The sequence below is a fragment of the Phragmites australis genome, chromosome 9, assembly GCF_958298935.1.
Source record: "Phragmites australis chromosome 9, lpPhrAust1.1, whole genome shotgun sequence".
Classification (NCBI taxonomy): Eukaryota; Viridiplantae; Streptophyta; class Magnoliopsida; order Poales; family Poaceae; genus Phragmites; species Phragmites australis.
This window is the reverse complement of record NC_084929.1, coordinates 35691150-35760223: the sequence shown is the minus strand read 5'-3', so window position 1 is coordinate 35760223 and position 69074 is coordinate 35691150. Positions and strand designations below refer to the sequence as shown.

The 69074-nt window shown below is 43.7% G+C and overlaps 8 protein-coding genes and 1 pseudogene across 13 annotated transcripts; 2 read left to right on the top strand and 7 right to left on the bottom strand.

Annotated features, from left to right (window-relative positions):
* Nucleotides 1–842: 842 nt before the first annotated feature.
* LOC133929498 (late embryogenesis abundant protein Lea14-A-like) lies at nucleotides 843–1880 on the top strand. Its single transcript, XM_062376269.1, has 2 exons — nucleotides 843–1344; nucleotides 1445–1880. Exons 1-2 carry the CDS (start codon nucleotides 1124–1126, stop codon nucleotides 1692–1694), a joined length of 471 nt encoding a protein of 156 aa, XP_062232253.1. The 5' UTR covers nucleotides 843–1123; the 3' UTR covers nucleotides 1695–1880.
* A 3811-nt stretch (nucleotides 1881–5691) lies between these two features.
* LOC133929497 (WRKY transcription factor 22-like) lies at nucleotides 5692–7258 on the bottom strand. Its single transcript, XM_062376268.1, has 3 exons — nucleotides 6679–7258; nucleotides 6474–6596; nucleotides 5692–6344 (listed from the first exon to the last, which is right to left on the bottom strand). Exons 1-3 carry the CDS (start codon nucleotides 7071–7073, stop codon nucleotides 5933–5935), a joined length of 930 nt encoding a protein of 309 aa, XP_062232252.1. The 5' UTR covers nucleotides 7074–7258; the 3' UTR covers nucleotides 5692–5932.
* Nucleotides 7259–19721: 12463 nt separating this feature from the next.
* On the bottom strand, nucleotides 19722–27695 carry LOC133929495 (uncharacterized). Of its 2 annotated transcripts, XM_062376267.1 has the most exons (16): nucleotides 27450–27695; nucleotides 26337–26742; nucleotides 26064–26241; nucleotides 25249–25388; nucleotides 24959–25185; nucleotides 23949–24850; nucleotides 23769–23869; nucleotides 23513–23657; nucleotides 22912–22980; nucleotides 22785–22830; nucleotides 22328–22695; nucleotides 22104–22183; nucleotides 21886–22021; nucleotides 21550–21709; nucleotides 21014–21096; nucleotides 19722–20274 (listed from the first exon to the last, which is right to left on the bottom strand). In XM_062376267.1, exons 1-16 carry the CDS (start codon nucleotides 27556–27558, stop codon nucleotides 20146–20148), a joined length of 3279 nt encoding a protein of 1092 aa, XP_062232251.1. In that variant the 5' UTR covers nucleotides 27559–27695; the 3' UTR covers nucleotides 19722–20145. The 2 variants fall into 2 exon arrangements, with proteins under 2 accessions (XP_062232251.1, XP_062232250.1); XM_062376266.1 differs by having other exon boundaries at nucleotides 23949–25185.
* Nucleotides 27696–32091: 4396 nt separating this feature from the next.
* Nucleotides 32092–33633, bottom strand: LOC133929494 (probable tRNA-splicing endonuclease subunit Sen2). Its single transcript, XM_062376265.1, has one exon. It carries the CDS (start codon nucleotides 33453–33455, stop codon nucleotides 32673–32675), a length of 783 nt encoding a protein of 260 aa, XP_062232249.1. The 5' UTR covers nucleotides 33456–33633; the 3' UTR covers nucleotides 32092–32672.
* Nucleotides 33634–33895: 262 nt separating this feature from the next.
* Nucleotides 33896–36104, bottom strand: LOC133929493 (uncharacterized). Of its 2 annotated transcripts, none has more exons than XM_062376263.1 (2): nucleotides 35907–36104; nucleotides 33896–34860 (listed from the first exon to the last, which is right to left on the bottom strand). In XM_062376263.1, the coding sequence occupies exons 1-2, from the start codon at nucleotides 35930–35932 to the stop codon at nucleotides 33978–33980; spliced, it is 909 nt and encodes a 302-aa protein (XP_062232247.1). In that variant the 5' UTR covers nucleotides 35933–36104; the 3' UTR covers nucleotides 33896–33977. The 2 variants fall into 2 exon arrangements, with proteins under 2 accessions (XP_062232247.1, XP_062232248.1); XM_062376264.1 differs by having other exon boundaries at nucleotides 33896–34771.
* A 1409-nt stretch (nucleotides 36105–37513) lies between these two features.
* Nucleotides 37514–39379, bottom strand: LOC133929923 (serine carboxypeptidase-like 50). Its single transcript, XM_062376678.1, has one exon. It carries the CDS (start codon nucleotides 39141–39143, stop codon nucleotides 37782–37784), a length of 1362 nt encoding a protein of 453 aa, XP_062232662.1. The 5' UTR covers nucleotides 39144–39379; the 3' UTR covers nucleotides 37514–37781.
* A 1016-nt stretch (nucleotides 39380–40395) lies between these two features.
* On the bottom strand, nucleotides 40396–46137 carry LOC133929491 (mitogen-activated protein kinase 10-like). 4 transcript variants are annotated; one of them, XR_009911604.1, is made up of 11 exons: nucleotides 45780–46137; nucleotides 44695–45103; nucleotides 43642–43769; nucleotides 43508–43567; nucleotides 42606–42755; nucleotides 42346–42501; nucleotides 41983–42194; nucleotides 41769–41867; nucleotides 41359–41561; nucleotides 41065–41159; nucleotides 40933–40977 (listed from the first exon to the last, which is right to left on the bottom strand). XR_009911604.1 is itself a non-coding variant. In XM_062376259.1 (10 exons), exons 1-10 carry the CDS (start codon nucleotides 45792–45794, stop codon nucleotides 40607–40609), a joined length of 1695 nt encoding a protein of 564 aa, XP_062232243.1. In that variant the 5' UTR covers nucleotides 45795–46137; the 3' UTR covers nucleotides 40396–40606. The 4 variants fall into 4 exon arrangements, 3 of the variants coding, with proteins under 3 accessions (XP_062232243.1, XP_062232246.1, XP_062232244.1); XM_062376259.1 differs by lacking the exon at nucleotides 41359–41561 and having other exon boundaries at nucleotides 40396–40977; XM_062376262.1 differs by lacking the exons at nucleotides 40933–40977; nucleotides 41065–41159 and adding an exon at nucleotides 41615–41675 and having other exon boundaries at nucleotides 41539–41573.
* A 1898-nt stretch (nucleotides 46138–48035) lies between these two features.
* Nucleotides 48036–52690, bottom strand: LOC133929492 (solanesyl-diphosphate synthase 2, chloroplastic-like; annotated as a pseudogene).
* Nucleotides 52691–55763: 3073 nt separating this feature from the next.
* LOC133929490 (protein REDUCED WALL ACETYLATION 3-like) lies at nucleotides 55764–61239 on the top strand. Its single transcript, XM_062376258.1, has 16 exons — nucleotides 55764–56161; nucleotides 57038–57129; nucleotides 57372–57500; nucleotides 57588–57644; nucleotides 57732–57804; nucleotides 57995–58153; nucleotides 58635–58784; nucleotides 58898–59153; nucleotides 59246–59367; nucleotides 59528–59614; nucleotides 59734–59822; nucleotides 59920–59982; nucleotides 60070–60126; nucleotides 60381–60477; nucleotides 60555–60713; nucleotides 60813–61239. Exons 1-15 carry the CDS (start codon nucleotides 56129–56131, stop codon nucleotides 60711–60713), a joined length of 1623 nt encoding a protein of 540 aa, XP_062232242.1. The 5' UTR covers nucleotides 55764–56128; the 3' UTR covers nucleotides 60813–61239.
* The last annotated feature ends 7835 nt before the right edge of the window (nucleotides 61240–69074 follow it).

Genomic DNA, 69074 nt, shown 5'->3' with positions numbered 1-69074 from the left:
AGCGACCAAGGACGAAATGTTGGCCGGTGTCGTAGGGTGTGGCAAGGAGGAGGTTGACGAATCACACGCGCTGGCGTCGGTGGGGGTGGAGACAGAACCAACCTTCGGCATCAGGTGCGGCGACGCCGTGATGCCGAGAAAGAATATAATGGGAAGAACGATGCTAGAGCCGCGGCGGCAACGTAGGCGTGCTTTCCCATGGGAATAACGGCTCATGCAACACCCTCCTTCTTTGGCAATGGCAGACGTGGGCCACCGAGGATGTGAAAGAAGGGAGGAACAAGAGGAGCTGCATGAGAAACAACTACACTAGCATTGCCTGGCGCTGGGGACAGCAATCTCGATAGAGTGGACATTTTCCGTGAGATTCTACATCGGCGAAGATAAAAAAAAAAATACTAGGTGATGGTGAAAAAGAGCTAAGCGACAAACAAGATTGTTTTTATGGGATCCGGGTGGTATTTTACCACATCAGCTTGGATGAGTATCATTTTAGAAGTTGTCATCCTATGTAATGGTAAAAAAATAAGTAACCGTTGAGATTAAATTGGGTCCGAGAGATTGGTTGGTCCTCTACTAGAAGGATGAGACGGAGACAAGTTGGTTCGATGTTTGGAGTAATTTTCTAATCAGCAACTTGGTTCGATGTTTTGACTTTAAAATCGACCCTCTAATCTAAAGGAGAACGATAGTGTGCCAAGAAAAGCTTTGTTTTCATGCAGAGATGCGATCGGCACCTGCAGGCAGCAGATAAGAACCGCGCGAGATGCCGATTCAGCACCGTCCATTCCGAATTTCCGCCGCATGGGGGCTCCCGCCCGCTTTATGGAATTCCCCTCGCGGCACATCAAATTTACAGGCACCGACGCGCGATTTGCCAAATTTTCACGTACCAAACCAAGGCGGCAACAACCCACTGGGATGATCGGATTCCACGCGGCTCTGCACGTGCTGCCCACTCCGCGCACCGTGTCCTCCTCCTCCGGTATAAACGCGCGCGGCGATGTTTCCTTCCTTCAGCCATTCCGCGCCTTGCTGCACCACCACCACCATCTAAGATCCCACCAAACTGCACAGGGAGATCGAGCAAGGAGGAGGAAGAGAACGCCGCAGCTGCAGAGCCATGGAGGGCCACCAGAAGCAGAGCCTGATGGACAAGGCCAAGGGGTTCTTGGCGGAGAAGATCGCGCACATCCCCAAGCCGGAGGCGTCGCTGGACGGCGTGTCCTTCAAGGGCATGGACCGCGAGTGCATCACCCTGCACAGCAACGTCAACGTCTCCAACCCCTACGACCACCGCATCCCCATCTGCGAGGTCACCTACACCCTCAAGTGCGCCGGCAAGTACGTATCTTCCCTTTCTTTCGGGGTCAGCTCATTTCTTATTAGTTGCGTGGGTGATAAACTGCTCATCGTGTGGCGATGGATCGATGCATGCTTGCAGGGTTGTTGCGTCTGGCACGATGCCCGACCCGGGGTGGATCGCGGCGAGCGACACGACCAAGCTGGAGATCCCGGCCACGGTGCCGTACGACTTCCTCATCTCGCTGATGAAGGACGTGGGCAGGGACTGGGACATCGACTACGAGCTCCAGGTGGGGCTCACCGTCGACCTCCCCATCGTCGGCAATTTCACCATCCCACTCTCCAGCAGCGGCGAGTTCAAGCTCCCAACTTTTAAGGACTTGTTCTAATCAAGCTCCCAACCGAGACTATATCTTGCAAATAATGTCAGCTCTTCTGTTCCAGTTCTACTACGACCACATATCGGCAGAACTGAACAGGTCCTGTGTGGGATTAATTGTGCCTTATTTTATGAAGGAATTGTTTGCCTTGATGCGATCGATTGCATCGTTCTATAAACTTCTTTTTACGAAGGATTTGTTTGTGTTGATGTTTTAAAAGAATGAATTACTTCAGGGCTCGTTTGCTGTGGCAAGAAGAGCCTGGTGTGAGAAAATATCATCTCGTCAATCAGGATACAATGTGTCTTCCAAAAGGACCAGGGTGATCTGGGTAGCCCTAGATCTGGATACTATGAATATTTGTCTGTTTGGGAAAATGGATTTGGAAATTAGAAATTGAAAAGGTTGTTAGCAAAATCTGCTAAGGAAAAATACATAAAAAAACCAAACTATGTCTCCGGTTGAGCACAAGAAGGGTTTATCTCAGTCCTGGAGAAATTTAATTGAAGTTAAAGATGCTTTCTATCAATTCCGCTCTAGGAAAATAAGTAATGTAGCGTAGCAGGTTTTGGGTACCAGGTTTTGGGAGGATGTATGGCTTGATGGAGCCATCTTAGCTTCACTTTTTTCAAGATTGCATAATCTTACCTTCTCCAAAAACATCTAAGTAGTCTAGGTGTTTATAGAAGGTTGGGGTTGTATACGGTTCAGACGTCTTCTCCGGGGGACACTCTTATGTTGTGGGAACAATTGAAACAAAAATGCAGTGATGTTCATTTATCTGAAGATACCGATCCATTGGTGTGGAACTTGACTGCCACTCTGTCAGTGGCACTTTACAGTAAAATATTTCTATCTAGCAATGAAAAATTCCCAGGTGGCCTTTCCCTACAAATTCTTAAGGAAAATAAAATAACCCTTTAAATCAATATTTTCCTTTGGTTGATACTAAAGAATAGTATTTTGACCAAAGATAATCTCATTAGAAGGGGCTGGAAAGGTAATAAAATTGTTATTCCCGTGGTAGAGACGAGACGATCAATTTTAATGTCCAATGGCTAAATTTACTTGGTTTGTTATCCAATGTGCTTTCAGTTTACCAAGCACACCACAATCAATGCATCAACATGGATAATTTTTTGCAGACTTTTTCAAAAAACCAAAAAATGTTTGGGCTATTTGGAAAACCCGAAATACAACATGTTTAAAAAAAAACTACAAAGAGACCCAACTGATATAATCTATTCAATTTGTCACTGTATTTATTATTGGGTATTGTTAAAAAACTGAAGAAGCGGCAAGTGATACGTGAGGTGCAACCAAGATCCCAAGCGTGGTGGGCGAAATAGTGAAGGTACAAGCTAGATGGAATGATGGGCGGAAGGCATTGACAACCTAATTGAAGCACCCCGGGTTATCCCACTGCTAAAAATTTTATTATATCAGTCTCTGAATCAGTCGCTGCTAAATATAGGTCTCACAACAGGTGATGTCACAGTCATACAACAAATGGAGTGGTAAAATAACTCCACCAAGATAGTAATACATAAAGGACTATGCTATGTCCTTTGAGAAACATAGTACATGACACCTGATGGCACAACAAGGCTAGTACAGGGGACATGCCACTCCATATGTAACTCGGGTGTAAACGCGACCAAGACTTGTTCGTCAGCCTCATCGTCAGCACCCGTGAAGTCCGGATCTTTCTCTAAAATCATAAGCAAGGGTGAGTACAATTGTACTTAGCAAGTCTCAACCCTTACCCTATATCAAGGGGTATAAATACATGCATAGAATATTGACAATGGTAAGATTGTAAATTTAACTTTTGCGGAAATGTTGAGTTTAAACATGTAAGGGTTCATTTTCATGTGGGTTTTGTGAAACATTATATCATCAGTATTAAATGAGGAGGGGGGGGTCGGTCATGGTGAAAAGTCACCAGGGTCTAAGTTTTAATGTTGCCGGACACCCCATCCACAGTAACCCATGACAAATTACCGGACCTATATAAAAAAATAGGCACACCTTGCCCACTCACTCTCCAAGAAAAACACACACAATTCAAGCTAGTTGATGTGACTGAACCATTGTTCGTCCGTGATTATGGACACGACTATTCGAATAGTTTTACCTTTGTAGAGTGGTACACTTTACCCACAAATTGAGCTTGACAACAAACCACCGTCATAATAGTGCAACTCTACAAAGTTGTTACCCACCATATCATCATCCCACTAGCCGTCTACGGGAGCTAACGAGGGGTTCCTGACCTATACTAGGCCTCCAACCAGGTCGACAAGCCTGTACCTGCTTCCACCTGCTCCATGGTCTCCCGTTGCACTCCTACCTTCGATCGTCTAGTGGACTAGCTGTTGGGGTTTAGACTAAGCCCTGTCACATACAGGCTCGAGTGACTGTACGGTGAAGACTAGGTAAAATATCATACCAACTACATCCTTAATCGAGTCAAGTCAAACATCTCCACACAAGGCCACCACACAGGCGGCAGTTAAACTCTCAATGCATTCCCGAAAGGAATCCTGATTTGTCTCAGCTCTAATAGACTCTGTGTTGTTATTACCTATCCAGTAACCCTTCCCATCCCGATAATTCACACGACACCAAAGCACAAAGTTTCACATATTTCGTAAAACCAAGCAAGATTATGTATGAAATAATCGTAAAGTACATAGCTCTAAGCATACTAGTATCAAGGTGTGCGTCTTAGCGTAGTTATAGTTGCCGAGACGATTGTCCTAGAGTTAACAAGGTTATAAGTCAAAAGTAATATGGTTGGCTACTCTAAAATAGGACACAACTGGCTCAACAATTTAAATTACGCCAATAAGTAATACTTCATGCAATTATTTGATAGAAATGGCTACTACGGTTTGTGGTGATAAAATCTGGGTTCAATATAATCAACGAGGGAAACAAATTGAGACTTGCCTCCGCTGAAGTCCTTGAGGGGGTCCTGCTCGAAGTCTTGCATTCCCGGCTCTCCTCCTCCTCTTCGAATTATCTGGTCTCTAAAACACGAGCACACAAACAACACAAATACACAAATAAATACAAAAAATACACATTAATTTGAAATAATATGAAATTGATGCAAATGGATAGGACTTGAATTTAGAATATCAGTGAAATAATCATCAAAATCGGAGTTGAAACGGAGGAGATATGGACTTCAAAAGTTAGCCGGCAAAATAAAGTTGGGAAAAAGAAAAAGGGGAAATATTCTCTGGAAAAAGGATTTTGGGGAAAAAAAAGTTATTGTGCTATAGACTAGGTTCACGGATCTTGTGGACCGGAGGAGCTCTAGTCTATGGTTCACAGTGGACCGAGGCCATGGACTACGCTGATGTAGCAACTGACTGGGTTAAAGGAGTAGGGCCGGTGCCGAGTGGCTTCGTCGTGGTTGGACACGTGTCGGCAACGGGGCGAGTGGTCATCGTGTGGCACTGAGATGGCAGCATCGGAGAGTCCATGGCGGGGCTCGCCGAAGAGCTCACCGACGGTGGCTCCCAGCCTCTGATTGGACCAAGAGCTGGTCCAGGAGGACCAGCGTGGTACGACGGAGTCGGAGGCGGACAGCTGCCGGAACAGTGCAAGTAGCATCTCTTGTGATGGAGTATTTGGTCTATTAGGAATGATAGAACTTCAACAATTCAGATCCTTCAACTCAAGCAGTTTGGATTCTCTTCAGAAAGGAGTTTGCCATGGCTATCTATAGGGCAAATGGTTCTAGAGCTGACTTAATGGTTCTATGGTTTGCATCTTTAGAATAATATGTATAGGTTTTTTTTTTTGGTTTTTGTCTTTGGTTTATCATCTCCCTTTGTACTTTTATGTTGATCCTACTGTTTCATATAAAAATAAACTCTTTTGATAGCCCAGCAAGCACTCAATCCAGCTATATGTCATTTCAGACATAGATCCAAATGGCATCGTCTTAGGAACAGGACGTGACACACGATGCATTTAACTGTAAGCATCGTCGTATTCATTGAGCCTCGATAAACAATTGAAACATCACGGCCGTCATGCGTGTATAAATTATTCTTCCATTACGAGAGATGTTGCCAAACACACCAGATAAAGCACGGTCAATTACAGTACACCTCGTCTAATTGCATTGCATCACCAAGACACACCAACCTCTCTTAACTGAAGAAGAACGAATAAAAGAGACAATTTGCAGTCAATAATATTCAATAGCTCTAATCAGTTGTCCCCAACTATAGCGACAGCGGGCACCGGCGTCGTAGAACGCCGTCGTCCTCGAAAAAATGCTCGAAGTCGTCATGAAACGTCCCCAAGAAATCATCAAGCGCCATGTCCACTGGCCATAGCGCGTTCTCGCCGTCTGCCGTCTCCACGCTACCGCCGTCCACGGCCATGGGCGACGCGTCGGCGCTATCCTCACGCTTGCCTGACGCCTCGTCCGACGCGCCGTGGGACTGGGACGTCTGGTGGTCAGGGGACGCCGGCATGTGCCGCGTCGTGCCGGCCAGCGCGTTGAGCATCGTCGGCACCGCGTGGCAGTGCTCCGCGATGTACGTGACGATGAGCACCCCGGGCTTCGCCGGGCTGCGCTCCACCAGCTTCCGCGCTATGCACGCCTTCAAGCTGCTGCACTTGTAGTATCCCCTGCCCAAGTGGAAAATTGATCATCGCTAATCACCTGTGCAAACTGCATGCATGTACGAGCCACTGTGCAGCTGTGTACCATATATCGGTGTGCTTAATGGAGAAGGCTGGTACGTGGTGGCTAATTACCGTGGATACGGTGAGCCCTTGATAGGCTTCTGTCCGTACTTGCGCCATGCCCACAGGTCCGTGGAGACGCCGCCGTCGGCCACCGGCACCTCGCACACCACTTTCTTCAACTGGCACTTCTTACTGCATCAAATATTTTCGCAGACCAGTTAGCACCAGTTCTTCACCCGTACAAATCATTGCGCTAAACTGCAGAAGTCTCTACCTCCTTTTAGGCCTGGGAGTGCGAACGCCCGGCTTGCGGCCAGCTGGCTGCTTCCTCAGCTGCATAAGCTGCTGCCCGGACGTCGAGGCAGCCGGGAATGAGATGAACACCTCGTGATCGAGCCCCCGCTCACGGGACGGCGTGATCGAGAACGGCGGCCACGGCAGCTCGTGATCCAAGTCCAAGTAGTCCGGGTCGCACAACGAGGGCACCGCCGGCCGCACCGGTTGCCCGAGGAGCTCCGGGGCCGCCGCACGGCCTACGATGGTGGCTTCGCAGCGAGCCTCCTCGTGCCGAGGCTGCGCCACCTGAGGCTCTGCTCCCGGGCTGCTGCACGCAGCCGTGCCGCAGCTCCTCACGACCGCCTGCAGATCCCAGTCGTTGGAGTACTCCATGAGCAATTCGATCGTAACGATGCTTTCTTTTTTGGCAGAGAAGATGGTGTGTGAGATTTAATTGAGGGGTGGTGAAGTTCATATGGAGGCGTGGTTGACTTTGGTATGGGGGTATGTCAGTGTGTGTGTTTATATAGCGCTTAGTGTAATGGACCTAGCTGTAAAGTCAAACAGAACGGCTCAGGCTATGCTTGCAGCGATCGCGCGCTAGTGGTGGGCACGAAAAGCGGCCGCGATTGATCAGTGCACTCGCCGGAGCCGGATCAGTGGATAAAAAAGCGCGATCACGTCAGGATTTGCACGCAATCAGTCAGCCGACCCGGCCTAATCTATCCCGTTTTCACATGTTGTATTTATGTAGTACGCGCCTACAAGCTACCGGCCGCAACAGGTGATCGATGCCATGCGTCTGTGTAGTGTGGCACTTGTCACTTGACCCAGCACCTCCGGTCCGTGTTGTTTTCACTTGACTTTGCTCCAAATGTCAAAAGGGCATCCCGGCCTGGATCCGCGAAGAAATCTCCCAGGTCAGGAACAGAGAAACATGTGCTACACCTGGCAGGTAGGAATAAACCTAGAATCATGCTTTGTATTTGAACTTGTTTAAGTGCAAATAGCATCACTGACATGCTGACAGCGAGTTAATTATATATGCCACTTCCTTCGTTGGGATTTGGCATCTATCCATCCATTTGTTACTCATTTGACTTCCCCAAATGTCAACCCAGAGAGTAGCTAGGGAGAGAAGGATAGAGAACCATAAGCTAAAGCAACAGCTTGGCCATGACGAGTCATGCTGCAACTTTGGGGCTTGTGGAGCGCAGCAAAGTGGCTATCCATCCGTGGTAGATTGCGCGTGCGCTTTGGGGCTTTTGGGCAGTGCGCGCCGGGCAGGCGTGAGAGCACACGCCGCTAATCCTCGTCAACTCCGACGCGTCAGTGCGTGTGGTGGGCACCGGCCGGCGGGCGGATCGGATTGGGCTCGGCGAGCTGTCCATTCCGACGCACAAAACTGCCGCCAACTGATGCGCCGTGGCCATGCATGCATGTGGGCGCCTGAAGAAACGGCGGCCACAGAGTCGATCAGCGACTGTTGATGACAGACATGCCCATTGAATATTTGTATTGCCGACTTGGTGCGCACCGACGTTGTTGTGTTGCGTATGGCACACGCGTGACGTGAACGTATGAATCTTTGCTATGATTTTTAGACGGGTGCCCGTGCAGCCCTTTCTTGGACCAGTATAAGATGCGTGCCGTGCGCTTGTTTTGGACGACTCATCTTCATCGGTGCAACTTGGTTGGATTCTTGGACCGGTATCCAGTATCCTCTCAATCGGTGCAACTTGTTTTGGAGGAGTCATCTTCATCGGTGCAACTACGAGGAGGACGTGTCGATGGCCAGCAGTTCAAGACAGCCAAGCTGTAGCGGAATGCTCGATCCAGAATACTACTCAAGTGTTTTAGCGGCAGTTTCGTGCCACGTCTCGATTTCTGATCCGGAACGCCACGAAAGTGCACATTGCTTACGCACGACGTATTGCGCTGCATGTGTGCTGCAACTGGGACGTGCACGTCCTTGTCTCTATAGTACTAGTAGCACTGTGTTTCTGATCAACTGGCATGGTTAAAAAATGACACGCAAACTGAGTTGTTTTGACTGCCCTTAACGCGTGATAGTTGATGACAGAAGGTTGACTTCTCTTTCTCTTTTGGGGGCACAAGTCGCAAAAAAAAAAAACGATATATATGATTCTGTTCGCATCACATGTGCTGCAGTTGTTTAGCTTCAGGCCGTCAGCATCCAAGGCTCCAAGTTCATCGATCTATCCGACTGTCTATTACATTAACGAAGCAAATTAACGGCAAAGCTTGTAGTAGTACTAGCAAGTACCTGACCTCTACAACAGTCAGTCAAGTTCTATATCAGCTAGCTGATGGTAACCGCGAAGCTCGCTCGCTCGCACATGATCGATCGAGCAGGTAATCCATAGTATGAGAGAAACGGGAGGCAGAAGCATCTTTCGCAGCGTTCAAAGGAGGAGAAAACCTGAAATGTGCTCTCCGGATACCGACAAGCCCGACGGCGCCTTCAATATGAAATTCTTGTCGCCCCGGGCCCGGGGCAACTACCTCCCCGTTCTATAATCGATCGCGCGCATCAATATAATTCAGAGGTCGTTAGCAGAAACTTCCACTAGAATTTGGACCGCGGCAATGGTAGTTTGTTTGTTCCTCAGTCTCAAGTGTTTATTACTCCAAAGTGTAGGTGAGTTTTCTCTGTCTCGGCAGTCTAGCTGCGTGCAATGAGCCTGAGATTTCAAGAGCAACAATGATGGTGTCTGATAGGAGCGGAGGCATGCAGGGATTATTCACCAACAGCCATGGTGCTCCTACTCATTGATCGAGGGCCAGGTCGGGCGCCAGGGCCTACGTACCAATAATCACCAGGTGCTCTGACTTGACGCTGAATCATATCAGCAAAGTAGCACGCCATACTCTCGTACCAATAATCACCAGGTGCGTGCTCGTACTCTCTATTTGCTGTAGCGATCAAATGAGCTTACGTGTTTGGTCAAGTGACATTCTCGCACCAACCTCACCCAATCGAAAACATACTCATGGCAACGGAGAACTGACATCATGGCAAGAACATACTCATGAAGCTTGGATTGCATTGACGAAACGGAGAGCTGACAGAATCCACACGACTGAACCCCTCATTACACAACACGTTCACGGAACGAAAGAAACAAGCTATACATATCTTACATGGAAAGACGCGAGACGTGCACTACGGTCATGGATCATTGCCTAAATGACCTCCCAGACGTCCTCGAAGGCGGCAAGGATGGCCGGGTGGTGGCGCCGCGAGTTCAGGGACAGGTAACACACAAGGAGCTCGCTCAGCTCGTCGGCGCCGCGGATACGCCGCCCGGCGACCATCTCCACCATCGACTTCCGGAAGTCGGCGTACGGGTCGTGCGATTGCTTCACCACCGCCATGCTCCCCGCGGCGGCAACGGCCCCGTCTTTGCCATTCTTCGTCTTGCTCGTTCCCTTCTCGTGCTTATCCGCTGCGGGCCGCCGGAACGAGTCAGAGGACTTGGGTGCGCGGCGAGATGGTTTCTTGTGGTGCCTTGATCTGCCGCTAGCGCTAGTGGTGTTGTAGAAGTCCGAGGTGGAGTCGGAGGAGAAGCTGCGGGAGGAGAAGAGCGTCGATCTCGTGTTGGCCTCCTCGCGTTTCTCCCCGTCGCTGCTGAACGGCGCGAGCTCGCCATCGATGTCGGTGGAGGAGGACCAGCTGTGCGACGGCGGGCGCAGCTTATTGCCCTTGCCCTTGCTCCTCCTGCTCCTCACGGCCGTGCCGTCCTTCGCCGGCATCGACGCAGGCAGGAGGGCCGTGGCGCCGACTGAGCGCGCGGAGCAGTCGATGGAGATATGAACAAGTGCCCCCGCACGGCAGCGGCGGTGGTGATGCTGGCATCTGCCATTGTGCTTGGACTGCGGCTCGTGGTCGTGGGAGCAGGAGGCTCGCCCGGCGGGAGGTGGTTCTTGGCGCGAGGCGGTGTTGGTAATGGTGGCCGCCACGGCATTGGTGTTGGCGAGGCCGACGAAGGCGGTGGCAGAGGTGGTGGCGCAGGACGAGTGGAGAAGGATCTGCGCGAGCCGCTGCCTCAGCCGGCCTCCCATGCCCACGCCGTCGCGGCCGGCCTTGTCGTGCCGGCTCTTGTCCATGAGGGACTTTAGCACTTGACTGTGCAGGCGAGTGCGTGTCTTGTGGTCTTGGTTTCCTCACGTTGGCGTGGCGATGGGCTTAAATAGTTGGGCGATGAGATGGCGATAGTCTGGCCAGATAGGTAGGTAGGACAAGCTGCATGTGTTGCGGGGAATTTTGCACAAGCTGCATAATAAATAAACATGCTTTCTAATCTTTAAGAGTTTGAAATGTGCCCATGTGAACGCAGGCGAGTTTATTGGAGATGTTAAGGTTCGAGATTTATCGGTGATTCCGAGGGTTAGAGGGAGGCTGAGTTGTGGTGGGTTGTGGTGGGTTGTGGCGAGGTGGAGCCGCGAGCGGTAGGAGCGCAGTGAGCCACGTTTCTGGTGGGAGAGTTTGAAAATAAATTGGTTAGCGTGGTAGCGATGAATCTGATGGCGAGGCTGCCAACGGAGACATGTGAGGGTGTAGGCCCGCGGCGTGGGGTTGAACAATAGGAGACATAAACATACGATAGAAGAAACAAATAGAGGTTGAAGACCAAGTTTTGTATGTTGGATGTAGATCGGAATGGTCCAAGACATCATATAAAGGAAGCTCTGTTTTCAGACATCTAAAAATTAGCATAGGCCATAAATAGATAGTTCTTTTCCCGCACGAATATGATTTTTTTTTTCGTGCGTTTCGAATAACGCTTAATTTTGCAGGCTCGCTAAAGCATCCAAAACAAAAGCATGTACCTCGTTTAAAAAAATAGAGAGAACTAGACATTTATGTAAATTTGCTCGGTAGTCCATGTCGTGATCGCTGGATACGCTGTTCGTACTCTCGGGTCGGCAGTGCAGTGCCTGCCTTGGCCTTGCTGATTCTCCGTGTTGCGCGCGTGCGTGCAATGCGCTGCCGCGCCACCGCTCTTCGCTGCACCGTCCTGCTTCCGGAGCTGCTGCTCATGGCATCCAACCTCACTGCCCCCTCGCCTGAGGAAAATCACGTCGCTGCACAGCTCAGTGTTTCGTAGGCCCCGTGCCAAGCAGCATGCAGAGTATGCTGATCGAGGTGTGGAATTTGGGTGGGTTTGACTGCTTTGGCAACGCGAGAATGCGGTTCGGTGCTCGTGATCTCGTCCATTGCTACCGCGATGATGTGCACGGCAGGCAGCGGGTTGTGGCCTTGTGGGCGCAGGGCAGGCACGAGCTACCAATTACCATACGCGTCGGCGTCGCGCACCCAGATGCCCTCCTGATTCCTGAACCATGTCATTATCAGATCCGCATGGCCATGATTCGGATTTTTACCACCGAGAACATGAGAAGAGAACGGCACAAGAGTCAAGAGCAATACAATTGTGTGAAAACACAACGCAAGACAAGAGAATCTTCAACGAGATACGGTATAAAAGAGAGCTCCATACATAGGAGAGAGAGCAGAGGTCTGATGCAACTATTTTGCTGTTACACCTTACACGAACATGTTTGTGAGTTTTTTGTAAGCAGCGCATGCATAAACTTGGGAAGCATACACCAAAAATAGCGGTTGGTGAACGTTGGCGTATGTGCAAAATGTAACATAGCCTCCAGCTTCGCTGGTTTCACTTGAAAGTTAGCTATTCTATCACGAGAGCACGACAGCACAAGCTTCTACTTACCCGTATATTGTAAACCGAAGGATTTGGTGTAACGTGATGGATGTATTGCTTGAGCCTAAATGACAGATTATATAGAGTGCAAGGTTTAGAAGACAAGGAATCTCTCCTAGAGATAAGACAAGTATTACGGGATTACAAATTCTGAACTACCAAATACAGAGATATGCCAATATACTCTAGCATTCCCTGCAATCATAGCGAGAGCGACGCAGATGGTCAGACTGGAGAGTAAGCCGAAGTGAGGAACCGACGTGCTGACATCCCCCGTAGTTGTAACGAGAGCATAGTTGTGTCATAGACGCTGTGACTGTAGAGTAAGCCCACGAGTTGCTTAACATGATGATAGCTTTTTTAACCGATGTCGAAGTAGATCGAGGGCCGTGCTGCAGTCATGGTCGGGGTAGCCATGCGTGAGCTAACAATGGTCGATGTAGCCGAAGTCGGGGTTACCGTAGTCGAGGTAGCAGGAGAAGCCGTGGGCGCAAAGGTGCGAGATGAAGTGATGATGATGCATCGAGGCAACCATTGAGGGAGACGTCGATGTTGAGGTCAATACAGTCGAGGACAAGGCGCCGCACTGGTTTTGCCAAAATGAGCGCATCATGAACGAAGGCACACGCCGGCTTTGTCAGAACCGGGTGCACAAAGAAAGGGACCATCACAAATAGTGTCTAGTTTCTAGAGCATTGCTGTAGCAGCAACAGAGGGGGAGGGGACTCATGACGGTGGTTGATGAGGATATATATTTAATATTATATATTTTTTAAATATAATATATCTATAAGGGGTATACAATCTGCATGAGTATCTTACTCCATCCAGTATGATCTGTAATTAACATGGAGAAAGATATGGATATAAAAGTATAAGAGAGTTAATTGTATGTTGTGACCAACCAAATTGTGAATGACGATATCATATCTAAGAATCATGCAGTTACACCATCTAAGATAACAACTGATGACATATCATAAATAACAATTCCAGCACTATCTCAAAATAGTTCTATCCAGCGTCATGTTCTCCAATATTAATGCCGATATTATTGATTCAGTATCTCTATACCTATGATCCATAAAACGTGATCATCAATCAATACATATGCTGGTCTTATGAATCATCCCAATGATATGTGATCAAGGATCAAATCAGAATAATATCATGATATAAACAAAGAGTTACACGAATAAATCACATAATTGTTAACCAGTGTAAATGATAGTCATCAAAAGAATAACACATTATTTAGAAATACATGAACATAGACGTGTGATACAATCATCTATATAATTGCCTCTAGGGCATTTCACTTTCAGCATGATCAATTATGCATTATGAATCTTATTCACTTATGTATGACAATATGAGTAGTTATGCAATATGATTTTTTCCCTAGCTATCTCATGTTCTAAAATGTGTTGGATATGTGCAAAATTAGATGAATAAAGTATCGTAAGCTAACTGGGATGCCAATGCGACGGGAGTGTTCTGTGAGATATTTAAGGAAGAAACTCTAGCTAAGAATAGACCGGGACATACCTTGAGTTCCATTGGCTACAAGAACTTTGAGGAAAAATTCAAAGGAAGGACTAAACAATATTATCCACATGACAAGCTAAAGAACAAATGGGATGCATTGAAGCCATAGTACAACTTGTGGTTAGATTTAAAGAGGGCTGCAACCAGTTGTGGTTATGACGTTCAAAATGGAATAATTACAGCTAGCGACGAATGGTGGGAGGCCAAAGTAGTGGTATCTAAATTTGAAGTTTTTTTTTGACCCCTTTTAAATCCATGCATGATTGTTGTAATTAATAAGAATATATGACTTTATATTTTAGGAAAACATCAAATATCGCAAGTTTCGTGATGGCTCTACGGAGAACCTAGATGAGCTTGAAGTAATGTTTCAACGTATTAATGTCACGAGTGCATCATCGGTCATTCCAGGTGGTCCTACAAATGCAGCTCCCATTCAGCTTGGTGATGATTCTACAGAGGGTGAAGATGATGCTACTATTGTGGAAGATGAAAAAAAAAAGGGAGGAAAGCCTCAAAACCTGAAGAACAAGGGTAGGAATCACATGGTTAGGCAAGCGACACGTCTTATTGATGTGATTTCTACCAGGAAGAAGATAAATGACCAAAATGTTGAGGATGATATCACAGAGCTCATTGAACAAGCCATGAGTGTGGGAGCCTATGAAGGAAACGATGAACACTTTATGGCCACCAAGCTCTTTATCAAACAAGAATACCATGCAGCGTTTAAAGCCTTTAAAACTAATGAAGGAAAGGTGGATTGGCTTAAGAGGATGTATGAAGAGAGGAAAAGGACTAGAGTTTCTTATTAATCATGTGATGTATCCTAATGTTATGCTACCATATTAATTTCAGCTGAACCTTGTATGTAATGTTTGAAATTTGGTACTTTATGAACCTTATATGTAATGATATCATTCGTGCAACAATTTTAATTTGAGCTGAACCTTATGTCATGCTTTTGTAGATGAGCTCATCAAGTGAAAATCATGACGATTCATCTAGTGAGAGTGAGAGTGAGAGTGAGAGTGATGAATTAATACTCCAAGCAGCATCAACAATTGCTCTCATTGCTATGCACCACAATGATAAATATCTTACTAAAAAGGTGAGGCCCCCTCCACGACAAGCTAGGCATCAATGGGTCATTGATCAACTACAGGTGAATATAGATTGTTACAACATGTTTCGTATGAATTATCCTATTTTTGATATGTTGCATGAAACATTAGTTGAAAATTATGGACTAAAATCCTCAAGAATGATGAGTTATGTTGAAGCTCTAGGGATGTTCTTGTGGATGTGTGGTGGTCCTCAGTCATTTCTCCAAGTTGAGAACATATTTAATCGATCAACTAAAACAATTGGTCGAAAATTTAATGAAGTCTTGGAATGTCTCAATCTATTAGCTGGGGACAATATAAAATCAAAAGATGTACAATTTACAATAGTTCACCCCAGGATTTAAGATTCTTGTTTTTCACCCCACTTTAACAATTGTATTGGTGCAATAGATAACACAAATATACGTGTTGGTGTGCCAGCAACTGAGATGATTCCCCACATTGGTCGTTATGGATATCCAATGCAGAACGTGATGGCTATCTGTGACTTTGATATAAGATTCACATTTGTTTTAGCTGAATGACATGATTTTGCACACGACTCTCAAGTATTCAATGATTCTTTGAACCGATACTTAGATTATTCTCCCCATCCTCCTGAAGGTAAGGTCCATAGGTCCTACAAATAGACATATTACTTTTGCTATTGTCATATTGATATGTTGTATCACATTATTTTTACATGTAGGAAAATTTTATCTTATTGATTATAGATATCCTAATAAAAAAGGTTTCATAGCTCCCTACAAAGGCCAGAAGTATCACATACCTGAATTTCAAGGGGAGCATAGGCCAAGTGGACTCAAAGAGGTGTTCAATCATGCTTACTCCTCTCTTTGTCACGTAATTGAACGTTATTTTGGTGTGTTGAAAATGAAATGGTGAGTTCTATTGCATATGCCAAGTTTTTCAGTTGAGAAGCAGAAGAAGATCATCATGGCATGCATGTCACTTTATAACTTCATTCGTGATAGTGCTCTAAGTGATGAACTGTTTCAGATGTGCGATGAAGATGAAGAATACATCCCGCCAGCTGACTCATTGGGAGGAGGTGACTACAATGGTGCATCATCAGATGATGGTGATATGTGTGCATTTTGTGATTTTATTGCAAATTCATTGATGGCAGGTAGAGTAAATGGGAATAGGATAATGCACTAATTATTTTATATGTGATTCATGAACACTCGTGTTAGGTTCAAGTTGATCTTTTGTATGTGCTAGATAAACACATGTCAGGTCAAGGTTATCCAAGTGTATGCTTGATGAACACATGGTAGTATTAACCAAACTCTATGCATAATTAGACCTTCATTATCCCCAAAGGGTATTCCAGATATTCCACCTAAATAGGTTCAGCTCATCCCTCTCACCAGGTATCCAAAAGCTAGGTTACCAAACAGGCCAGCTTCTCGGACCAGCCAGCTAGCTTCTTTGACCAGCAGCTTTTGCAAAAGCTCTAGCTTCCCTAAATAAGGCCTAAGCCTCTTGTTAGGAGTTCAAGATATTATATCATTGATAGAGATTTATACCTCACTTAGATCTCTAATTTCTTTTAGGGACCCATAGATGTAGGCTGCAGTGGTGATATCAGTACGTAGAGAGCGTAACTAAATTTTTGCAGATGAGAAATACTTGGTTGATTTTCACGTACTAACTGCAATGGGAAAGTTGCATGATATGCGGTTGGTCGGATTTGGATTAAATCAGTAGCGTGTAATAATGCATGATTCCAACAAGAAGTTGGTACGTGTAATAGCGCATTATTTTAATAAGAGGTTGGTAAATTTCAATTCTGTTAGGAGTGGTCGTGCAATTAATTTAACTCTCTTGACAAGATATTCAACGAGACCAACCATACAAGAGGTATTGAATGCATGTGAAGAAAATTTCACGGCATTATCCATTCGAATAGAGTTTATCCTGCGCCCAAAATATTTTACTCTTAATTTGATAATTGGAGCAATTAATTTGGCAAAAGCATGGTTCATCGTAGAGGATAGATATACATGCAACCATTTTATTGATGCTTCATAGAGCACCATAAAGTACCATAAATGGTTCAGATAATAACTGAATATTACCACATATATCTTCTTGAATATGGTCGAGGAAATTAAGTTGCTCGTGTTTAATTTTAATATAAGAGGGGCTCAAAATTGATTTCCATATGGCACAAGAGGTGCGCACAAAATCTGATGATTTTGGAAATTTTGCAATATTTATGTTGTGACCAACCAAATTGTCAATAATTTTTTGTCATCATCCCTGAATCAAGATGGTCAAGGCAAGCATGTCAAATCTTGAATTTATTAATATTATAAAAAAATATTGTATACGCAACATGTGTTACGGAATTAATGTATGTATGATACAATCAAAATGATAGGGAATAAATTTTCTCAAGCATTTGCTTGGCACATCTGTTGGATTTGGTGAGAAAAATCATTGTTCTTAGTTTGAGTTTCCACATAAAAACCTTTTAGACTGATGTCTTTATAACCGAGTAAGGTACGAGTTAAATCAGGATACAAGAGTGCATCTATGATCACTAAGTATGTATCCATAGGGAAAATATATGGTTGGATTCAAATCCACAATTATATATCTCGTTCAATTATGGTCATAGTTTTTCCATGTTTTGGAGTATGAAAATATATCTGCTCCTAGAAAATTGCATTAGTAGTACAACTCCCCACTAAACAAAATTTTCTTCTATCTGATTAGTTCCCGTAAAATTTCTATATATATAAGAAGAAAATTTCATAAAAATTTAACTCATATATAGAATACATACAATCTTGATTTTCTTGAGTATCATGTTTGGAGACACACTATTGTATATAGTGATACACAATATACAATATCATGTAGGATAATTGTAGGCTTATGACATTTATGAGAATATTAGAAGACTAATTAAGATCTTCCAACATATCTTGGAAAATAAATTCCACAAGCATGGCATATACACTGAGAATATCATCCTCCTTCTGCCGGATCAAATCATTGTTCTCCGTAAGAGGAATAGTTTAAAAACAATCCACTAGCATAGAGCTTTCTGATTATGCATTGAAGTGAGCTTCAAAATTATCCCCTTTAACTTGCTTACCTTTCCCATAAATTTAAGATACAAATCCACCAAATATTTGAGAATTCAGCATTTGTACATGATTCGTACACTCACATCTGATTCGTACACTCACATCGTTGACAAAAAGTAAGAGTTATCTATATTATCATTTCTGTTAAAACGATCTTTATCTTGTGCAATTCTACTCTCTTTGTGCCTGTTGAAAAACCATCACTTTTCCTTAGATTTTCTATTGTTTCGTTAATGGCCATAAAATTTATATGATATGAAGAGATCAACCGCAACAGTTGTGACCCAAACTAACTAGCCTTAGGCTGTCCTCCTCTTGGGTCCCGGCTACAGAAGTGCTGGACAGTACCAGTACGCAGTGTCAATAAAGGCAGCTAGCGTAGGGAGAAAGGATGTGAGAGTATCTTTAATCGTTACAGCTAGTTGCTAACTCTAATTATTAGAATATATTTTTAAAAATTTATATATGTTATGACTTTCATAATTTTCTAAATCTTACAAAGAAGATAGGTGTTAAGGTAAGATCTGCTTCGTACTTAGTGTTATATCTTCATTAAAAAATAGCTCTCTAATATTTTCTTCTACATCTATAAAATAAAAATCAATAGCTAGCTCTTATCTTTAACTCAGACTACTTTTCTCCCTTTCATATCTATAAATAAAAGCTAACATCTGTCACTACCATTGGAGCTGCCCCCGAAAAGGCATGCAGCTGCTGAGCCTGATGAAGTCTACATGTGCTTACACGTACCGTAAGCCCAGCAATGATGCATGTGCATGCGCATGCAGTACGCTGTCGTACTACACACTGTCCACGCTGAGCCGAGAGAGAGAAAGAATACTGTGCGGTCGGTGCCTCTGTCGAACGAGACGGTGGCTACTGCCGACGGTTCAGACGGGCAGGGAGGCCGTGGGATCGATGACGCACGACTGCATGACCTGATCCAGCCAAAAGCATCAGGCAGGGACGGGGCCGGGAGAGGTTCAGAGAATGATGCCGGAAACATGGCAAGGACTGTCCTAGCTTCGGGCATGTCGTAGGCCATGCGAGCGTACGACACACAGTACGAGCGCTCGCCGGGACCATGGCGCTCGCGCTGTGTTTCGTGCCGATGCTTGATCGGTAGCAGACGGACGAGGGGTGATCCGCGGACTGGCGCGGTGCACTTGCGGATACTGCCGTCTCGTCCGTGGTTTTCACGACCAACAGGTGCGGATTCCGCTGGGGTTGTCAGGCAGTTCCCGTGACCTGCTCCTTCTGTGGTTGTGATACCTCAAGCGGCGCCGTGGGTCTAGCAAAATTCGAACGAAGTAACATTCACGAGCTGCTTTTTAGAGACATCAAAATTCCAACATTGCCGGCATTGGTATATCACTCTCAGCGCAGCACATATGGCATGGGTCTAGCAACAATGCAACGACAATTTCCTTTCCAAAAAAAAAAAGGCAACAACAAAAAACAACATTCATGACTTCTGATAGAGTTGATGCCGTTAGCAACCACAAACAGATATTTCTTTCATCATCTTTGTATCTTCATTGATCATCAGCCAGTTACAAAAGTTCGGTTTCACCCAAAAAAAATATATATACGGACGCTAAGAAAAGAGTACAGCTCCTACGCTACGGCAAAAATACTGCACCATTCTCTTTCCTTTCAGGCTGCATTACGTATACCAAACACTTGAGAGGGGAATGACACCAGTCGTCTCTTGGGAACAAAACCAGCCTACTACGGTCCAAGGGTTAAAATGGACCATTCTCTACCCGTTGCTCTACTAATCGTATTCACACTGCTCAAAGTCACCTCCTTTAAACTGAGACGTCAAACAGCAGAACTTTTCATAATCACCTTATTTACAGAGAGATTGGTCAGCGCTCTGGGAAAACGAGACGTGTTTGGAACACTGCTCCCTGAATGATTCAGCATTCGAGGATCATTCAAGACTGCACAACTGCTGCTTATCTTCATGCCACTTGCTCACCGTGCCATCCAACTCTGGAAATGCAGCTAGAACAAGCAGCTCCAGGAGTTCAAATGCTAGCTGCTTCAAACAAACCGGGGACTGTATGGAAAACCAAATATAAATACAAGTCAAGGATCAGATAGCTGGTGCTGATGTTTCTTTTATCTTACTGTTGTTTCCTATGGATTCGCAAATGTATGATGTTTATTACTTTCTACAGTACCTGAGAACTAATTACCACTAATTATATCATTTGTACTTCTCAGAAAAATGCTACATTTGTATGCTAGGAAAACATTATAAAACATCACTGTAGGATTTTTACAAATAGATCTTCATATCATTTTCATGTGGTCAGTCTGAATAATTCTGTAATTATTAGTGGTCAAAGTTAAGAAAGTGACAATTTATGTACCACGGAACAGGTATTTGCAAACAAAGTATCACAGTTTTGACTAATTTCTTGGGGCTGTTTGATTGCTTGAAGGAACCTCGAATGGGTACATGGAGGCTGAATCAACTACCCTTAAAATAGGTGATAGCTGGTTGAGTTGGTCATTGAGGGGCTGTATGACTTAGTGCTGAACATACTAATACGCAACTTCCCCATTAACACAAGGGTAAACTTACAGGACTGAGAATTTCAGGCAACCAAATGGGTGGGTGGCTTAGTGTGTGTTTTTGTCCTTTTTTGAGGAAAAGCTTATCTTCGCTGCTTAAGCAATGATTTTGGAAAACGGAGAGGTTTGCAGTGTCAGATAGCCTTAGGCACCACCAATATAAATAATCTTAGTGGAACCCACACTCAGTACAAATTCAATCCTCCAAGAATACTTACCTGAAGAAAGAAGTAAATATCCTGAGCACACCTTTCGTATTCCTTCCGACCAACCAGACTCACCAGTGCAGATGGTGCTTTATCTGCACAGATAAAAACAGTAAGATGGTAAAGAAGCTAACATAACTAAGAAGACTGCACTAACGAGTAATTAAATATCATTCAAGCAAAACGACTACTGAAGGAAGCATCAGATCAACAACCAATGGAAGCTAAAGAAGGAAGGTACTCCCTCCGTTCTCAAACAGATGACATTTAGGGAGGCGTGTAGTCAAACTTTAGAAACTTTGACCACTAATATACAAACAAATATTAAGATTTATCATATCAAAATGATATTAATAGATTTGTATTGGAAAATACTTTCAAATGATTATGTTTTCAATAACTTTGGATAACAGATACTTAGAAAAAGCAACCCTCAAAGGCATGCATTGGAGACCGAACAGATGTCCTAAACGATAGGTAAAAAAGAACAGAGATAGTAGTATGATTAACCCAATAACCCAATAGAACATCTCAAGCATCAAGTTTACCTATTATTAATTCACGGACAAAATTTGCACGATGGGCAGCCTCTATCCGTTGTTCATCACTCAGATAGTTGGTCATGCCATTGCTCTGAGCATTCGGAGGAACTGCTGCTGCTTTTCTCTTTGGATGTTTTGTCATAAAAATTCCATCAGGCCAGAGAATCTGTACACAGTGAAAACAGAAAAAAAACAGACTAAATTAAATGGCAATCCTGCACAAAAAATTGTTGATGAAGGGCAGCCGATGAGAAACTGCCTAGATACATAAAGAATATAGGTCCCTTTGTAAAACGTTGGTTGTTGGAACCACCTTTGCTAAAGAAATCATCTGAGACTTACTTGTTCAACACGCTTAACTGCGAAAGCAATTATCCTCCCTCTCCTGAGTAACTGGATTTTCTCAACAAGCCAGTCATCAAAAGTGTCTCCCATTCCCAATTGCAGAATTTGTTTTGCAACCCAAAATGCTTGCCGCCTAAAAAAGATAAGGACTTCAGATCAGAGTTACAGATGCAAAATGCTAGGAAATCGTACTGATGGGTGTAGAGTTAACTCACCTGATCCAGCCTCCATCTTGAAGCTGAAAAACCACATCGACAAGATGAAACAAGGGGACACTAAGATTTGGGGGCATCCACTGAAATGTTGTAGGTTTGAAGTTATCGGTCAGGCAGGCTACTAAAGTAAACCAATGACAAAAGGAGGAGAAACAGTATATTGCAAAAAAAAAAGTATATGGAATCTTAATAGTAAAAAGTTCACAGAATTTATAAGAACTTACATCATTAGGAGCTACCGAGTATCCATCAGACACCAAAATTTGAGATGTGTCATCGGTTTCACTTGAAAGCGGTTTCTTAGGATTTCCCGAATTTATTGAAAATGAGTAATCATTCTGCTCTGGGTCACTTCCAGAATTATCTTGATAAAGATTGGCAGCTATGTTGCTAGCACTAGTTCCTAAATTCTTTTCCACATTCCCTTTCCTAAATCTCAAACCATCACTGGCAGCGAAGTTCCAATCCTTATGCACGGAATCATCTTTATGTCCATGGGAAGATTGACCTCCAGACATCAAATTTCCATCCAACCGTTCAGCAGAGTTCAATGTTTTTCTATTCTTCTCATTTGATCTTTCATCTAAACTGACTGCAAGATATCAGAAGCGGGCATTAAATAGTGCCAAAATGCAGTAATTCTGAAAGATCTAGTCACTCAACTCCAAGGGTACAACACACCTGACAATGTTTGGATAACTGAGAGAGAGTCCATGAAAATGTATGTCTGCGATAAGGACATTAGCCAAGTCATTACAAACCAGTTTCAGAAACATTGATCTAGTAAGAGCTAAATAAGGAAACTAACCTGTGAATCAACACTCAGAAAATCCCAGACTTCTATACAGCTTGAAACAATTGGGATTTGAAGAAGCTTCTGTAGAATTAACAGGTAGAGTTATATGATGCAAGGTTTTTCTTAACTATACAGATAAACTTCATTAGCAGATTCCGTATCACAGATCATGAAGCACAGCAAACATGATAAAACAGAAAATGCTTACTTCAAGGTTAGACAACCATATAGCAACAGCAGGACAAAGAGAATCCCAACGATGCTTACTAAAAACATATTATGCCAAAGCCAATGCAGATCAAGATGCCAATTAGCTGTGAATGAAGATCAGTATGCATTCATGCTGTCTTGACTTGAGTAATTCTAAGAAGAGCAGAACCCTTTATACTCCTAAAGCAAAAACTAAGAAAAAAAATTATGTTTCTTGCAAGATGCTCTGCACCATGTTAGCCCCTAACAAAGCTGTTCTTAAAGTATGACTTGAACTAAGTGCCTCAACCACTCAAGAAATGAATTATTGTTTTGAAATTTCAGTGGTCAAACTTGAGCTTCAGTGAAATATGGAGAAAGAGAAAATTAACTAGAGTGTCTTAGCATAGTACAAGAAATATACCTTCAGATATATGTCAAGCAGCTTGCATCTCTCTCGAACAACAGGAACCTCTAAACCTGATGAGAGGAAATGCTTTGGAGGCACATGAAGATTGTACTGAGCATATTCTTTCAGATGCCGGTGTAGCTCTTCAAAATGACGAAACCTAATTAAAATGCACAGGAACCACAGAGCAAATAATACACTTAAAAAAATAGCATATTTGAAAAATACCTATTGCGGCTCATCACGCAGGAAAAAACTAAAGCATACTCACCTCCTTTTGATGGACCAACTATTACCATTGGCATCAGTCACGGAAACAGAATACACAGCAAACATGCCAGACCCACTTTTCACAATGCTAGCTCCTACCACCTGAATAAGAATATCTCATAAAGATATGTACCACCAGTAGTTATCATGATCGAAGTAAATTAAAATGAAAATACAATACCTCACATCTTAACTTCAAATAAGAGTCTTCCAGCACATTGGCACCACAATAATTTGATGAATAAGAAGAGTCAGTTGATGCCAATGACAAAGATGAAGCATTGGCACTGCTAAATATCCTACACATACTTTCCACCTCAGTATCCTCAACTAGTCCATCTGTCCTTGAATCATTTGCAGATGTATTGAGTATGTCTAAGTCATCCCCAACCGAGAAAGAGGATCTCTCCACTTCTTGCCAGATGGGAGTCTTTTGAGCCTTTGACCTTGACTTTTTTCTTCCTGAAGAAGTTCTTGACACTTTCAGTTTTCCCACATGACTTCTATTCTTCTTTGCTTTGTGGAAACCAGAAGATTCAAGTGGGTGATGTATATGCGACGAGGTGGCATTTCCTTTATTTTTGCTTTCCCAAACTCTGGTAACAGGAGAATCAAGTCCAGTCACATTGTTGCCTTCATCATCCTCAGTGGCGTATGAACTCTCACTCTCTACTCCAAAGTCTTCTGGGCCGGCATGCTCTGCCATTTCTGCAGATAGGCTTTTTGGCAGGTGATTAGTGCCATTTGAATATGTAGGTGTAGTCGAGTGTCTTATCAAATGCTGGTCCTCAGAATGAGATAAAACTGTTTGCCTTTGAGGAATACTAGGATGATGACGAATTGAAGTGCTGCAGGGAACTGACTGCTGCACCGAAGAAGTGGTGCTTAGAGAAGCAGACCCAATGGGTGCTTGATTTGCCTTTTCTGATTTGTAATTCTTTCCCTTTGTCCACATATTCTCGAGGTGCTCAGGTGCTAAAGCTTGATGTTTGTGTTGGGAGCTGATTCCCAAAGGCTGTGCACGCTCTCTCCCAAAACTATCTGTAACTGCTCTATCACTATTTTTGGGATGTAACGAACTACCTGAAGCAGCAAGGGAAGTGTAAGGTAAACTGGTTGACTCTAGTGGATGCGAATTATTAATCAAAGAAGGATCAGGGGATTCTAGTTTTAGACTAGCTGGATTTTTACTTTTACTGGGTTGTATATCTGATGCAGTTTTGGATTGACCCTGACGAAATCGAACGAGTTCAACACCTGGACTTGAGTCATCTATTAGTGCAGAAAATTCATCTGCAGAGGGCATAGGAGGTTCCCTTTGCTTAACAGTTGTAACATCCTCCAAGGATTCTGCAACTCCTTTCTCCGCATTATTGTAACGAGAAAGAGCCAAAGATTCAATCCTTTCATTTATAAACCTGCAAATTTAACATCCAATATGTGACACTAAAAAAATCATATAAACCAGGTGTGTGAGTTACCTTGGATTTGCTAAGTTCACGACAGGTCTCAAAACTGCACAAGCAAGAAGTTCTCTGGTGGTACATCGGAAGAAAGAGCACTGTAGATCCTGAGGCTTCACTGTGGTTGAGATCAAAGCATCAGCAAGGCTTTGTAGTACCTGGAAGAAAAAAGAAACACATGCTAGTACGTATCAGATGAACTTTGATGCTTACACAGATACACAGCCATGAGAGTAAGAAATATATTACTACGACGATCAACTCACCAACAATCTTATGTAAGTGTTAAATCAAGACATGGATTAAGAGCTGTGTTATCGAAGTGATAATAAAACGTGGCTGCAAAATGTAAAATTCCATATCTCACAAATTGCTTATGTAAGAAATTACCAGAAATGCTTGACATTCATTTATATATTGAACCCGTACTTCAATGACGAAAGGAAACGTTTAGAAAGAACATAGTAGCCAAACGTTTAGAAACATAACCGAAACACCAGACATAGTAGTACATCAATTGCTAGTGGTGCAGCTTTAGCAAAGATTTAGAGAGGGTCACTACTTGAAGACTCATGAATTAGACAATCTAGAGGTGGCCATTTTGAAGCACACTAAGCAAAATAGCCTAAATACTACATTGTTTTCTATATGATTGTGATATTGTAAGGGGGCAGTGGCCCACTCTGGCCATAACCAAGCTCCACCCCTGTCAATTGCCCCCACTGATCGTGCATGTTTGGCAACAAATGAACCAAATAAAAGTAAGAACTTAAAGTTTCACCATCTACTAAGCAGGAACATGGTGAGAGCTTCACCATGTTCGTGCATCTTACCTTGTATTCGGCACTGGCTGAAAATAAGGCAGGATGCAACTTGTTTTCAGCTATAAGGGTCAGTTTCAGTTCAGCATCACGACGCTCTGATGGAAGGTTAACAAACTTCTCTTTTCCAATCTTGGCTTGACAAAAATGATAAAGCTCCAAATTGTTGCATATAAGATCAACCAGATCCCTGGCAAAGGTAGAGAAGGTTTTAATATAAGACATCAAATGTTCTGAAAACGGTACATTGTTTATGTATCTACTGTGCTAAAACAAGATTTTTACCTGGTTAGCAGACTGGTAAGGTTAACATTTCTTGCCCTAACTGAAATCTCTCCGAGGATAGTATTAACTACGGTGATGAGTTCCTCTGGACCTTCCTTGTCAGGTGTTACACGGGAGTACCACAGATCTGTTACCCACTCAGTGGCAAGGTGCCTTGTGAACTGTTCAAATGCTGCTTCAACTAGAGGTGAATTCACCTTGCTTCTCCAATCTGATTTTCCATCCTTTTCAGTTGGACGGATTTTCTTTAATTCAGTACTTTTTGTTTTGACAAGTGGACGAATGACACCATGATCTGTGGTGGTTGTGCTCTTTCTACGGAGGTCATAGTCAAGTGATATGTAGCGAAATAAGGCAATCAGAGCTGTGGCAAATGGCAGGTTAATCCATACTGAAGAGCTTGTCACTGCAATGGGGGAATTGGTCATTTAGCAGAAATATGAGTGAGGCAGTATTTTGCTGGATAAGGGGGTTAACGTCAAAACATAGCCCTTCTATAATTTTCATGGAACCACATTTCATATTTCTGCCTATAAGTGCATCCACCATCGAACTAGCATGCTCGTTGCTTATCATCCTTGGGCCTAGACTTTATCATGCAGTCTAGAATAAGATCGAGCTACCATTAATACTGTGCATTTAAGCAAAAATATGCATACATTTGTGAATATAGATTCTACTGTATGCAACAAACTATTAACAGAGTACCACTGATAAAGCATCTGAGAGAACAATTAGCACTAGAATCATTGATTTTCTAAATAAGATACCAATCATCTAACATGAAAACAACCTACCCAAAGCCATGTCTAGTCGAATGTATCAACAACTGCCAAACGCATCAGATTACAAAACCACCGGAACAAACTAACTTCATAACTCCGCAAACGGGAAAAATGATGCAAAAAATTAACACTCGTGTATATGAGCCGTCTAATTACCGAAAACCCAAAGTCCAATTGAGAATTTCCGGAAGGAGCAAACAACATAAACCCTAATCACGGCACTGCCGACCGAGCAAATGCATCGATAAAATTGCTGACGGATAAGTATCCCAGTGGACAGCGAAGCTAGCAGCTAGTAACTGCTAAACTAGGGCTCGGTAGAACTCACGGGCCATGAGGAAAGCGAGCCCGAAGGCGAAGACGAGGAGCAGGACGGCCCGCTTCTTCCCCTCCTCCGCGAGGTCCCGCAGCGTCTGCGCCCTCTGCGCGGCAGCCATCGCCGGCAGCTTCGCCGCGCGGTGCCCGACGCCAACGGCGAGGTTTGGCGGGGTAGGCGGCGGCGGCGACGGTGCGAGAAGCGGCCGGCCTGATTTTGTTTCGGTCAGGCGGTGGCTTTTTAGGGGTACCCGAAAAGTGTTCCGTTTTCGTTATTTAATTTTAATATATATTTCTGCTTTGCTTTTAAGCAATTCGAATTTGGGTCTCACGAATTCCTACCGGAACCCGGTTCACCCCAAGGCCACCGTGTATGATTAATTAATTGTTTTGAAATTTGAAACTGCAATCGGCAGAACAAAAAAGAAATAGAAACTGCCGGACGCACTCGACCTTCATGCATGTTACTCCAGGATTTTTTTTTAATAAAATGCGGATTTTATTTCAAACATAGGTTACATAAGCTCACCTATCAGGAATGCAGTGTCTCTATAACATGCACTGTTGATCATGAAAAACATGGTTATACCTGAAAATTGAAGGAGACCTATCAGGAAACTCCCAAACTTTTCTTGCTAAGCAATGAGGTGTTTTGTTTAATTCTTTTCGGATTTTGCGCACTTCAAACTGAAGCTCTTTGTTGTTGTTCATTATGTCGGCTAAAATCGGTCTCAAATTCTAGTGACTTGATGTTGCTATGATGTCTTCTTTCTAGAGAGTTATTATAAGCATATGGCTGTCTGAAATATATATCACCTGGTTGAAGTCGAGAGCTTTCATTACCTTGGCCTCCAATATGATCGCTTGTGCTTCTGCCTGAAGAGGTCATGGCTGCATCAGAGTAGCATCGTGAGCCTAGGAGCAAAGGCTTGATCGGTCTCCGAATATTTGAAACAATTTGTTGACCTGCTCGATAAAATTGTTATGGGCCTGCTATATGATTGTGTCACCCTTTAGTCTGCTTTCCCACCAGGCGCTATAGTCCTCGTGACTCCATGCACTCCTCTCTGCTTCTTTCATGGTCTTGTGCGTGTTGTTGGTCCAGTTGCTCATCTGCAAATAGATTTGTAGCCTAGATAGTTGCATTTGTCAGATGATGTATCTAATGGACTGTCTACTCTTTGCTATTAAATCTATGATCATTCCTAGCTTTCCAAATAAACCATAGAGTTGTAAAAACTCTGTGGATTTGAATGTCTTGAGCACATGTTTGGAACGTGTTTGTAATCTGAGTTTGAATGCCTACATCTCCTTTTGGCAAAATATCAGATCTCAAAGGGGGGTTAGCTATGAACCAAACAACCCTAGAAAAACTACAGGTGAAAAAAAAGATGGTGATCAGATTCTCTGAGACCACACCTTTTGCATTTCTCATCTATATAAGTGGAGTATCTTCCTGTTCTTTCCCCTTAGCTATAGCTTGTCTTAGCAATCTCCAAGCAAAGGTTTGAACTCTTGGTTGTATTAACTTTTTTTTTCACATTTGATTTAGCAAATTGAGAATAGGCGGAGGGAGTGATCTCTCACCTTCTTATGGAATGGGTAGGATATTTTGATATGCAAGATACATATATACTTCTTTTGCTATGCACATTCCAGATGTTGCCAGCTTTCAACATAGAATGTCCTCCCCTTCATGCTAAGAGACTTGTACTGTATAATAATTTGTGCATTTTGCTGCCCAAAGAAGTGAGCTATCTTATTCTCATTCCAAATTCTAGTATTCGGAAGCCAAACATCAGATACTTGATTTGGGATATGCTCACCCTGAGTATTGATATTTAAAAAAACTATGCATGTTGTGCTAGATAGGACACCAAGGTTGAGACCAAATATTAGAATTACCTTGAGAAATCTGATAAATGTAATTATGTGTGAGCTCTGAATGGAAGACCAGAAAACTGACTTGGTTCCATGAGAGGAAGCATTCCAAAAGGAGGTGTTGGGGTAGTACTTTGCTTTGATGACAGCAGAATGATGAGGATCTTGGTTGTAGGCAATCATCCAAGCAGATATGATGATGAGGCTGCGGTTGACTTGTTCAAGATTTCTAATGCATAATCCTCCTCTATTTGTTTGGTTGGCAAAGATCATCCCAAGCTCTCAAAGGAATGGGTTTGGTGATCTTACCCTCTTGCACACCGGCCCACCAGAAATGCCTCACAATGGCAGTGATCTTGGCAATGAAGGCTTTGAATAAAATAACATTAGCCATGTAGTATATAGGAATGGAAGCAAAAATTGAATTTATGTAGGTGAGTCTACCAGCATGAGCGAACTTATTTGCTTTGACAGTGGTGAGCTTTCTCTTGAATTTATGGTAGATGAACTCGTAAGCTTTATTCCTATCCTTATGGGTAAGGATTAAAGGATGGACTAGGTGGATGGTGGTATGAGTGATATTAGGGACGAGGAAATAGACTGAATCTCTGTTTGAATAGAAGACAATACTTTTTTTACTAAAAAGAATGAAAGATTTATTCCAGTTAGGAGCCTGACCTGAGAGATTGCATAAATATTGAAGAATAGTCCTTATATTCATAGCCTCTTGAGCTTCTACACGGGCACAAATGATGAGGTCATTAGCAAAAAGTAATGAGTGGATGAGACCTAGAGAGATGCATATCAGATGGTTGTTTTGTAAGGCCTGCTGAAGATAGATGCGAAGTTCATTAATTGCAATAACAAAAAGGTATGACGACAGAGGACAACCTTGACGGATACCTCGTTGAGATCGAAAACGACTATGAGCTGGACCATTAATCATGACAGAAAAAGTGGGCGAAGAAATACAAGCATGTATCATATCAATAAAATGATAATGAAACCCTTGACATCTCAATGCTTGCATAATGAAAAGGCCATTCAAGTCTATCAAAAGCCTTAGCAAGATCAATTTTGATCATGAAACCTTTCTGATTCCGATTACTAAGGCTAAAAGTGTGCACAATTTCTCGGACAAGGATGACATTATTAGAAATGTGTCTACCTTGGATGAAAACATGTCGAGAAGAGTGAATATAAGTAGGTAACAGATCTTTGACTCTTTCAACAAGGGATTTAACAGCTAATTTGTAAATAACATTACAAAGACTGATAGGCATGTAGTCTTGGAGAATAGTAGCTGTATTTTTCTTAGGAATAAGAACAATGAGAGTTTCATTTAGGATTGAGGGGGGAGGGGGACTGACCTGTATTATAGAAATTTGTGATTAGATCAGTTACATCCTTCTTTATCTAATCCCAAGCTGCTTTGTAAAAGGTCACATTGAAGCCATCTGATCCTGGTATTGCATATTTTTTTCATTTGTTTGAGCAGATTGAAGAGTTCTTGTTCATCTAGAGTAGACATGGTAAAATCATCAGTTATAATCACATGAGAATTGTTACCTTGAATCTGAATTTGCTGCAGCTGTGCCTCATTTTGCTGAGAGGTGAATAAACCAAAAGCCATTTTGGCGGTTAAAATTTGTTACTGCCCTGATTTGGACTCTGGCTAAATTTTGGCTTGGCCTGTTGAGACAAAAACCAAACAACCCCTAAGAGCTTAGTTCCTGAAGGAGGTGGCCAAACCAGTTGTGGTCCACAGGGCCATATATAGTTATTAGATTCTATTTGAAATTAGTGACTTTATTCCTTAAGATCATCTTAATAGAGCAATTATCGATGTGGGAATCCTTCATTTCAGTGGTCCACTCCTTCAAACCCATGAGGACTCCACCTGAATGCCCCCAGTAGACAACCATTGCCAAGTAAAAGGATTGTGACCCAAGATTTGAGCTAGTTCCTTACTAGTAAAATCATTTTTAATGGTCTCTTTTAGCTCCACACCATCTAAGTCTCTCCTAAGAAATATACTCTCGAACTTGTTTTCTTTTGGATTGTTTATCCAGGCCTTTTAACATTCTAGAATAGAGTTCTCATGATCACTCCTGCCTCTTGCAGGATTAGGGTCCTGTTTACCCATTTCAGATTTTTTTGTCCTTCAATGCCTCATAACCTTTTCAAGTGTTAGATCTTCATTTTCCTGTACAAAAATATCATTTCTGTACACCGGTGCGAACATAAGGACGTAGGGCTTGCTACCTAACTTGACCGACAAACAAGGTTTACTCTTGAACTATATATTCAATTCCACTAAAAAAAACTTGATTAATTCTTCAGGAGAAGCAAAGGGAAGAAGAGAGGCGAGAAGAAGCCGCGGGAGCCATGCGTGGCGTTCATGACCAAGAGCGAAGTCGACCACCTCGAGGACGGCTACCGGCGGCGCAAGTACGGCCAGAAGGCCGTCAAGAACAGCTCCTACCCAAGGTGCCTGCCTGCCTGCACGAGCTACTACCGGTGCACGGCGGCGCGCTGCGGGGTGAAGAAGCGGGTGGAGCGGTCGCAGCAGGACCCGTCCACGGTGATCACCACGTACCAAGGGTGGCACACGCACCGGAGCCCCGTGAGCCTCATGCTGCAGCCCGACGGTCGTTACTCGCCGCTGCAGCAGCTCGGCTTCCGCCCCGACCTCGCCGCCGCCCAACAGCTTACCTGGGACTGGGAGTGGGCTGCCCCGCCGATGCATCTTCAATTCTTCAGGAGCGCCGCGCTTCGTCGCCGCTGGCTACGTACGGCGGCGTGTTGGACTTCGTCGTTCCTTCCGCGACGGGCAATGCCAATGAGCATGAGCATGAGCATTTCTAACTTTTCTAGGCTAGGCGTACATATGGAGTATCACTTCAGTAAACTGCTTAATTATATTACTGGAGTGAAGTGTCGCATCGCACCAACGGTATCTCCTCTCCTCTGCACGTCGCTCTAGTGATTGGAGAGCCGGTGCCGCGCACCACCGAGAGTCCGGCCGTCCTCGTCCGCCGGTGGCGAGCCTTATGACCGACGGGAACCAGGAGTGACGAGGATGAGAGAGAGCCGAGAGACGTAGGCACCCGGAAGGCAGGCCACCACGACCAGGCAACACAAGCCTGACGAGAGTTATTCCAGCAATGGGACGGCTCCACGACGCGACCTGAGCAGAACAGAGCGATAGCAGAGCAAGGAAACGCGAGGCGCGTGAGACCGGCTTGCCATTGAGGTGCTCCCTCTTTCGCGCGCTGCTGAAAATGGAAGCCAGGGACAGCCATCCCATTAAAGACCTGCATCTACTGAACAAGATGCCATGCACGATTCCTCTTCAGTCTTGAGGGCTTGTCACGCCCACCTTGCCACATTGGTCCTCCTCGCTGCACTGCTGCAGTACCCACCTCGTGATCACCCTCTCATGAACCGCGAGCTCCCGCAAGCAATCCGGCCGGCCCATACCACCGCCGCAGACGACGGTGAGAACAAGCAACGTCTTGGCTGCGCTGCCGGCCGCCCGGAGCGCGCAGAGCAGGTCGCCGTGGTGGCTACCGACCACGATGACCGCGTACTCGGAGTGGACAAGCGCGGGGTGGTGGCGATACGCCACGAAGTCCGCGCCATACTGCAATCCTGAGCGGACGACCCAGTTGCGGCGCCGGAGGTGCGAGTACGCCTTGTACAGCTCCGGGAAGGCCGGCCGTGCCGACCTCAGGTGCTCCCACACCTCCTCCTCGTTCATCGTCACCTTCTTCTCCTTCCTCTCCGGCTTGACGACGCTGACGCACTTGAGAGCGTGCAGCGGGTAGAGCATCTCCTCGGAGCCTACCTGGAAGTGGGAGAACCGCTGCTTCGCTGCATCTCCTGCCGTGCTCGCCGGCTCCGCGGGCTGCCCGAACGCTGAGCGGCTCAGGAGCGCGGCCTGCTCCGCCCCAACGTGAAGCACGCCGTTGCAGCCTGACAAAACTGCCACGCATTCGCATGCTCTCAGTGAAGCCTGGAGCTGGACGACTATACCCGACATGGGATTCACAGCGGCCAAAGCCGCGAAGTCCTCGCCGTCTTTCCCCTTCTTCCATCTTGGCCCTGGCACATCCATCAGACCTGCTACACACATTAGGATCGCGTCAGTGATCGTCCTGACATGCAACAAGTGCTGCGAGGTGCCAAGCCCGATCCCAAGAGTCGTCAAGAAACAACCAAAAAAAGGGAGAGAAAAAGAAGCCTCGTCCCAATCATTAATAGTATGGGGGCACTTCTAGAATGACTGATATATATCTCTACTCATTTGGTTCTCATACAATGTAGCAGCAATACAGTTTTTGTCTTCCATTTTTGTGCGACAGGGCAAGTTCACCAAACTATTTCAGTGCGAGGACAAAATTACATCCCCAGCATCACCAAAAAGAAACAGAACATGGATATGCCAACTCAAATGAAGTAAAAGCCATCAATGATTATGCCATACAGGTGCATCCGACTAAGGGAAACTGTTACAATTCGGTTCACACATAAGTCACCACAAGAGCAGTAGCAACAGGACGCAGACTACCACCACCTAACAGCGATACAGGAAAGCATGTAGAGTGAAAGCTAAACTCAACGCAGCTGCATACAAACACAAGAGTATTGAGTTTCTTCATTGCCTGTCTCGGGATTTCGCCCTGCTGGCCTCCTCCGGGGTTGACGGGAACAGCTCCACGTACCTTGTCCCGATGGTCATCTTATCCTTGCACATGGCCGTCTTTGCAACTTCAGCTGTTGGGAACTCAACAAAAGCTTCACCTGTAGCCTTCCCATAGGGGCGGTACACAATGTGCACATTCTCCTCTGTCAGCTCGTACTCCACGAAGAACTTGATGATGTCCTCGGTGGTGGCAGAGTAGGGAAGCCCACGGAGCTTAAGCACCTCAGTGTACTCCATGCTGCTCTTGTCTTCAGCCGGCTTTTTGGGCCTTGGAGGTGGGGAGTGACGATACTCCGAGTCAAAGAAACCTCCCTGGTTCACCTCATTAGCTATTGCGCTGTAGTACTCCTGCTTCTTGCAGCTGAACACCTCAACATACCTCCTGCCCATGTTCTGCCTGTTGCGATGCAGCGCAAATTCAGCTTGCATGGCTGTCGGGAAGACGACAAAAGCCTCACCAGTAAAGCGGTCATTCTTGTGAACCAGGAGGCAGTCCACTATGTCCAGCCCCACAAAGAACTTGCGGATGTCAAAGTCGTTGCAATCAAAAGGGAGACCTCGCAGTCGGACACCTGGAAAGTTTTGGATGCCAGTGCTAACCCCTGCATCAGTTAAGTTGCCGCTGAAGGGCTGGTAGAAGCCGCCGCTGGCACCACCAGCGTTGCTGCACATTGCTCCGAAATAGGGAGGGCCTGGTTCCATCATCCAGGCCCTCTTTGAGCCATCCAACGGACTCCTTGCGTTCACTGCGAAGTAGGGATTCGATTCCATCATCATTCGTGGCCTCTTTGATCCCTCGTACCCATCCGAAACCCCCCAGCCTCCCATCATTGCCCTTCAGACAATCCAGAGTCCCAAAACGAGAAAAGAAAAGGAGAATAACCCCCCATCTCTCAATCCCAATTTCACAAAATAACCCAAATATAAAGACAATTGTGCAGAAAAGAAATAATATAGAGTAGACAGCAAGGTTGATAATGATAAGTAAATTTGCTGGCAACATATGAGTAAAAGCAATTCTCCTGCTAAGACAGAGATTTTTCTGAACACTCAAATGGTATGTTTCAGTGCATCAAAATAATGATTTTGACTCTACATAAATTTTCTAAGATGATATTTGATGGTTTTACAAGTGGACATAATGAAGATGCATAAGCATATACATAATATACAGTTTACATTAAAAGGTGAAACATCGTACCATAGATGAAATTTGAACCATGTATCAAAAGCTAAATTAGAAGGTGAGATCGTGAAACGCTCTTCCGCTTGACCACAGTTGGATGTGATAGTTACAATTCAGATATCAAGATAAATCTTACTCAGGGATCACAACGGTAACCTAGCGCACAGAATCACAACGGCAACAAATTTATACAAGGGACACCCTACTCCAGTATTTTGTTATCAAAAGGAATCAGATTCTGCTAATTAATCAACATGGCGCACAACAAATTTATTCAGAATAGATCATGCGGCACTGTTTCGGAGCCCAATAATATTTAATAAGAGGGTGCGCCAAATTAACAACCTAAATTCCCACCAAGCACCAGTCCTCTATCTAAATCAGTGAAACAGATATGGCTATTTGGATCACCACCACCAGCGGATTTGCTGCGGGGCAAGTGGGTTCAGATGAACCCAGAAGTTCCGGCGGATAAACCAAGCAACAGATGTGAATTACTACCTACTCCACCACGCAGAAAACAAATCGAATCCGCGGCGAACTGGATGGATTGGTTCGCGTTCCGGAAACAAATTATTAGGATTCCAGGGCTCACATCAAAGGGAGGATTCTACGCAAGCTAGGGCATCTAACGAAGAAAAGAGGAATAAACTCCTCGGGAGAAGGAAAAGAGGTACAGATGCGTCCAGGCATACCTGGATCTGGATGGAGGCGTGTTCATCTGGATCAAGGCCTGTTCGGCCGGCGCGGTGGACGGCGGCCGACGGGGTGGGAGAAGGGGATCGCTCGGCTGCGGTCAGGGGTCGGCGTCTGGTGGCTAGGGTTGGGGTACCGGAGAGGGAGGGGACTTTCTGTTTGGGCTGGGGACATGTTTTATTATTTTTTTATTTTTCGGCCGAGGGAAACAAAGAAAGGTGTGCACGCGGGCTGACAGACTTAGGAAAAAAAAAACTGTGTATTTTCTTTTTCTAATTTAAGGTAACGTCTAATCTTCAAACATGCAGGCGTTTGTGTTCTTGCATGCACGTCTCGGCAACCGCTCGATCAAAACTTTCTTCTATCGTGTAACTCATGTCACTCTGTGATTGTTCTTATTCTCCATTCTATGATACTCTCTCTTTCATATACGTCTCTCTTTCATGACCCCCTCTCGTCCTCTCCCTTTTTCTCAACAGAAACGAATCTGCTTCCTCCCATGAAGAATGGAAGGCGTTGCAAGTGAGCGGGGTGAGCTCGCTTGCTCTGGTGCTCTACTCGCCTCCGCGCTCGCTAAACCAAGTTATGATTCGAAGTGACTGGCGGCAGCAGTAACGATTAGGTGCGTCACCTGACGAGCGGTCATACTCGCAACGGCCGTCTTTATTGGTGCCCGTGGCAACCACCTCCCATCATAGGTGCCTTAGCCCGATGACCGATTCGTGTTAGTTCCTACGCCGATGATGGCGATAAAGGTGACGGTGGGGGCCGTGGTTGCGCAGGGAGGCTTCTCCTCTCCCTCACACTCGGGCCCTCTCCTCCTCCCTCGCCATAGTGGGTCATGGCCCTCCCTGTAGGATTTGCCAAGGCGAGGTCGGGCAGAAGCGCTCTGAGGAAGGAGATTGAGATGGGCTGATGGTGCCCGAACTGGTCGCCGTTGTAGCCTCGCACGGTGACCTACCCAAAACAGAGCATAGGATTCGGGGGTGTAGGAGTGCCACCAACCTCGATTGTTCTTTTCCCTTCTATGCTCTAACAATTTGTTTTTGCATTTTATACTAATTTGCCTATATATTGTTTCAGATTTTCTAAGAAAAATAAATCAAATTGATTTCCAGGTTTGTTTGCAGTTCTATAAAACTGCCATACACTGCTACAATTTTGCAAAGCGAAATACATCAAATTGCTTTTCTATTTTGTTTGCAGCTATCTTAATTGCGCTTCTCATAATCAACTATTTAGGTGCAAATGTTGTGTTGAATTTAGCTTTTTTTCAATCTTAAACCTAGCCTCTATTGTTTTAACCAGAATAAATCTTTTTGTTTGATTTGCTTTTATGATCTCTAAATTTATGCTAATTTACTCATACATTTGTTCCAACTTGTTTCTGAGTTTCTTGTGTTTTCTTTACAACTTTTAACAAAAAATGCTTATTTAGCTAGGTGAATAAGAAAATAGCATATGCATTTTCCTTTTTTTGTTTGGTTTTGCCGCATATTAAAGTGGGATCTGAAAATAATATCTCGGAGCTCGGATGCTAAGTAGCCAAAAACAGAGAAGCGGGTAGAGGTCGAGCCTGCCGACCAGATTTTTATCAAAATCGATGTCACGTGCATTCTTTAGTCACGTCCTTAATTTAATTAGAATAGAACAAAACAAACTTTCCTGTAGACATAATGGTATTTGTAAGAGAACTTTTGTCCCCTTTATAATGTTATTTTAGCGGCATACAAAGCATTTCTAACGATATGAGCTCGTGTTACTGTAAATGGATATCAACCAGTGACAATAACGCAAACCGTAATGCGACGTCTACGATCCGGAGAATGAATCCGTGCACGGAATCGGATGCAGGCTGCCCCGATGCAGCACGGTCAAGCCGCCGGGAAGCAGTCGCCGCCGCACCCGAGCAGCCCCGTCTCCAGAACCCAGTCCTCGATCATCTCCTGCGCCGCGCGCCCGTTACCCGCCGGCACGAAGTGCCCGGCCCCGTGCACCACCACATGCGCCAGTGCGCCGTGGCGCTGCACATAGCCCGCGAGGCTTCCGTCGCCGCGGGTCCGCCACACGACGCGCTCGGCGCTCTGGAACGCGGCCAGCCCGTGCCACTCCACCTCCCGTAGCCACGCGTCCGCGGCCACCACCCCGTCCTGGAGGTCGCGGACTCCCTCGTACAGGAGCACGCGCGTCTGCCGCAGCAGCGCCTCCGCCTCGCGCTTCGCGCTCTTCATCACGTCGTCGTGCAGCGCCACGACCACCGCGTCGGCGCACAGCTCCCACGCGACGTTGGCACGAGCGCGCAGCGCCGCCTTCGCCTCGGGACGGTTCAGGAGCTCCCCCAGAGCAGCGACGCCGAGGTCGAGGTCGAGCTGCTGCCGCGTGTCCACGTCGAACAGCGAGGCGAGCCCCGTCGCGTTCCGCAGCCACGACAGCACCCGCGCCCGCGCGTCCGACGCCTCGCGCCAGTGCTCCGCGCGCGTCAGCGCCACCGCCTCCGCCTGCAGCTCATCGAGCTCTCGCCTCTGCCGCGCATTGATGAGGCCCCGGAAGTAGGCCGTGTCCGCGTGCGTGGCCACCTGCGCAACGGGGTGGACCAGCGCGTTGCCGATGGCCACGCCGCGCAGGTTGATCCTCTGGCGCTCCGGTAGCTCGGGGTTGACGGCCAGCATGTGCGCGCCCGCCACGGGGACGAACTTGCCGGCGTAGCTCTCGCCGGCGAGGAAGAGCGGGCGTGCACGGAAGCTCGGTTCGAGAGCAAAAAAAGACTGGAGCGCGGCGAGGACGTGGCTGGCGATGACGAACTGGTCGGTGGGGATGGCAGCGGGGGACGGCGCGGCGCTGAAACCGGTGCCGAGTGGGCTGTCGATGAACAGCAGCCCGAAGCGGCGGTTCCACGCGAATGGGTTGGGCGAGAGGTAGGTGGAGTCATCGTCGGTGGAGCGGTGGACGGAGTAGGGGCCGAACTGGAGGAAGGTGCTGAGAAGCGCGGAGCAGCCGGGCCCGCCCTCCAGCCAGAGGAGGAGCGGCGTGGCGGCTGAAGAAGTGAGCGGCTGGGTGGCCTCGTAGAAGGCGAAGAAGAGGGAGGCGTTGGCGGGCGGGATGGGGAGGTAGCCTGACATGGTCGGGAGAGCCTCTTTGGGGAGCACTTGTGCCGCAGCTGCATCCGAGAGTGAGATGGTGGTGGCGACGAGGGCGACGGCGACGAGGAGGACGTGGTGAGGGAGCGGCGGAGCCATGGCTGATGGGACGTGTCAGTGTGAGTGCACTGTGGAGGCAGAGACAAGGACGAGAAAAGGGTCAAGGGAGTTGTGCTGGGTTGCTGGAGTATTTTAATGCCGTTTCCGTGGCCCACCTGGCAGGCTGACTCGTGTCGATAGGACAACGGCGAGATGGCAGCTCTTTGTCTCTTGACGTCGACAACGTTGACGGAAACAAATCGCATCTGGTACTACAAAATATCATCTTCACGTGATGTTGCGTATACATCCTAAAAATGGTCAACTGGTCAGTGTCTATCGGGCCGGATAGAGACACGGTCTAGGCACGATTCAGACACGAGTCGGTACGGATACGGTTCGTGTATGAGCACAATCCATCCTATCTCGCACCAGTCATCTGCTCCTGTGCCACCGGCCTCCGTCTCGGCAGCCCGCCCCCATCCTTGCCCCCGCGTTGCCTCATCGCGTCGCCCACCCCCGCCTCAGCTCGACTGCCCATCGGCCCCGCCTCACCTCGCGGCCCGGCCCCGTGCCGCCTCATCGCTCCGCCCCGCCCCGCCCCGCCCTGGCCATCGGTCCCGCAGCGTCGTCGGGTCGCGTCGCCCCCGCCCAACGGTCTGGCACGACCTATCGTGTCGCAACCGTACCCGGACCGATCCAGCACGGTATTGTGCTTCACGAGCTGTGCCGTAGGCCGAGAGCGCAGCACGCGGGTCGGCACAGCACGGCCCATTACAGTATCCAGCCTATCGGGCCAAGCCGGGCCGGCACGACTGACGCATTTGACCATCTCTGATTCTATCTTCTCTTTAATTCAGTTATTAGATTATGAGATGTATAACGTAGGTAAGATCTCATAAAGATATTTCTAAACAGAATCCTATAGAATTTGCTATTAATCTCATAAAGATATTTCTAAACAGAATCCTATAGAATTTGCTATTATTATTGTTCTCCTCGTTGCATGTTTAGTCGAAGATATATCTAAATACGAGGTGAGTATCTCGTTTTTTTAAGATGTTTTGTTAAAAGGGTAAACCGAATGAGATGATTATCTAGAAAAAATACTTTTTTTCAGATATTGTTAGACGGAGTGACGAGGATGAGCCAGAGCGAGAGACGTAGGCACCAGGAGACTTTGTTGGCAAGGCTTCTTTGGGGAGCACTGCTGCTGCTGCCGAGAGCGAGATGAAGGTGCAGAGGAAGAGCAGGAGGGACCAGGGAGGAGGCGCCATGGCGCTCGAGTTCAAGGTCCAAACTCTCTGTGTGCTTACTCTAACAAAGTAATTTCCATTGGAATAAATCAATTAATCAATCCTTCAGTTGTGCATGAAATAGCACAGTTTCTGGCAGAATAGACGGCGTACAGACAACATATATGGAAGAGGTCAATACTCTGCGACCACCTCTTCTGGACCGCTTATATTCATAATAATATTGACCACCACCTTCTTCCAGGCTAATCCAGGACGTTTCACCAGCTAGTACATCCTTGACATGCCAGAGGGCACAACACCAACATTCCTGTGAGTAGCAGCAGTAGCAGTGCCTACTGATGCGGCGGCGGCGGCAACAATGCCGTTAAGAGATCTTGTGTAGATGTCAGTAGTATTTGATGCTATTCTATCTAATGGGTTATTCTTCGGGCCAGCTGGAACATGGAACGGGGGCATCCTCATGTTTACAGCAACATCAGGCGTGGCTTTGCTGTTTGCGCAAGCATAGACCTGCGCCCCCATGGCCTGTGTGCCCACACTCGCAGGCATTTGACGACAACCATATGCTTCTGGGATTTGTTGATGGGGAGGATACCCTGAATTCACCACCGAACCATCAGCTCTTCCTTGTCCCACTGGCAAATGGGAAATAATCTTAGAAACGTGCCGCCAAAGGTTGAAAAATATCAACAGATCACACCTAATAAATGAACACAATGCACCTGCTCGCAGCCCTTGTGGAGCTTGAGAAGCCCTTGATGAGGCAACAAGAGGTTTTTCCTTGCCAGGAATTGGATTTGAGTGAACAACAGTAGTCCTGCGCAAATGGAGATGAAGATTAGTAAAAGCCACAGGCTTTCCCTGAATTAAATCATACTGACAAAGGCCAGAACAACATACAGATGGAGCAACTGAGTATGAACATTCTGAATGCATACTAATCTACTCTCAGCTTGATTTGAGCATAGAACCCTGTGACTAGCAATTAGCGACAAAGGATTGGACAACAAGTTTACCTGAATTCGAGAACCTCTGGTATTATCCTATAGAAAATTGACCATCAATTGTGTGCACCCCAACCCTACAACATTGACACAACCACGTATTCCTAGAAACACCTTTGGTATTATCCTGTGTCCAAGACCATGTACAGTACAGTACTAGTGATCATCTAGCCTCGTCACTTCACTCTCAAGTTTATATAGCCCACTTCACCATCCTGAGAATGAACTCTTACCCAATCCAGAACAAGATTCTTTCATCATTTGACCCCCCAGGTCACGGGGGGAGTACCTTAATATGGAGAATAACTGAGATGCACTTGAAAGTGTTCCTAGAGCAGTTTATACCAGTGAGGCTGTGAAGCTAATATGGTAGGGGGAAAATGAACCCATTACCGGAATATGATGCTAGTATGCTACATTACCTGGGAAGGGATGAATGTTTTCTCTCCATTGGAACTGACGGGCCGTTACCACCGCTTTCTTCAAGATGAGAAAACTGCTTCTTAAATTGATCGACAGCACTGGATAAACACAGCCAGAAAGTGTTAACGTCAAAGAGTTGAAACAAAGGAAATCATTACTGAATACATGCATGCGCAAAGCACCATACATGTGCAAACACGGAAAAGCTAGAACCTTGGGTAGAGAAAGGTTGTCTTTTCTGTGCCATCTATGTAGCTATTCAGCAATTGCGGATGATATTCCAATATCTCCCGGAATATCAGTTCCTTTATCTCTTCCTTTGACATTCTTTTGTGCTCAAAGTCAAATTCCACTTTTCTTATTGGCTGACAGGATGGTTCTCTTTCAACCCTGGCAAGGCCTTTGAAGTATGGATCCCTCAATGCCTGACAAAACATAAGTATTGAAGAAATAAAATGTCACAACTTACTCAAGATGACCAAGTTAGGTTTGCAGGCAACATCACAGGCCTAGTTCAACAGAGGAAAATGAACTGAGATGCCATAATGATTAACGAAAAAAGAGCATCAAAGGGACCTCTTCGGCAGTCGGACGGTCCTTCGGATCAAATGCTAAAAGCTTTTCCAAGAGTTTTAGTGCTAAAGGATCTGCACCAGGAAACTTCTGAGAAAATGGAACCGGCTCTTTCTTTCTCATGCCGCTCAAGTACCTTCTAGCTTTCTCATTCCGGACCTTGAAAGGAAGACAAACAATAGGTTTCAATTTTGGGATCATTGAAGCTGTTCAAGACACATACACACACAAAAAAAAGTCTTCCCCTGGTTATAGTACCATACCCGCGAAATTGTATCCATTGATGGTGTGCCTAGGAGATCAGTCATCAAGTCTAACTGATGGACAACATTTTTACCAGGAAATAAAGGCTTCCCTGTCAATAACTCAGCAAAGATGCATCCAATGCTCCAAACGTCAATAGCTGGTGTATACTGTTTTGGGGGAAGAATAATATAATACACATTAATATATTAAGCAAACCAAAATCCTGGCATTACGTACTAGTAAAACACTTTAAACATTCTGAATAGTAAGAAAAGCTCATCTGATTATTGTAAAAGTTGTTATTCAACATGTTATTGGTTCTTATTTGTGTGTAGTACAGAATGAACAAAAAAGGAAATCAGACTGATCCATTCATGAAAATGAATCATGTAATAGAAAATGACATATGGAACAAGAAAGAACAACGTAAACCTCTACCTAAAAAGGACCAAGAGTTTATTAAAACATATCTCTCACATGTGAAATGAACTTGAGAAATCCTAGCATAAATTTTATTTGTATGTCCAAATTAGTTGGGCCCATAACAAAATTTATTAATAAGGAGATGCAAACAAAAGCATCTCTGCATGAGTGGGAGCTAGTATTATAGGCAAAAGTGATATGAGAATGGTAAAATTCAAAAATACTTCACCATACAACTAATTTGGACATACAAATAAAATGTAAGTTAATTATATGCTCATATTGTTAATTATATGCAGGAGTGGGAGCTAGTATTATAGGCAAAAGTGATATGAAAGTTAATTATAAGCTCATATTGTCAAAGAAAATGAAAGTTAATTATATGCTCATATAATCACAATCGGTGACTCATACTATGAGGCCATCGAACATTGCTTTTCACAATTCAAAATGAATCATATCAGTATAAATGATATGAATGAATTATGAAGCTCACATTTGAGAAGAAGGATCCACAGAGCTCTGGTGCTCTGTACCATCTGGTTGCAACATAATCCTGCAAGGCACATATATGATATCCATGATATTTCAATTCGATCAGTTAGCAGTGATTTTGTTTTTGTAACATACCGTCCAGAACACTGTTGTTGGGCTATCATTGAATGCAACTCGTGCTAGTCCAAAGTCACATATTTTCAATTTGCAGTTAGAATTTGCTAAAATATTCTTAGGCTTCAGGTCACGGTGATAAACATTAGCTGCAGTTACATAAGTTCAATATCAGCACAAATGGTGGTTACAAAATGCAAAAGTGAGATATGCAGCTAAGTAATATTTTTCACAGATTGTTAATAGAGGAAAAGTGGAAAACACATATGGCTGCTGACAAATTAATGCCTCCAACAATTAGATGGGCTAAATATTTATTAACCAACCACATTGCAGTGTATTTATCAGAGGGCTGATTAGAAAAGTCCTAAGCAATGAAGAAAGTGCCATAAAAAAAAGGAGCTTGCAGCAGATAGTAGTCTTGTCTGCATGTCGTGAATGCTTCAATTAAGCATAATTTGCTTTTGTCATAATTTTGCAACGATTTATAGCTCAAAATGAAAACTTCTTTGAGAAAACTTATAGAATGCAGACCAAGATAAGCATATTTGTCATATGACCGTAATCTAGAAAGGAAACATACAGGGAAAGAGTGAGAGCTACCATAGTAAACTAGCATAAACTCATTTAAAATGCAAAATGCAAAACAAAAAAGTCCACCAAAATCATCAACGATCTGGAGACGAACCCCATTGCTTTCTAAGTTGTTTTGAAAAAAATATTTACAATTATATCAGCTCTGAGTTTACTGCAATTGAAGCAAGTCAGGTTTGGTAACAAGTCAGAATTTGCTGACAAGTTCACAATGTAGATTTGTCTAGATCTGGTCACCGAGGCAACGACAACTAGCCCATTACTTGATTTTTTAGATTGAAGCAGAACTTGTTGCCCCTAGGTGAATGAAGAGCAAGGTGACTGTCCTTTATGCAAGTGTAATACATGATAAGTTAAAATGTAGCAAGAGATGAAAGGGAATTGATCAGTTCATACATAACTGAACTACGACCACAATTTCACCAGTTGAGGGATTCAGGTAATGGTTCACAAGGAAATATAAAGGAAATGGTTTCTTACCAGTATGAATGTATTTGAGGGCCCGGAGTAATTGATAGAGAAAGAACTGGTAATGCTCTTTCGTAAAGTCATCGTTAGCATTTATAACTTGGTGGAGATCTGACTCCATAAGCTCGAAAACAACATAAATATCCTTGAAGTCCTTTCTCGAGGGAGGTAACATAATGTGCCTGATCTCAACAATGTCAGGATGCCTTAGGAGCCTTAGAAGTTTGATCTCACGAAGGATCCTTGCGGCATCAGAGACATGCTCAAAGATATTTCGTATCTTCTTGATCGCCACTCTCTGTCGAGTGTACAAATCAATGGCAGAGCACACAACCCCATAGCTTCCCTTACCAATGACTTCTTGGATCTTGTATCGGTTTGCATCCCCATACTCTGTGAAAAACTCGGCCTCTGCAGAACTCTGCAAAACGAATTGCACACACTGAATCAGCGAACTGTTTGAACAAATCTCCAGTACAGAGAACTTCAGCCGTCAACAATAAATGGTGGGGTTGCAAAACCATTGCAGATAGGCATAGGTTTGGAATGGACACAATGCAACAGAAGCGTCATTAAGCAGTTACCGTGGACACGAAAATCAACAGTTGTACTAATGAAATCGTTTGCTCGTGGGCATGTCCGAAGAACACCACAAGCAAAGTAAACAACTTTGTGCACCCACAGGACAAAGCAACAGCTCGCGGTTTTGTTTAATTTGGGACAGATGGCATCTCGAAGAAGCACGGAAATGGTCAACTTTTGCATGTGAATATGAGCTTTTTAACTCATCGTTCAGTTCACGCGGCATTTGGCCTTCTATTTGACAGCAATAACCAGATCACATTTAGACTCTACGAAGGATACGATCATGAAAGAGTCTCATCAATACTTGTAGACCAAACAGAAAATCTCAAGAAAAAAATTGAAACGGAGCAATCGATTACTCAAGCTTATTTGCAGTTTAAAACTGAAATCGACAGCAAGCAGCAACATCGAGAAATACTGAGATATGTTGTACGCCCCACCACACCCAGAGACGACGCACACATCCAAAACAAGCACGGGAACGAGCAGAGATCGCTGGAAACCAAATCCACCTTCTTCCGCTGCATCCCGCTCACCGGATCTCCCACCAAACCGCTGGCAAACAACACCCCTCCCCTTCCCGCAGAGCCCAGGCCCGCCTCGCGAACCACTCAAAACTACGCGCACGCGCACGGCACTCTCCGCTGCTCCCCCGCGACGCCGCGCGCGCCGAGGGATCGGGGACGTCGGGGGCCGTGCCCGCCGAGGCAGGTGGCGAGCGACCGCAGCAGCACCCGGGGAGGGAGGCCTGGTTAGGGCTGCGAGCGCTGCCTCCTCCCCCGGCTCCTCCTCCCGATCTCACCGCGTCACCGCGTGGGGCGCTCGAGAAGAGAAGCGAAGCCAAGGGGGGGAAAGGGAAGGGAAGGAGATTTCTTTCTTGTGTTGGTGGCTTGTTGGCGTTATAAGGAGGCAGTGGGTGTACTTGCTGGGTGGCTGCCGACCGTCCGATCTGCATCTTTGTGTGATCCACCGCTCCTCCATCTAACCCCTCGAGTTTACCAACGCCTTAGTTAGGCCTGTTTGGTTGAGCCGATGTTTTGGTTTTTGGGTTGAATATCTAGCTTTTGCCTTTTATTTTCTGATTGATAGTTTTTTTATTAGTTTTTTAATAAATTTTTAGTTTCTCAGTATATAAAAATCAGAAGAAAAAAACTCGTCTCAGTTTGCTTCTCAGCTTTTAGTTTATTTCTTTAGAAATCAGTTTTTCAAATTTTTAAAAATAAGCTCAACAGCCAGCCGTTTGGTTGAGTTTTTGCTGGCTTCTGATAAACAAAAGTCAGCAAAATCCCAACCAAATATAACCTTAGTAGCTTTAGAAAGCACATTGTTCCATTTCTCATCTTAGATTTTATTTAACAACAAAAATTATTAAACTAGCGAGGTGACCTACGCTAATAATATGGCTAGTCTCATCTCAATATTTCGTCATGATAACCTTGATTAAAAATTAGTATTTTTTATTAATAATTTTATTTTATTTAGACTCTTTATTTAGATAGTGTGCTTCCCGAATTGTTTGAAAATCGAACGGCTAATTCTTCATAATTTTAATTTCGAATTGAGCTATTTATTAATCATATTTAACATAGACTTTTTGGTTAATCTAGATCGTTAGATATTCATAACAATAAGTAGTCTATATATTTTTTTTCTTAATTAATGTGGTAATTTCGTAATTTTAAAAACAAACGTGATGATTCTTTTTAACACTTAAATAATAATATAATAGAAGAAGATGTAGAAACAGAATATGTTTCTAATATTACAAAATATTCACCAAACTGGCTAAACCAGTCGTAAAATAAAAAAGAAAAATGCTATACATACGACCCAGCCTTATAACTCATTGTTACGACCGTGCTAGAGTACGCGGGCCGTAACGTAGCCAGCCGCTTCGATCGTACGTATAGCAGAGTTGAATACAGAATATGACAGCACGACAACCACAAAGTTATCCTCGATGGAGCTATATTACCGTAGCCTTTCTTGTTCATTGGTCATGGTAGCATTTAGCTTGAGACAGTTGGGCTGTATTGCGTTAGCGTCGGCTCATGACACTTGCATTTGCGATCGCTGTAGGTTGGGGGTTGGTCTGGTGAGGCTCTCCAACACGAGTGCCGTGGTTTAGGTGGCGGGCACCTGTGATGGAATTGAAATGCCAACCAATAACCTTGGCTTCAAATCACACTTTGGCCTAGCTTGCCATCAGCCTCAAGTCTCTCTCTCTCTCTTCTCTTGTAACGCAGAAGGGGAACGCCCTTCCCAAATCCCAGACACTGCAAGAGGAAAAACCTGCCGAAACCTAGCTGCGTTGTGCCAAACATGTCTCTGCGTATGCAGAAGGCAACATGTCTCTGCGTATGAAGAAGGCAACATGTCTTTTACTGCCAATGCTGTACTGGTAGTACGCGAGTTTCTCCTCTCTCTCTCTCTATCTCTCTACGTGACTATGTCCTCATCAGTGTCCATCCCGTCATTGATTTGGCATTTAGATTTCACAGTCCACTAAGCTCATCACTCATCGCATGTAGTGGTAGCAGTAACATCTCTGCTCGTATTAGCGATTACTAACTGATTAGCACCAGGGAGTCGCACAAATATACTAAAGTAGCTTACAGTAATTCTAGCGTCTAACAGTCGGCTGCAAAGAGAGGACGACCGTGACTATCACAGAATTTGTTGGGTGTCGCGTCAAAATGGCCTTCATCACATAGAAAATAACCGTTTGCCCGCCAAGCAGGGGCGGACCCATGTTGTTTGCGTAGTACTTCGTCCAGAATAATTTCACCGCTGCCCATAACCAAAAGAAAACCGCTACTACAAGTACAAAAGAAATGGAAATTTAAACTATACAGTATGCTTCTTTAATTTATTTACCTTGCAATTACATGTGCTGAAAAAATAGAATAAAATGCTAAAAAAAATGCTCCCACGAGGTTGGTGGGTACGCGGCAATGTCGGTTGCATGTGATGTTGCTGCATCAATTATCTTCCGGAACCAACATGATACTATTAAAAAAGATGGATCCTGCATGGAGGCCTGTACGGCTGCATCTGATTTTTAGAGAGACCGAGGGGGAAAAAATCTATAGGATTCGGTCAGGATTCGGGCTTACAGAAAGATCTCTTCTCGTATATGCCACGTGCCTTCTCTTTTCTCTCAGTTACACATGTCAGCCGTTAGATCAGAAAAGTATAACATGAATCAGAGTCTCGTAGGAATCTTTCGGTAAATCAGAGTCTCGTAGGGATCTTTCGGTAAAGAGTCATCTAGATTTTACTTCCGAGACCGGGCGAGGCTGCTAGTCAATGCTTTGGAGGTTATATTTCACCACCTTCTAAGGGTGCTTCTGAACTCGCTCCCCGGAAGACACTGCAGGTTTTGTATGGCCAAGTCACCTTTCACCTTTGCAAGCCCCTGAGCCCTTCTTCTTCCGCCGCTTCGATGAACCAACTCTATTGCAGTAGCTAGGGAATCAGGTTCACTGAACTCGGAATCGATGACCTCCCTTAGCCGTGGCTCATCTTGCAACGCGTAAATGACTGGGGCTGTCAGGTTTCCCTGCCTGCTGGTTTCCCAAGTTGCTCGGCTGATTGGGTGAAATCAAGAATATCATCTACTACCTGGAAAGAGAGCCCGAGATTCCTGCTGAATGCATACATTTGTTCACATATAGTGGTGTCGACACCACTAAATATGGCAGCAGACCTTGTGCTTGCTGCGACCAGAGATGCTGTTTTATAATAGCTCTTGAGCAGATAATCATCAAGGGTGACGTCGCAGTCAAACAGAGTAGATGCTTGTTTTATCTCACCACTGGCAAAATCCTTGATTACCTGTTAGCACACCAAATTTTAATAAAGGACAAAGCATGTGCGATTTTAAAGAAGAGATCAAAACCTGCTCAAGTCATGTGGTACCTGGCTGATGAGCTTGATAACTTCCATGTTTTCTAGGTTTGCAAGGAACCAAGAAGATTGGGCAAACATAAAATCACCAGCAAGCACAGCCACCCGTGTTCCATAGAGCTGATGGATCGTTTCCTTTCCTGCAAATCAGATCTAGTTTAGAATAAATTGGTCAACTTATTGATCCCCTCACCAAACCATTACATTATGATGAATAACACCGAGTGTAAATGAAACAAACATGAAGCTTCCCCATTACATGAAACTTTAAACAACAAAAATAAAAACGACAGGAAAAAAGAATGGCTTTTATTAACAATACTAGCGCATCAACCTGTGCGACTGCACAGGCTAGAAATTTAGCTTACAGCTGAATTCTAGATATTTGTGTTAATAATGGTTGTATGTTAAGATACATCAGCTATTTATATTTAAATATTAGGATGTAAAATATAATGTAATTTTTGTTCATAATATTGGAATCATGTTTATTATTTGTGAATAGATCTAATTTATAATTTTCATTTTATGTGTTATGCAAATTGATTTTTATTTGTTTCTTGATTTTTTGAAATTATTATTATTTTTAATGTCGTCACCGAATCTCATATTATTTTTTGAAATACATTATAAATTCTTTGATATTATTTTTATGTGAGAATCCGTAATATGTTTGTGTTCTGTTGTTTTCATTTTGTAATGTTTGATTATACGTATATTTAATTGGCATATTTTAATTGATTTGGAAAAGTGTATTGATTGCTAACGTAACTAAGTTGGAGTTTGCTAACGTAACTTTGTTGGACAAAGGGTATCTATAACAAAAAAAAAAGAAAGGAAAAGCAAGGTAAGAAGTAGTTTTGGAGTTGGACTCTATGATTTATTTTTTAATCTTTTGTTTCTTTTGATTGTTGATCTATGGTTACAGTTAGTCAATCAATCAATTCGACGGTCGGATGTTTTGCTTTTTTATGAGAATTTCTAGGATTTTCCTAGGATTAATGTGGAGGCACCAAAAAGAGCCTCCAATTAGTAAATATAAGATGGCTGACTTGTTCATAAAAGAACATTGTGCGTACCTCTTCGCATCCCACTATCATCTATGACATCATCATGTATCAAACTTGCAGTATGAATCATCTCTATGATCTCTGCCAAGTGTTGATGTTCTGTAGTTAGCTCCCTGGATTGCAAAACCAGAATGTCGGAGTCCATAATTTCAAAATATCCTATTAGAAAATGGTAAAGCTGCAACAGCAAAAGGAACTAACGACAAATCAGCTAATTCAGCAGTCGTTCTGGACACCAGAAAAACTAATGCTGGTCTTAACCTCTTTCCACCAGCACCAAAAATTTGATCTGTTGCAGAAACTAAAATTGGATTTTCTGCACCAACAAGCTATTGAAGTTATATCAGTTAGTTGTCGAGGCAGATAGGAGCTCACTAATAAAAGACTAAAAAGAATCTTCAATAACCATGTATAACTGTAACATATTGCAAATTAGTGCAGGCATACGTATATGATTGCAATGCTCTGAAATTTATACCTTAATTATACAGAGAACAATGATCTACAGATAAATGGCTGTAAAGCTGTCATGACATAGTTCTTAAGCAAGATATTTTTGTGTTGTGGATAAATAAAAATGTTAGTATGAGTATATTGCCCACCTTTTCACAAAAACTTAAGGTTTTGGGAGAGCTACTTTGTGCATGAAACTTAATACGTTATGAAAGCTCAAGGTCTTAGTCCAATACTTGGCCACCACAATTTTAGAAATAATAATTGTGACCCACATCGAGTCAATATCGTAGACCTGGCGGAACCTAGGCATGAGGAGGACTGGGGAAGTGGTGAAGTATGAGTATACTTCTCATTTTAAGCTGAACAGACTAGTGCATGAAACTTAACTTAGTTTTTTTTACAAGATTGGGAGGCATGTCAAAATTCAAGAAATGAACTAAAGTTTGCAGAAAAGGACAAAAAGGCAGTAAAAGAAGTTATGCTGGTCGCAAAAATGACAAATAAGAGCCACCAAAACTGCAAAATTCATCCACCCACATGTGGTGTGCTAAACTCCAAGTCATCAAAATATGGGGCTGGCACATGAAGAAATGCATGACGCTTGAAAGGGATACATGCAACTGTTAATGTCTTTAATCATCTCTATATTCCTGTCATTTTCCAGGCCACTTTCAAAGAACAGGTGCAGCGATGCACACTTGCGGATAGCATATGATGGTTACTTATTTTCCTTTGGAGCTTCATTGCATACTTGCCTTGAATAAACTCCATGAACTTAGGGCAATTTTTTTTTCTCCACTAGTCAAGTATACATACTTAACGATTTTTTTTTATATATATATATTTTTTTTGCTTTTGCTATCCACAAGTTTGAGGAACGCGTCAGAGACAAAGGCAATTGCAGATGATATAGCCAGTAAATAGCATGCCAATATATTTTTGGGAGCACTTTCTGTACAAAACCAAATGAAATATGCTGCCTTTGGATTTGAACATGCAGAATGTGAATATGCATTACTGGCGTTCCTCTTAACTATAAGGTTCTCAATTGCACTTACAAAAAGATTAAGTACTCAATCATACATGTATAGCATAAAAATGCTCTTTTGAAGAAAGAAAGAAAGAAAAATATTCTTAAAGATGTGTCTCACTTTAGAATAAGCTCACCGATTTCTGTACACAACTGAATGGAATATGCTACCTTTGGATGCGAACATGTAGAATTTATTCTATAACTATTAGGTTCGTAATTGCGCTCACAAAAAGAGATACTACTCAATCATACATGTATAGCCTAAAAATGCTCTTTTTGAAAAGGAAAAAAAAAAGAGAAAGAAGACTCTTAAATATGTGGCTTTAGAATAAGCTCACCGATTTCAGATTGTTGTTGAGCTTGAGTAAGTCATCCGAGACAATCTCCAGCAGTGAAGAAACAAAAATGCGTTCAGGGAAGCTTGCAGTCGTCGCAATAGGAATCGTCTGTGCGGGCACATCAATTGCAGCAAGGCCTGCACAAACACACTATTTACTCGGCCTCGCTCCAGCACCGCCACTGAAATCAAGCTAAACCGTTTGGATGCAGTAAACCAACAGAAACAAGAGACACTAACCTGGCTGGGTGGGTGAGGCAACGAAGCAAACACATGGCGTGCGCCGCCGACGCGTGGCGGCTCAGCCGGGCTAACAGCACCGGCCGGAGGCCAGCTGCCCCGAATCGAACGCCTTCTTGCTCATGGACACTCTTGGGCAGCTCAGAGACAACATCTCGCACAGAGAGAGCCCGGAATCCAAGAACCCAAGGACCACGAAATCAAGGTAAACTACTTGGAGTTGTCACGGATGCCAGGAGCCGAGACCTCAGACGATACTTGATGTGTGATTGGTTTCGTGTGCGGTGCGGATCGATTCGGTGGGTGAGATTTTTTGTTCCTTGGGGAGGTGGAGTGGAAGCTCGGAGCATGCCGAGGAGAGAGCGAGAAGGGGATCCAGGGGCAACAGTAAAATGTGTCTGTTACAGTAGAATATAGTATTCTGACTTTAAACACTATAAAGATTTACTATTTATCATAATACTGTTTATATCATTATTGTGTCATCTTGTACTTCCGTTCCAAATTAAACATCCCATACGTGTTTGAAGATTTACTATTTATCAGAATAAGAGGATTCAAATTTGGGATTTGGTGTATCCAGGAGGTCCATAGAATTTAGAGTTGGTGTAAGCTCGATTGCTTTGGACGAGTCCCAAACAGTGAGAACTGAAGTGTTCTGTTTGGATTAAGATATTCGCTCATTTGTCACTATCAGGAAGTGACAACTGCACTTGGGCTCCTCTAAATCTATATATGTGAAGTAGAATGGTAAATAAGATGTTACTCGGAGGTTTTCGGTAGCAAATAAGCGAATGCTCCATTTGGATCCTTTTGCATTGCGGACCCTAAAAGTTGGTCTAATTGCATGTCGTACAGGAAGAGGCATGTTTTGCAGGCTGCTAGCGCTAACTTGCAGTGTTGTCGTTATTATTATTATTATTATATTATTCTTGTTATTGTTATCAGTGAGTCTGCTCTGCGTCTAGTGTACTGTAGTTTACTATTGCATCACGCTCTAGTTACAACTCAAATAACTATTAGTTACAAATCCGTTACATAGAACAATTACAACCATACGTCCAGAAATATATGATTACAGCACGAGAAGTCAACGAGTTACGTTTTAGATTATACTACGATTACATCATTAGAAGTTACGTTCGTCCATAACGCAATTGTAACTAATTTTTTTTATTTATGTCTATTTGTGACTCCCTGTTTTGTGGATTGTACTCTACTATTTTTAGATTGTAACTGGGTTAGCACAACAGTAACTAGGTTAGCACAACAGTAACTAGAGTTGAGTCTTAACACATAATATATATATATTGTGTCTCTCTCTATATATATATGCGGCGAGTCTATTATGTGTCTAGGTTTAACTGTAGTTATTATTATGTCACCTTCCGTTATAACTTAAAAAACTATTAGTTACAATCTATTAGGTAGATCAGTTAAAACCGCACGTTCAAAAGTATATAATTGTAACACGAGAAAATAACAAGTTATAATCAATTATAATTAATATATATAAGGGATGAAGTTACATTTTAAATTGTACTAATTAAAATCGTGGTCTTTAGATTGTATATTATTAGGCAAGAAATTCGTTAACAATTAAGTTTATGCATAGTATAATTATAATTATAATTTAATTTTTATTTACGTTTGGTTATAACTCTATTTTTTTTCGTTGTAACTGAAGTGACGTAACCTTAACTAGAATTAAAATTAAATTTAGGCACATAATATATATATATATACACACACAATAGAGAGAGGGGTGACGTGTCAGATGTCGGTCCAATAAAATAGTTAAGCTCAATTGATCGTGACAATTAGCTCTGCACTATTACTCCCCAGACGGTCATGATTAGACTACCAAACAGATATTTGATTTCATGGAACTGTTATCTGTATCAGAGCCTCAAATTCTCAAGGAGTAAAATGGAGAAGGCCTGACAATAATTTCCCATGCGCCTAGATCGGTACATCTAAATGATCGCATGAGTCAGTCACTAATGCACAAGGTTTAACCACGTCCATACAGGGCTAAAGGTGCATGTAGTGTAGGAGAGAAGAAGAAGAGACGGCGGGGGAGGACGAACGTGTGCTGGGAGAAGGAGTGAAGTGGGCAAACAGAGACGGTTGGCGGGGGCAGAGACTCTGGCCAGACAATTGGCCGGCCAAGTCAAAACGGGATTTGGCAGCATCAAGATCCTAGGGTTTACGTGGATCCAAGCAAAAATTAGCTACTACCTTACTACACATACGGCTGGCTCTGAGGTTGATTTGCGGCATCGATGGCGATAGAATTAGGCATGCTTGACCGACGTGGGTTCGCCTTGTTTAGCTGTCGGCACGGCACGACACGACGACAAGGGTTAGACCTGTATAGGCACCGGCGACAATGATAGACGAAAGGGTTGAGCTGGGGGTCTTACCTAAGAGGACTCAGGCTTTTTGTCGGCTCGCCTTGTGTTTGTTCAAGTCAAGCCCCCTTTAGAACTTAGGAAAAATAAATGAATTTTGGAGGATTTGAATCCTATAGGAAACTTTCTTATGAAATCCTTTGGAATAAAGGATTGTGTTCCTATAAATCCTCTAAAATTCATATGGAATGGTTTGTTCTATAGGAATTTTGGAGGAATTCTAGCAAAAAGTTCAATTTATTGGAAAGTTTCCTTTGTGTCAAACTCTCTCCTCAAATTTATGTGTTTTTTCTACGTTTTATCTAAACGCTCCATTAAAAACTTTCTCACATTCTAAATTCTACATAATTACAAGTGTCTATCTATCTACCACGATTCCTCATTAGAGAGTGAGCATGTCTCAAAGCAAACACATGATTAAAAAAAATGCGCCTTTTTTGCGAGGAGATATCCATAGAAAATCATATCGCTTTCTCTTCATCTGCCACATTGTCACTCTTCTAAATTCCTAAGAACCAACCTGCACTACCATTTCCCTTTTCCACCAAGCAATAAAAGTACAGAACACCCTCCTAGAGTCCTGTCACGTCATCGCTTCACCAAGCACCACAATCCTCTAATATTCAATCAGCCCAATCCCCTTTGGTCCATCATCCAACCTAGGCACATGCAAAAAGAGACTTTCCTCTCAGGAAAAAAAATAGTAGCACGAGGAATACAACTTTGTAGGTTTTTGTGGATATATAACTTATCTCATCTATCTATTACTCTTATCATATATTTATATATCCGTTTTTTAACATAAGCCACAAGAGAGATCTACTATAAATTTTATTAAAAGAGAAAAAGCTTAAAGAAATCCGCAAACATCTATTGGTTTTCTTGTTCATATCATAAATTGTACTTATTTTTCATACAAATGTTAATATAAATAAATCATGTTGACAAGGCATGCGTATGTAAGAGCGAGCGGAACGAGTATAGGACGACAAGATCTCGCCTATGAAAGAAGCTGGAAAATAAAAAGGGAAGGTTGTTACCAAACGCAACCACCACCTGCCTTTTCCCCACCATTTCTCCCTCTCCCCGCCCGCCCGACCGCGACCAGCCACCGTCTCGTCCCGCCCAGCCCCGCGGTTGCTTCAGATCTCCTCCTCCCCCGAGCAGCCACCGGCCAGCGCCAGCTCCTCCCGGCAGGATAGTCTAGCCCGCGCCACTGCACGCGTATATAAATCCTATCCCCATCGTCGCTCTCCCCACCCGCACCCGCCCATCTCTGCTGCCCGTTTTTCTTCGCGCGCCATGATCTGATCCCAGACGGCGGCTCGGCGAGGCTGCTCCGGATCTGGCGTGATCCGTCCTCGGCCGTGTTGGGGGGAATTCGGGATCTTGTGTGAGCGGAATGGAGGTCTTCGGCCCCGTCACGCCCGGGCAGGTGCGCGCGCAGAAAATTCCACTGCGCCTCTCTCTGCTCATCCTTCGTTTCGTTTTGCTCCGTTAACGCGAGTGAGATCTAGGCGACCTGTGCTGGTTCGTTCCTTGCTATGTTCTGGGGATTTGAATTCCAGCCGAGCGAATTTTGCAAGCAGTCGTACGAAATTCGTGTGCGTGGAGGTAGTTCTGAAGTATGAAGCAGCTGTGGGTTGCTGCTGGCTAGCTGTATGCTGGGTAGAATGATCCACATGGTTGCGATTTTAATGCCATGGTTTAAGGTAGCTCCAGGATTCAGGGAAGAATTCAGTGGCCCCTTCGCCATGCCCCGGCGCATGAGTTCGTACCTAACGAGTTTGGTGGGCGGGCTGCTGCTCCCCTGGGAGGTTTCGTAGCATTCAAGTTGTTTACATTCTTACGACTTACGAGTAGCATTATTTCTTGCTGTGCGGTTGTGGTTTTGAACGGGGTCAAGGTTAATTGCCTTCTAGTTTTTTACTGTTTATCACGATGGTAGGCGTTTCAGCTTGATCATCGAAGATAGTTGGCTAAAATTTTAAATCGATATGTGTGGAGTTGAGCTGTGATATGAAAAAAAAGAAGTTTGTTGTCTTCTGGAAATCATTGGAACAAACACACCATCATTACATATCCACTACCCCAGGATATAATGATAGAACGTCCTTTCCCTAGCCAAAACAATCAAATATAGAAATAGAAATTCTGGGGAGCTGGATTCGAGTGTTACTATAACCTCAACACAAAACAAGCAATATTATTGATTTCCCTAGTTTGATGCTTTTGATGAACTAACTTGCAGCTAGGCTCATTCGTAATGGTAGCATGGAATTATGGCACTCAATGTTTTGCTTTATCGCAGGTGTCATTTTTGCTTGGTCTATTCCCTGTCCTCATTGCATGGATCTATTCTGAAATCCTGGAATACAGAAAATCTTTATCTCATGGGAAAGTGTAAGATTTCTTTGCAGACACTTTGATTTTAATTACCTTTAGAATTACAGATCTGAATCGGTATATCTCATCAAGCAAAATGTATTAGTTAGTAAATGTCCAAGGCCAAAACTGCATACTGCTGTTCCAAATTATCCAAGACTGCAATTGAATTTTCTTGTTTAGATCCAGCAACATCATGAACTAATTGAAGAACAATTTTTTGATGTCCCCCTGCTCCTGCATTATTTTATCATATGCAGTCATTCGGATGCTAATTTGGATAATGAAACCATCAAGGAAGATGACAAGGTGGTGTTACTTGAAGGGGGCCAGTCAAAATCACCACCTACAAAGTTCCGGAACATGTCTACCAAAGCGAACTTAATACGGTACTGTTTAAAGGACTAACACAAGCAACTAGGATTATAGCACATACACTCTTGAAATATTGATGTCTCTGTGGTTGGGAGCTGTAGGTTTTTAACAATGGACGAGTCTTTTCTGCTTGAAAACCGTGCTGTATTGAGAGCCATGTAAGATCATATTAATGCCATCCACTCTTGGCCTTCTGGATATGTGATCATCTGCTGATACTTATCTGCCCTTTAACCATTTTTCAGGGCTGAGGTTGGCATTGTTCTGGTTTATTTTTACATTTGTGATCGGACAAACATATTTCCAGAAAGCAAGAAGGTAATACTGTTATTCCTGTTAGTTACTCCTGACACTCAGCACTGTAGTATGCAGTACATGTAAACTGCAGCAGGCGTTGATTGCTGAAGATTCCCCTTATTACTTCTAATTTTGTGTCTACTATGATCCGTTTCTTACATGCTCGTCGTGTCTTTTACTTGCATGGTAATCATTGTTTTGTCTTTGACAGAGCTACAACCGCGATCTGTTTCTGTTTTTGTACATTCTTCTCATCATAGCATCAGGACTTACTTCACTTAAGAAGCACCATGAAAAATCAGCATTTTCAGGAAAGTCCATACTCTATCTTAATCGCCACCAAACTGAGGAATGGAAAGGGTGGATGCAGGTTAGTGATATTGCTTCACTTCTTTAGTTTTCTTGATAATGTGATTTTTAGGTATCTCTATCATTAGAGATTTTGAGAGATTCTGAGTATGATGACATTTAAAATGCACTCGTTAGACATTGATCCTTTCTACTACATGTATGCTGTGTCTTCTGGTTTTCCTTTAGTGAATCTGTATCTTGCGCTATAATAGTGTATCCATTGTTGCGCTGTTCCTTCTATCCTTTGTCGGTCACAATCTGGTTTTCTGTATCCAGACTGCATTTTCAAGTTTATAACTATATATTGATGGAACAATTTTATTGTGAGAACTACTGCAATAGCTTTCTTCTCTATTGTATGTTACGACAACTAAATGCCACAGAAATGTACGATTACTGCAGTAACATTTTTGGATTTTTTTCTGGCTTGTCTTACACAGGTTCTGTATTAGTTTATTCTGGTTGCAAGAGTGTTCTAATTATTCATTCTGTATTTCCAGGTCTTATTTCTGATGTATCACTATTTTGCTGCCTCAGAAATATATAATGCAATCCGTGTGTTCATTGCTTGCTATGTCTGGATGACTGGATTTGGCAATTTCTCATATTACTATATCAAGAAAGACTTTAGCATTGCAAGATTTTCTCAGGTGCCGAAGCTACCTTGATCTTAGTTTCTGCTATGTTCTAATGAATTTAAGTCTCCTTGATTTCTTGTTAGCACCTTTCAAACACTAGACCAATAACTATACTTTTCTCGCAGATGATGTGGAGACTAAATTTCTTTGTGGCGTTCTGTTGCATTGTCCTTGACAATGATCTCATGCTATATTATATCTGCCCCATGCACACCCTATTTACTCTTATGGTATACGGATCGCTTGGTCTGTTTAACAAATACAATGAGATACCATCAATCATGGCTATTAAGATTGCCTGCTGCTTCTTGTCTGTAATTTTGATATGGGAAATCCCTGGGGTATTTGAACTATTGTGGTTCCCCTTTACATTTCTGCTAGGTAAGTTATTCTTGTATTTCCGTATGGCATTGTCCTTTTCAGTTGTGGATCAGGAGTTCAAGACCGACTATAAATATTTTTTCTTAATTCAGGCTATAAAGATCCAGAGCCTTCTAAGGCAAACTTACCCCTGTTACATGAGTGGCATTTCCGATCTGGCCTTGATCGATACATATGGATTATTGGAATGATTTATGCTTACTTCCACCCTAATGTAAGTATTTCAGATATGGATCTATATTATCCTTCTCTCCCTCTCAAACTGCATCCATGAGTAGTAGATATTCTAGGTTATTTCGGTAAATTTCTTCCTCACATTTGTTTCTTTTGTTTACCTCATGTTAATCTAACACAGAACCTTTTATCCTAAACAGGTTGAAAGATGGATGGAGAAGCTGGAAGAATCTGAGACTAAGGTTAGATTATCAATCAAGGGAACCATTGTGACTATTTCGTTGATGGTAAGTTCCACTATCTCTTACCTTGGTTGTTGTGCTGACTAGGTTGAGTTCTTTAAGTCAACACTGCTGTGTTAACTTGAAAATGCTGTACTAACAAGATGTTCTGTTCCTTCTTCTAGGCGGCCTATCTGTGGTATGAATATATCTACAAGCTAGACAAAATTACATACAACAAGTACCATCCCTACACGTCATGGATCCCTATAACGTACGTATAAGAAAATGTTAATATAAATTCATAATCAATATGGCATGCGACAGCAATTTGTTTCATTGCAGTTGACATAGAACCGTGTTTCTTACAGTGCTTATATCTGCCTACGCAATTGCACCCAGCAGTTGAGGAGTGCCTCCTTGGCTCTTCTCGCGTAAGTATTTAACTTTTTAGCACTACATTGTTCAGGTGTTTGCTTTGCTTACTCCATCTCTAAGTATTTAATCTACATTTTTGACAGTTGGCTTGGCAAGATTACACTAGAGACTTACATTTCTCAGATCCACATTTGGCTCAGGTATGATTCTGAGTTTTTGCTGCATATGTTCTTCTTTTCCTAATTACTGAGGGAACTTCCAGTTCACTAATGCTGTAATATGTATCCTATAGCATGGTGAATATAAGGTTAAGAGTCAATAATGAAAATCAGAATTTGTTCAATTGATCTTTCTTTTATGTAGCAGTAGTGTATTCGACTGAATTAGAAAAATTGTTCATTACTTTTGTGAGTTTCTGTTTTTCTTTCACACTGTGACCAAGCTTCTTTTACAGGTCTAGTATGCCAAATGGACAGCCAAAATGGCTTCTTTCTTTCATACCAGATTATCCAATGCTTAACTTCATGCTTACTACAGCGATCTATCTTCTTGTAAGTTTGCCAACTTCAAACTCATTGCATTAAACAGAGTCATAGAAAAGATGCTCATTTCGTGATCTATACTGCAGCTGTCATACCGGGTGTTTGAGCTTACAAACGTACTGAAGGGGGCTTTCATCCCCAGTAGGGATAACAATCGTCTATATCAAAATTTTCTTGCTGGGATCGCCATATCAGTGTGTCTCTATTGCTGCTCACTCATTCTTCTGAAAATTCCTATGGTATAGGTAAACATCTGGAACCAACTATAGTTAAAATTGCTACAAATGTTTACCCTGTCTTGCCGTCTTCGTTTCATGAAACTCAAGTAGCATTTGCATTTCCAGGGGTGATAAAATTCAAAGTAAATGATACTCGGTAGAAGGTTGCTTCTGCCATTTGTTTGCTTGATAGGATATCCAGCGCTGGCCTCAATTCGTTTCCCTGCAGTCAGATAGTTGGACTGCCTGAAGAAGATGCAAATTTGCGCATATTGGATATTGAGCTGCCAGAAGGTGCAGACATAGAAGGCCAATTTTGCTCTTTTCTTTCAATTTCTTTTCCTTGAAGACACTGTGCACAATTAGGCAAGCCGTAGCCGTGCATTCATTTGGAAGTTATTGCAGCTGGCTGAAGTCGATACAACCGTGTAAGCATTCTCCCCAAACACTGTACCGTGTTGTACCATTGTAGATTCATACAAGAAAGAAGGGCTTTCCTCCTGTAAGAGAAGATATATATAAAGGCAAGCCCGCGCATTTTTCAACTGTATAATCCTTCTACTCATGAGTCGTTCACTTTGAACCATTAACCATCCAGTCTCGCCTGCTCTGAATTGCTCCTTCTCCTCGTTTATTCTGTTGCCAACAACCGACAGGACTAGTATGGGTGTGATTGATTGTTAGTACTAGTTTTGCTTGTATGAATCACCCATATATATATATAGAGGTTATTCTGTAGCCAGGGCACTGGACGCGTTCCGCGCCATTGTCCATGGTGCGGACCACAGGGCTCGAAACTGGAGGGGAAGGCGGGTCCGCGCCATGGACAATGTCGCGGGTGTTGGTCGTGTTTGCGCTACAATATCCGTGTCATTTTCTATGGCGCGGATCCTAAGTCTCGGAACTGGTATGAACCCCAGTTCTGAGACTTGGGGTCCGCACCATGGATAATGGCGCGGGTGTTGACCGTGTTCGCGCTACAATATCTGCGTCATTGTCTATGGCGCGGACCCCAGACGCGCCATGGACAATGGCACGGATGTTGGCCGTGTTCGCGCTACAATATCCGCGCCATTGTTCATGGCGCGAACCCCACAGGTCGAAACTGGAGAAAAAAACTCACAATTTGGGCAGTTGGGTTGGGTCGGGTCATTCGGGTTGGGTCGGATGTGTGAGTTGAGTTCGGCCATAGAATAGTATATTCTATAGCTATATATATATATATATATATATATATAGATATATATATATATATATATATATATATATATATATATATATATATATATATATATAGAGAGAGAGAGAGAGAGAGAGAGAGAGAGAGAGAGAGAGAGAGAGAGAGAGAGAGAGAGAGAGAGAGAGAGAGAGAGAGAGAGAGAGAGAGAGAGAGTTATATTTATTAAAAAGAAAAGTGTTTAACTGGTTGTATCTGTCTGGATAGGTTGAAATGAGTTTTTATTTGGTTGGCTAAATGTGAGGCAGTATGAGCAGATGCAAGAGTTGAGATTGTGATTAGTTGCTCGTATGTTAATAATTTTATAATACTGATAAATGAGTCTACTTGTATGAGTGGATGTAGATGTTTGTATCCGTCGGGTCAGGCTGTGGAGGGAAACTTGAATTGAGATTGTAGTTAGGTTATAAGCATATAAATCAGATTAGAATAGCTGGCCTTGGAGCGAGTGGGGTGAGTTTTTTTTTTTATATATTTTCTAATATTAGTATTTAAATAAATAGATCTCTATTAGGCTCTTACCGCCCTTTTCAAATGGCGGTAAGCAGTCTGACACAACATAACTCACTTTTTCACTATATAGTCTAATGCTAGAAATATTTTTGAAAATTAGTCATCACATAGGATGAATATTAGTGAATTTTTCTAAATTTTTGAAAATTTATTTGAGCCCCTACCAATTATTAAAAGTTATAAAAGTAGTTTTTTTAAAGAATTTTAGTTTAAATTTAGAGGACTGTTAGCCCTGCATGAGACTGCTTACCGTCCTCTGAAAAGACAGTAAAGACCTAGCCATCTTATGAGAGGGCGATAAGCGTCTATTTTATAATTTTTTTATCAAAAATTTATTTATTTAAATATTAATGTATAAAATATAAAAAAAAGACTTGAGCGGGGTGGCCGTCTCGAGCCTCAAATCCCAGGGGCGCAGCATGTACAGTGCCTAAGTAAGCTGTCCAGTAGGCAACTAGTAGCACGTGAATGGGCCGGCCTGAGTTAGCTATCCAGCGATGGCTGTGAGCTTGCTACTGTGCTAGTGGACCACTGGGCCTGATGGCTGATGCCCTGATGGACTCCACAACTCATCGCAAGTCCACAACGCAAGACCATCTCACCGCGACGGTGCAACTCGATCAGTCGATTGGTTGGGAGGAAAAAAACAACACGATCAAATCATTGCTTCCTGGTCGTCGCCTCCGCCGACCGCGCGCCCGCGCCGCAGGTTTGCTTCGTTCCGAGACGCGACGCGATCAACGAGTTGACACAAAGGTACAAGGATCCACATCGGCCGCGAAAACAGCTCAACTGTCTTGCCAAGACTTCCGTGTGCTCAACATCGCAACTGATCAATTTGCTGGACTGATTCTTGTCACTGATTTGCAGGTGAAGCGAAGGCTTCAATTCATGCACACCAACCACTAGTTTTGCCACTGCTGGATTGAAGGAGGCAAGTAGCTTGCACTTTGAGTAAATAATGTTAGCCTCTTTTATCTGCTTGTACTGCTTCTGATTTCTCAATAAAACTATAGTTTTAAGAATCCTAAAGGTGTAATGCAGATGCAATAGCGTCTCATCCGATGCATCACTCGTTTCATCCTCCTCCGGTTCTTCCTGCCCAAATAAATAACTAATATGTTCCTTTTTCAATTTTCATAACGTTCTTGATATCATATCGTGTAGGCCTAGAAAGCATGCATCGGGCAGTAAAACAAGGAAAAAGAGGAAACGAGCATATGAGTTAATAGAATCATAGATAGAATTTATTGACAAATTTTTTAAAAGCAATATGGGCACTTTAAGGGATCCAGATGAGTTGACAATAGTTGCTATGAAGGAACAAACTAATATTAATTCAGAAGATCAATGTATGAGGAACGGTAACATCATAAGAGATGAGTGAATTAAAACACTTAGAAACTTAAAATAAATTGGCTCTAAAAACTTCATAAGATAAACCTATATCAATTTCTATTTAAATATACTCTAAATTTATCTAGTGTGTCTACTCTACCGCTTATGAAGATTGCAAACTACTCTAGCAAGGTAAATTACAAGTATATAAATACGAAAACATAAATAAGGTAGAGACATAAACTCAGCGCAAAGGATTTTTTATCTCGTGGTATCGATGACATGAAAATGTCACCTCTAATTCACGTTGGAGCACCATAAAGGATATGCTCTCGTTCGCTAAGTCTCTTCCGATCACGGCTCTTGAGCTATCAAGTCACCAAGATAAGTTCTCAAACACGATAAGTCACTAAGCCACCAAAATAAGGTCTCACCATTAGCCTCTCTTTCGGTCACTTACCGTCGTGATCACTTTAGAGCTTGAGCCACTAAGGCAAGGGTCTCCATGTCCCTTACATGTGTTTTGCCACCGCTCCACATCAAATCAGACGATCAACAAGCTTGAGCCACCAAAGTTCAAGATGCCAGCGAGTCACCAAGACTTCAAAGCACTAAAGTGCTACTCGGTATAAGCTAGGATCACTCATTGATCCCTTCTTTAAGCTACAACACCTAGCTACAACTCACTCTAGGCCTATAAGCACTGAACACTCTAATCTTATGTTTAATCGCCTTAAATGATCACTTTTAGCACTTTAGTGGCTTAGATGTCTTCTCAAATGTATATGAGCTTCATCTAGACTCCAGCAGCATGTCACACGTCAAATGACTGAGTGGGGGGGGGGTATATATAGCTTTAAACCCGCCAACTAGCCATTTTCCCAACAACTCAGAAAAGTTGTTAACACCGAATGATCCGGTGATAACAGTAATATTAACATGAGATCATCCGGTGAGTACAACCTCAGAAACTACCTGTTAAAACTCCACTCAATACCTCTGTTAACACCGGACACTCTGGTGTCCATCACCGGACCTTCCAGTGAATTATCTTGAGCCATCTGAGCCTTTGCAGCCTCTTTGGGTAAAATTCTCCGGTGCATTCATCCAGTGTTCGTTCCATTCACACCGGACTATCCGGTGAGTTGAACATTTTCTTCATTTCCCTAGAAATATTTCGGTGCAACTATCTATATGATCACCGGACTATCCGGTGAGTTGATCTTCATTCTTCAACACTTCTAGTCGCCTCTGTAAGAAATGCTCCGGTGCTATACTCCGGTATGCACAAAACAAGCACCAGACCTTCCTGTGGGTTGATCTTCAGTCTTCTGCACTCGTATTTTTCTCTATTGCCAGAATACTCCAATGAGTTCAACACACAGAGCACCGGACTATCCATGAGGCTATCAGTCTTTGTGCATAATGCTCCGGTGAGTGCAAACTTCTCTGCACTGGACCTTTCGGTGAGATCAATTTTTCCGGGACTTCTTCAATTCAATCAAACTTTGTCCCGGCTGCGGTAGCTTCTGTATGTATTGTATCCATAAGACATATTAATATATATTCTTGACAAATATGTTAGTCTCAATAACTATGTAGTCATTAATCACTAAAATTACAATCATAACCTAATAGCGCTATTTTCGCTACACAAGGCCCTACAGAAGAAAATATTAACACCGATAATGATGATAAAAATGTGAGTGATCATGAGCATATATTTAATTCATCTATAGGTAAAGTGCTTTTCTTAGTAGTCTATATGTTATAATTTTGATTTTTTAATGTATCACCGCTAGACGTAACAATTTTTTTAATACTTCGAATATTGCCTTTGCAATTGATATATAAATATTTCAAAATTTATGATTAATAGGCCATGTTTTTATTTTTGCTCTAGGCCACCGAAATATTAGGACCGACCCTGCATACGGGCAACTACACACACATCTTCCTGAGATTATACGCATCCGTCGAGCCAACATCCATCCATGTAGATAACTAATCACATCCTATGGGCATGGGCATGGTGCACGCACTAAACGCCCATGGAGGGCTGGATCCAAGTGCCGGCCGTCGCATGCAGTCTCAGCCGTTTGTCGGTGGACTGTCATATACTCTATGACTACAAAAGGAGATCCAAGGGCAACCGAAGAAGCATCGAACCGAACCGTCTCAGACTTCTTCTTGTACCTCAAGTCAGTCTCCTCCCTTGTATACCCTGCTACTCATGAGCTGGTGCTAGGGTTTGAGGAGGGATAGATGGGTTGGACGGACCTTGCACTTGCACTAAATGGAACGGTGGCCATCGGCGTCGGAGAAGAGCGGGGAACGAGAATCCATCTCAACGAGGAGGGTTTATTTGTAATTTGCAAATTGGTGGACACTTCCATGTCGAAGCCTGATCAGAAGTTGGTAAGCTCCATTTCTATCTACACCTGCTGAAATATCTGCAAGGAGAGGAACCGAAATTTTTTCCAAAACAAAAGCATGTAGCCGATTCAGGTGTCCTATCTCTATCTGGCAAAGGACGATGTCGCGGCCAAGCTAGTTGGTTCGGTGTAGCCTTAAACATAAAAATTCCACTGGAGCATACGAACATATGTGTTATCAGGACTATTTATTCGTGCTGAGATTCGTGTTGGAGAGATAGATAAATAAATCATAGGATATGTGAGAGAATCAGCGGATTGATGAGTATCAAAGTGCGGGCGTAACAATGAGCACTGACCAATTGCAGCGCAACTTCCCTCTCGGTTGTTCTATTGCGGGTATTCCTCTTTTCTTTTATAACTTACTAATCTTTCCCCTCTAGTTGTTGTTCCTTGTCAGATCAAACTCGATGTAATACTCTCTTCTTCTTCCATGAATGGTAGAGTATTGGCCCCACTTTTCAAAAAAAAGAATCTACAGGTGGAGCAGAGGGCATACGTTCTTTTTTGAAAGGACCACAAGAGCATTGCCGATTTTTTTTTATAGAAGAAGAGAATTAACACAGTTTATAAGGGAAATCGGACCCGAAAACCTCACAATTACGCTAATAAAAAACCGATAGACAACCTCGAAATGACAAAATAATCTCAACTTGAAACAGACATCCACACCAAAAGACACAACCAGACAACAGACAAGTCCAACCCAACTCAACTCATACGCTAACCAGCCAAACAACTGAGACCCTCACAACTTAGGTCAAGGAAGCCCATGCTCCCACGCCGCACCTCCCTCACAACTTAGCCGTCGGAGCCCTACTTCCATGCCGCACCTCTCTAACACACAAGCTGGCAGCATGACACTTCGAATGAGCGTACATTGGACCAAGTCACTGTCGAGAAGCGCCAATCCAGAATGATGAGCCAACACGGATTGAGGACGAAGGGAGTAAACCTACAAAAGAAGTCAGCTGAACAAATGAAGAGAGCAAGGACTTCTTGAAATGACGCCTTCAGGAAGGAATGCCATCAAAGCCACTGTCACTCATCCAGACACCCGAACATGGTTTTTACCTGGAGAAGCATCTAGAGCAGAGGAGACGCAAAATGCCACCTCCAAGGAGAGAATGGCGCCGGAGGGTGTCAACGATATTTGCACCAGCAAGCTAGGCAGAGCTTTCGCTCGTGACTCCCCGACTTGAAAACTTGCGCAAAAGGTGGAACAGGCAGCCCGCGCAAGGCCAAGGCCAAAGCAATAGTAACACAACTGCGTCGTCCCACGGCCAACCCAGCGTAACGAGACTCCCCACGGGCCCAACCTGTAGAAAAGGAGGAGGCCGAGCAAGGGGAGGAGCATTGCAGAACGCCAGTGGCTGGGATTGACACAGATGAAATGGTGAGAGAGCGCACAAGCATCAATAGAGGCACCACGGCAGCACGGCACATGACGAGCCCCATCACCAGCACGACAGCACTAGATGCCCCAAAGCCCCCTCACGCCACGACACGCGCCGTGGGCCAGACTGGAGAAAGAAGAGACTTCGGCAAGGGGAGGAGAAGCCATGACATAGAGGGGCTGAGGGCAACCAAAGACACAATGAGGCGAAGCCAAGCCGCGGCAGCACGCCAAGCACAGCATGCGGCCGGACAAACGCACTCCCCTACGTCACGAGGCACCCTGTGGGTCGGATCGGAGAAGAGAAAATCCAGCAAGAAGAGAGACCACCGAGACATCGAGGACGGAGCACACATTGGCCGCACACTTGCTAAGTGCGCAAGCAACCACCGCTTGCAGACACAGAGGGCGCCACGCGTGGGAGCACACGGAAACCGGGCCGCTGAACTAGCTGACCACGCAGGGCGTCCCAGATGACCAGCTGTATTTCTTTCACCATTTTTCTGAGCCTTTTATTTGGGTACAGTAATAATCTCCAATCGAAATGTGTAGGTTCAGGTTGGAGATCAACTAAAATTGCCTCTTGTCTGAGGCTTTCAGCGATCAGAGCGTGTCAGACAGCACAAACTACTGGCATTAATAGCATCGAAAAGATCACTCACTAGTGATAATGCAAAACAAACTACTCGAGAAGCTCTTTCCAAATGAATATTTGCACATTTCAATATTTTCTGTTTTGCACTTAAGCCGAACATTCACACTGCTGTTTTTCTTTTACAACGAGCATTAACACTGATAGTGGTCTCGTGCGGAGAGCCGGCACAGGAGTGGAAGCTCCTCAACCATGCTCCGAAAGACCAGGGTGGCCGTCACCTATCCCGACCTCGGCGTTGCCTTCTCGCCGGCGCGACCTCCCAGTTAGCCGCCCTCGACGTCGCAGGCAGGCGAAAGCTTTAAAAGTGCTATGTGTCTACAGGCAGGTGTGCCGGTGCAGGTTGTCTTCTCGATTGTCGTCGTGGCCGATCGAAGCCTGAAGCCGCCGGCGGTTCCGTCGGTTCGCAACTCTCGCCCCGTGCCGCAGGAGTGGAAGCTCACCGGTCCCCGGGGCATGGCTCCGGTGCGTCGTCAGGACAAGGCAGTGCGACCGAGACGTGCATTGCGGCCGGCCGGCAAGATTTTTTCCGTATCTACTCGGCATGGAACGAGTGTGCTTTGTTTGCACATCTGTAAAGAAATGTTGTGTTGCCATCGAGCTGATTAATTTGCGAACCTGTGAAAAAAAAAATCTATGGAGGATGAGAATTAGACGGTGGTCATTAGAAAATACATAGTTTATTTTGTATGTGGGCGTTCAGGGGTGAAAAAAATTGATCTTTGAAACTCGGTTTTGCATGATGATGCCTAGCTACAGGCAATTGGATTAATCCAATAAACAGCGATATTCCACTGAACTCATCAATAATCCAATG

Excerpts from the sequence above, each read along its gene's own strand:
- LOC133929493 (XM_062376263.1), bottom strand. The coding sequence starts at position 35,932 with ATGAACACGCCTCCATCCAGATCCAG. Across the intron at positions 34,861-35,906 it reads ACGCCTCCATCCAGATCCAG|GGCAATGATGGGAGGCTGGG; the intron begins GTATGCCTGGAC and ends GATTGTCTGAAG.
- LOC133929490 (XM_062376258.1), top strand. The coding sequence starts at position 56,129 with ATGGAGGTCTTCGGCCCCGTCACGCCCGGGCAG. Across the intron at positions 56,162-57,037 it reads GCCCCGTCACGCCCGGGCAG|GTGTCATTTTTGCTTGGTCT; the intron begins GTGCGCGCGCAG and ends GCTTTATCGCAG. Across the intron at positions 57,130-57,371 it reads TCTTTATCTCATGGGAAAGT|TCATTCGGATGCTAATTTGG; the intron begins GTAAGATTTCTT and ends TATCATATGCAG.
- LOC133929495 (XM_062376266.1), bottom strand. The coding sequence starts at position 27,558 with ATGGCTGCCGCGCAGAGGGCGCAGACGCTGCGGGACCTCGCGGAGGAG. Across the intron at positions 22,184-22,327 it reads ACTCGGTAGCTCCTAATGAT|TGGATGCCCCCAAATCTTAG; the intron begins GTAAGTTCTTAT and ends ACAACATTTCAG. Across the intron at positions 21,710-21,885 it reads CAGTTAAGCGTGTTGAACAA|ATTCTCTGGCCTGATGGAAT; the intron begins GTAAGTCTCAGA and ends CACTGTGTACAG.
- LOC133929491 (XM_062376259.1), bottom strand. Across the intron at positions 43,568-43,641 it reads CAACAACAGTGTTCTGGACG|GATTATGTTGCAACCAGATG; the intron begins GTATGTTACAAA and ends TGTGCCTTGCAG. Across the intron at positions 41,160-41,768 it reads AAACATTCATCCCTTCCCAG|GACTACTGTTGTTCACTCAA; the intron begins GTAATGTAGCAT and ends CCATTTGCGCAG.
- LOC133929497 (XM_062376268.1), bottom strand. The coding sequence starts at position 7,073 with ATGGAGTACTCCAACGACTGGGATCTGCAGGCGGTCGTGAGGAGCTGC. Across the intron at positions 6,597-6,678 it reads ACTCCCAGGCCTAAAAGGAG|TAAGAAGTGCCAGTTGAAGA; the intron begins GTAGAGACTTCT and ends TATTTGATGCAG. Across the intron at positions 6,345-6,473 it reads AAGGGCTCACCGTATCCACG|GGGATACTACAAGTGCAGCA; the intron begins GTAATTAGCCAC and ends CCACTTGGGCAG.
- LOC133929498 (XM_062376269.1), top strand. The coding sequence starts at position 1,124 with ATGGAGGGCCACCAGAAGCAGAGCCTGATGGACAAGGCCAAGGGGTTC. Across the intron at positions 1,345-1,444 it reads ACCCTCAAGTGCGCCGGCAA|GGTTGTTGCGTCTGGCACGA; the intron begins GTACGTATCTTC and ends GCATGCTTGCAG.
- LOC133929923 (XM_062376678.1), bottom strand. The coding sequence starts at position 39,143 with ATGGCTCCGCCGCTCCCTCACCACGTCCTCCTCGTCGCCGTCGCCCTC.
- LOC133929494 (XM_062376265.1), bottom strand. The coding sequence starts at position 33,455 with ATGTGTGTAGCAGGTCTGATGGATGTGCCAGGGCCAAGATGGAAGAAG.